This window comes from Taurulus bubalis (genome assembly GCF_910589615.1).
Source record: "Taurulus bubalis genome assembly, chromosome: 20".
In the NCBI taxonomy this organism is placed as follows: domain Eukaryota; kingdom Metazoa; phylum Chordata; class Actinopteri; order Perciformes; family Cottidae; genus Taurulus; species Taurulus bubalis.
In genome coordinates, this window is record NC_136608.1 from 3285639 (window position 1) to 3357727 (window position 72089).

The 72089-nt window shown below is 44.6% G+C and overlaps 5 protein-coding genes across 5 annotated transcripts; 3 read left to right on the forward strand and 2 right to left on the reverse strand.

Moving 5' to 3' along the window:
• Positions 1-2637: 2637 nt before the first annotated feature.
• LOC306752283 (uncharacterized protein) lies at positions 2638-6463 on the reverse strand (the record flags this gene model as incomplete). The annotated part of the gene is made up of 7 exons (XM_079236032.1): positions 2638-2643; positions 3444-3586; positions 4283-4386; positions 4648-4738; positions 4895-4964; positions 5044-5255; positions 6322-6463. 7 exons carry the CDS (start codon positions 6461-6463, stop codon positions 2638-2640), a joined length of 768 nt encoding a protein of 255 aa, XP_079092158.1.
• A 2105-nt stretch (positions 6464-8568) lies between these two features.
• cmah (cytidine monophospho-N-acetylneuraminic acid hydroxylase) lies at positions 8569-19622 on the forward strand (the record flags this gene model as incomplete). The annotated part of the gene is made up of 13 exons (XM_079236033.1): positions 8569-8600; positions 9126-9159; positions 9274-9464; positions 10544-10624; positions 10705-10771; positions 10937-11018; positions 11112-11249; positions 13125-13260; positions 15571-15714; positions 17101-17269; positions 18085-18201; positions 18689-18804; positions 19496-19622. 13 exons carry the CDS (start codon positions 8569-8571, stop codon positions 19620-19622), a joined length of 1434 nt encoding a protein of 477 aa, XP_079092159.1.
• A 2489-nt stretch (positions 19623-22111) lies between these two features.
• On the forward strand, positions 22112-24552 carry glipr1a (GLI pathogenesis-related 1a; the record flags this gene model as incomplete). Its single annotated transcript, XM_079236034.1, has 6 exons — positions 22112-22282; positions 22700-22948; positions 23055-23140; positions 23715-23800; positions 24045-24071; positions 24180-24552. 6 exons carry the CDS (start codon positions 22112-22114, stop codon positions 24329-24331), a joined length of 771 nt encoding a protein of 256 aa, XP_079092160.1. The 3' UTR covers positions 24332-24552.
• A 1187-nt stretch (positions 24553-25739) lies between these two features.
• Positions 25740-30689, reverse strand: krr1 (KRR1 small subunit processome component homolog; the record flags this gene model as incomplete). The annotated part of the gene is made up of 10 exons (XM_079236354.1): positions 25740-26261; positions 26390-26486; positions 26642-26719; positions 26979-27149; positions 27515-27571; positions 28425-28508; positions 29096-29221; positions 29343-29477; positions 29737-29912; positions 30614-30689. 10 exons carry the CDS (start codon positions 30687-30689, stop codon positions 26125-26127), a joined length of 1137 nt encoding a protein of 378 aa, XP_079092480.1. The 3' UTR covers positions 25740-26124.
• Positions 30690-45983: 15294 nt separating this feature from the next.
• LOC306752392 (cAMP-regulated D2 protein) lies at positions 45984-58385 on the forward strand (the record flags this gene model as incomplete). Its single annotated transcript, XM_079236144.1, has 8 exons — positions 45984-46454; positions 47976-48177; positions 48510-48643; positions 49682-49809; positions 49964-50082; positions 50733-50873; positions 51616-51788; positions 57933-58385. 8 exons carry the CDS (start codon positions 45984-45986, stop codon positions 58383-58385), a joined length of 1821 nt encoding a protein of 606 aa, XP_079092270.1.
• Positions 58386-72089: the final 13704 nt, after the last annotated feature.

Below are 72089 nucleotides of genomic sequence, written 5' to 3' on the forward strand. Positions count from 1 at the left end.
GTTTACATCTTGTGAGCGGTGTTACACACCTACTGGTTTCTTCTTCTTTTTTTATTTCCTTTTATTAATTTTTAAAAAACAGAACAATCAACAGAAAGAAACAGAATGAAACAAAGAACAAAAAGAAAAACAATGTATAACTAAGGAGCGATCTGTTCTCGTTCTCTCCATGAAAACAAAATCAGGGGGTGCCACGTATGCAACCCATTTTTTATTTTTTTATTTTTAACCTACTGGTTCCCCTACACGTGCGTTGTGGTTACCAGATTCTTCACATTCACAAACATACTGCTGATGATCTTCAAGCCACATTGCATATCCATTGCGATGATTAAGATTGTATAAGTGAGCACTGCATCACAACGTATGAAGAACAAATGAACATTTAAGAAAATATATATAGAAAGATCGCAACGACCTGATTCGATCTCTGTCGAGCAAAATGATGATGTATTCAAAGACGGGAGCTACTAACGTTAGGAAAACTTAAGTCATTTAGGCAATTAGTCATTACCTCTTTTGGTCTTATCTATGCTCTGACCTCAGGGTTCTATACTTTGACCTCAGGGTTCTATACTCTGACCACAGGGTTCTCTGAACTCATGGTCTATGTTTTGACCTTAGGGTTCTATGCTCTGACATCAAGGTTCTATACTCTGACCACAGGGTTACTCATGGTTCTATGTTCTGACCTTAGGGTTCTATGCTCTGAACTCAGGGTTCTATGAACTCATGGTCTATGTTCTGACCTTAGGGTTCTATGCTCTGACATCAAGGTTCTATACTCTGACCACAGGGTTACTCATGGTCTATGTTCTGACCTTAGGGTTCTATGTTCTGACCTCAGAGTTCTTTGCTCTAAACTACATCGATGTTGACGTTGAAAACTAGTAATTCTAGAAACTCCTGAATTACCTGAACATCAACGCCATCCTGAACAGGGGTTTAATCAGTCATATTAATTGAAAACACCTGTTTGTGTCCACAACCTTGATATCTCCTCATTAATTATTCCATTATATATATATATATATATATATAAAAAAGTCCAGACCAATAGCATTACTTTTTTTTGTTGTTTTATTTCCTTCCGAGTTCCCTCAATCAACCCCCACATGAAACACACAACATCCAACAGAGAAACGTAACTAGTATGCATAAAAGGGGAGGAGTGGCACAAAACTTTTTTTTAAATAAATTAAGGCAAATTTTCATGGATCCTAAGATATGGCAAGATTTCATAATTCAGGAAACCAGTGAAGATATGAAACCAACCACAACATCCTGAGATCAAACGCAGCATCACTAACAAGGCAATGATCTGCAGGATTCACAATACAAATTCATACTTGGCTCTTATATTAGGAGACAATGGCGATACTAAAAGGGGCATCTTATTTTGGAAAACATGACCAAACATTTAGCCAAATTTATTTCATCAACATTTGGGCTACTATCATGTACGGCAGGGTTAAATGAAACTGTGCAGTCCTAATCTGTAACAGACATGTGATGCTAAAACCATCATACATACTGACATGGGCCATAATTCACGTACAGTTCATGATCCAGAGAAGCACCCTGATTACAATCAGGGTGCTTCTCTAAATTGAAAAGTGACAGAAATTCAGATCCTTGGTGGAGGTGGAAATGGAGGAGTTGTTTGATGACATCAATCAGTTGGAGGGGGCTCCTGCGGGCTGAATGTATGTTACCCAACAACAGACGGCATGGAAACAACCGAAAAAGCCCCCCAACCCTCAGTGATCCCTCGCAAGGATTTCACAATTCACAATTAAAAAATGAATGCAATATAAGTCAAAGCGATAACCGATTCCTTTCTCAACATTGGCGTCCAAAAAACATCCCCAAAAAACTGATTTTAAAAAGTAATATAACAGTAGAAAATGTTTACGTTAGTTAAAGTCTCTCTGGTTGATCAAATGACCTTTGACCTCTTGAATAAATGAATGAAAACAACATGCAGTCACAATGTGCAGACAATAAAAATGATTTAAAAAAAACAAAACATGCAGTTATGTTTCGATATAAGACGACATGCCGCAACAGAGTTCAAACTTCTAGAATGCACATCGGAATATTCTGCAGTCAAAGTAGGCTCATCACATCCAGCAATATCCCTCTATGATAACCAAAGAATTATGCATCAGTATGGATTAATAAAATAGTGCTTAAATGCTTACTGGTGTCCCAGTAAGCATTTGAATGGGAAGCAGCCCAGACTGTTACCAGTTACATCTGCGTTTGAAAGGTTGCCCACCATGAGAATAGTGACGGGAAATTAGATTATCCATTAGTGGCATTCAAGCAGGTGCAAACCAAAACCAAAGACAGTACAAAGTAAATAAACAGATGTTCAAAAAGGTGACAGCGTTGGAAACAATGACTGGCGACAGGAAAGCAAAGGAGATACGGGCTCCATTGTCATGTCAGGACAAAGACTAAAACCTGGAGCACTGTGCTGGTTTTACTAATCCTGACCGACATGTCTGGGGTCAGAGGGGAAGAAACGTTTTCTCTACAATCTGCTATTCCTAAAAGCACAAAGTGTGGTGAGAACATGTCCCATGGCCGTGCACACGTCTTTCTGTGAGGGTCATGTGCATCCGCCATCTCTCACTGCTAGAAATCAAGATGTTATCATCATGAGGATGAGTGACGCATAAAAAAAAAAGGAACAATCTAAATAAATGTGGTGGGAAACATGACAAATACAGACGCCTCCATCCCGGGAACGAGAGCTCACAAGCTGAGTAGGAGTAGGGATGCCATCGACCGTCGCATGGCGGGTTTGGGCAGGATGTCCCGTGACGATTCTGTGGTCTCGTAGTGCGGTACCAGGCAGGGGAAATGCGGCGTGTGTGCACAGCGAGTTCATCCGAGTGAACGCTTTCAACGCAGCTGCCGTTAAAGCCTAAGTGCTCCAGCAAACCCGTCACTACTGGCCTTCGAGGGGAGATTGTAGCGCCATGTGCTCCACACATAAAGTTCGTGCTGGTTCCTCGGGAGTGCGGCAGGAAAATAGAGCTCTGTGTGTTTGCTGTTGAGGTTATAATGAAATCTATATGCATATATGTTGTTTTTTTTGGTGATTATGCAGACAGCTTTTTGGAATGAAAGCCTTTCAGGTAATAAATATCGATAGTACTCTGTCACATGTCTGTTCAGTGAGTTCAGTCAGGCCTGGTGCGTCGCCTGAGGCCGGACGCCAGCTGCTCCGCTCCAACCTCCTCAATGTTCCTCTCATACGAGTCCTCTAGCGAAGGCATGAGCTCAGAGCCCTCCAATCCTTCCTCCTCATCCTCATCCTCCTCTTCTTCTTTATTATTATTATCCTCCTCCTCTTCCTCTTCCTCCTCATTCCCATCTTCCTCTTCCTCCTCCTCTGGCACGAGCTCCTTCATCTCTTCTCCTTCTGTTGCGGCTTCATCTTCATCTCCCGAGCTCTTCCGGTAGACTCCCTCGGCCGTCCTCGGAGAGGTCTGCTCGTCCGCCAGAGAAGCCGCCGCGGCCGAGGCGCCGAGCGACTCGATGAGGTCGTCCAGGTTGCGCTCGCAGGTTGCCTCTGAAAAGACAAGCGATGTAACAGTGAAGATACAGTAAAGCTTTAAAGAGGAGCCGGACACAAACTAATTAAAAAGGGACGGTTTGGTTGTATGAGGTTCCTCTCCAAGGTCAGGGTATTACTCTACAGTAGACAGAGGCTCTTTATCAATACCACGTACGGACTTGTGTACTTAACCCTGCGCTCAGTCAAACTGGTTTAACATCCCCTGTGAACAAATAACAAACTCTGAGACCAAAGACTGCTCGTTAGAGCCTCCCAAACAAAATGATAGGGGGCTTACTGCCTATTTTAAAATGATGCTTATCCAAAATATAGCTTTGTCTGGTGTTTCCATTGCATCTGCTTTGCACGTGCAGTCAGTCATCAGACACTGGTGCAAGGTTGTGTTCTGGTCCTTTTGCAAATTAGACTGCCAGCAAGTCAAATCAGATGCAAAACTCTTATTTTTACATATACAGTGTCTCAATGTGGCTGCTCGACTTGAATTTTAAATGTGTGGTTTGTCACTAACCCGGCGTATGTTCTGGATCTTTTTATCTAGTCTGCGGTTCTTCATTGGAGAAAAGAAAGTACTCTCAGTGAGCACACAGAGTACGTATGCTAACATTGGAGGAGTGAGATCTCTGAGCCAACAGGTAACAGTGTGAACAGTAGTTCCTGAGAAAACAGCCAAGAGGCAGCCGGTCAGCCCACCGTTCACGGGAGGACAGTCCATTCCCCGCTTCTTCATCAGGAACCGGATGGTCTGGAGTTGAGACATGATCTCGTTCTTTTGCTCCTGGGCCACCGACTTCACACTGAAGAGAGAAGAAAGAAGAAGAAGAAGAAGAAGGAGGAGCTCCTCTGAGCACGCGGTCAAACGCTGCCCTTTTAGTGGAGGAGGAAAGATTCTGGAATAACTATGATGCTATTCATGGGCCGCCTGTGGAGAGGGTCGGGGGATAGACATATAGTTGTTTAACCAGTGTGTTACACCTGCTAAAAGAAGAAAGGGACAGGGAAGTGGCTCATGTACACAAGGCGTGGCGAACACCACAGCAAACACCGACCCCACTCACCAGTTAGTGAGCGGGTCCAGCTGCGTGAGGATGGAGTTGAGCATCCTCTCCGTCTGCGCCAGCCTTTGTTCCAGCTCGTTCAACTGGCTCTCTGCACGCAGAACACACAGCAGAAATCCCTTATTACATATCTGAATTGCTCACGGTAACCAAATGTATATTTGCATATGTATGTTTCCGCTGTAGTCGAACAGAAACCCCAGCTCACGCGACACAGGCGAGACACACACACACGCGACGCACACACCTGCTTCCACGGACTTTTTGGCTCCCTTGGTAAATTTGTCCTTCTGTGCCTCGTCGTCTGCGGACTTCATCTGAGAGTCGAAAAGAAGTTTTTTTTAACCCTTTTCCAAGCGTGTTAAAGGATCTCATATACACGCCTTTTTACTTTACCTTCAAAAACTTGTAGGCCGCAAACACTCCGACCCCGACGGCGTAGAGCGGCATCAGCGTGAACACGTAGCCCTTGTTGCTGTTGGTCTTGTACTTGTCGCTCTTCATCTCTTGCTCCATCAGCTTCTTCATCTGCTGCATGTTCTCGGCGGTCTGAGACGAGCCGGGCTCGTTCGGGCTGACGGGCTGACCCCTCACCGCGCCCGGGCCCGCTGCCACAAACACAATGACTGCTGTTATTTTCTCATTATAGTCTTGACACAATTAGCAACAGAACATCTGGTAATGTAACGCTTCCGTGATGTCTTTGACCTGTAGTAGCACTATGGAGCTGTTTTTTTATAAGTGGGTCCCATAGACTGTGTAAACGAGGTTGATGTAGTCACTGGTTGGGAGCCTCCAGTTCTGCATTTTGCCACGTGGTTTTTTTTGCAACCAGAACTTAGTGACATGAGAGGCTTAAACAATTAAAAATACATTTTTAGGCAACCAAAATGTCACAAATAACACTGTAAAAGTGTGTGACGTCGTGTTCTAAGAGCTGCAATGGAGATGAAATGTGGCTTGAAGATCTCCAGCAATATGTTTGTGAATGTGTGACGAATCTGGTGACCAGACAGAAAACCGCTGCAGCTGTGAAGTGAAGACAACGCACGCACGCGTAGGGAAACCAGTAGGTTTGAAAACCAGTTGGGGTGTAACACCGGCGCATGGATTTCATTTATAAGTAAAGGCAAGACAGCGACAACATTTTTTTTGTTTTGGTTTTTAATGAAATGTGCATTTTGTGGGCTACAGTTTGTATGTGTAAAGAATGCAGAAATTAAACATAACCCGTAAACTACTGGCAATAAAATGGCAAATAATCTACGTTGAGCGCATATATTTGTAAATCTGATTCTGATGAAGTCAGTGCCTCACCAGCTATAAACCTCACCGCACGTCACTGACACCAGCTATACTGTACTTGAAGTAATTGTGCTGAGTTACACCTTAAAGAGACAGACGTGAACCTTTGAAGACACCGACTGCGCTGCCCGGCATCACTTGCGCGGTGTTTAACGGTGCGCTGCGCCTTTAATAGATGCGCTTTAATGGCGCTGAACATACGCGCAAAAACCCACGTAAACTGTACACACGAGTCTTCTGTCGTGTTCTGGACTTGTTAGTCCACGCGACAGCTGGTGCAAAGCGGGGAGGCACACTAAAGATGTCACGCACAGGCACCCGTACCGCCGTATGTCCGCTTCCCCTCTGCGACAAAAGTAGCGTTCCTACCTTTTTTGGCGTAGCGGGGGTCGAACCGCGTCTCCTTCGCACCAGTCCCGCCGCCGACGCCGAACATCCGGGGCAGCACGACGAACGTGAACAGCACGCCCGTGAACGCCAGGGCGACTTGTTGTGATGTGGACAAAACCATCCTAAAAAAGAAAAGAGAAACAGCGCGAGCACACAGCGCAGCAAAGTGACACCTGAGTGTCGGCTGCTATCACGAAACAGCTGTGCTCACAGTCTCTGCAATAACACAACCAAGGATTTCCGGGAGAGGGATTTTCAAAATAAATGTGTGCAAAAAAAATAGATAGATGTATACTTTATTTATCCCCGAGGGGAAATTCGTTTGTTCGCAAGCAACTTACATATGAGACACAAATAATACAATTAAAAATATCAGAAATGCAAAATACTCAATATATACAACAGAAAAAAACAGTAAATGCTATGGAAGTTTAAAAGCAGTTTATTAATTGACCACTTTAAACACTTGTATACAATAACTTAATAAATAGTGTTGAAGGCACTCTGTTTTAGTTGGATTACATCATTTGCTGTCCTCATGCCCACTGATTGTAAACACATTTATCTTGAAGTAATGCATGCGATGGCTTTAATAGCTCGCTGCATGTGGCTGGTTTCTGTGTTGAAGTCCTCGCAGCACTTTTCCTTTCTAAACCATTTAGGTTTGGCATGGCTGTCGGCTTCTGTGTCCCTGGTTTGTGGAGATATACATAGTGGAATTATACACAGTGTGAATCTTCATTGGAAGAGCTGGGATGTCTGCTCTTTACTCGAAATGTCACTTTTGTTGAATACTGAATTTGAGGGCCTGCGTTTTTTTGGGCGGGGAAATACTTAGGTTCATGTTTTTTTGATATATAAACTGCGCTGAGAAAAATAAATAAAAAAGTGTGTACTGGGTTGATTGGAATAGTCACAGTATCTAATGTCTTATTTGTAGGGCCCTTGCATTTTGCTCTTGCAATGCAACTATTACCTTACCTTCCAAAACCAAACATGTATTGATATTCTCAAATGTATCATATGGTCAATTAGTTTTTAATGGGTGTGATGATTACATACCATATTATGTGCACATTTAGAATAAATACTTTTTTAGCTTTTATTTTGAATGAAACGTACCCACACTTCCGGGACTACTTCGGTGACTTCTTCTTCTTCTCTGGTAACACATCAAGGAAAGGCCGACACTGCCCCCTGCCGGCTTTAGACGTCCCCTACATGTCTGTTTAGAGATGAACTGATGTGCCGGTTTGAAGTGTTAATTAAACTAGAACGGAGACCAATGAGAGCACCTTGGTTAAGCCTCACTAGGAAAACAGCATTACTGCTGTGACAACACATATACAACACATACTTATACTCTAATCCAAATTAATTCAGAGCCTATAAAGCCATATTGAACACACATATTGTCGTCATCATGCTCATCCTCCATGACAGAGGGTTCGGGAACAACGTCTAGATACATAACTATAAAAAATGTATAGTGATGGATCTAATCTTATCTTGTACAGATAAGATTAGATCTGATGCGCACCTGCTGTTGAACATTTCATCCTGTATCTTTGAGACAAAAGACAATACCAGTGTCACACAATGTGTTACTTCTTGAGATATGATCTATATACTGTATGTTGGACTCCGCATTTAAACCGACCTACACATTAAAACGAAATAACATCAATACAATAAAATATAGCTTAAAAAATACCAATTGTTACTCGACACTGGTTGTAAAATCATTAATCAGGCCATTTATTCTTTGCAAAAAAGGAGCAGACCTTCTACAGTCACGTTATGACAATTCTTTCTCCTCGACTGAGCAACCGGATATCGGTTTAGAAAGAAGAAAAAAAAGGAAAGAATGTCTAACACTGTGCTTAGATTAGTGCAAACTCCACACACAGAGAGTGCTTATTTCCGTGCGTGTAAACAGTTTTCATTTCCGCCAGCCACCATTGAAACAACCACTAGTTCTGCGTTATACTTGTTGTGGAAATCCCCAAAACGCCAGAACATCAAATGCCCTTGTGTCTGGGTTCATAATATTATCTGTAGCCGCACACAGCTCGGTGCATTTCACTGGCGGCCGCTTCCAGCGCTACTAGAGCACCAGCAGCCGGTTTAATTCATGCTTTTTCTAACGTCTTTGACCAAAAAAATCAAAAAGTTTTGATTTATACAATAAAAGATCGATACTCGGCTTCCGTGTATCGCGATACTATGCTGAATCGAATTTTCCCCACCCCTAGAAGGTGTGGAGCTGAACTGTGACACAGGTGTACTGCCAGGATCCCTTGAGGGGATTATCTCAAAATGTTATGTGTGTGTGTGTGTGTGTGTGTGTGTGTGTGTGTGTGTGTGTGTGTGTGTGTGTGTGTGTGTGTGTGTGTGTGTGTGTGTGTGGCGCCTTTCTGTATTATGTTGTGATAACACTTTTGATTCAATGACAATAAAGTTGAATCTCAATCTGAATGAAGACCACATCTGTTGTGCATTATTACCACTACACTCACACACATCCCTATGAGGACAAACACCCGCAACCTTTGGGAGTCACAGAGTGAGGCTAGAGCTTTTGGAGGATTTTGGAGGCTAGAGAACTCTGAGCTAGTGCTCGTAGCTACGGCAGTAAATAGTGGAGAACGTTAGCGCGTTTACGTCTTTCATTTATTAACCAATGAGCAAGGCGGGAAATAAAGAAGTAAACACATAAACAGATACAGTTCAGGAGGAAAGGCACTCAGTTGATAACTCCATCAATCGTGTTGTGGATGCAGGAACAGAAGTTTCCTGAAGAGCCAAACTGATGAGGTATCGAAACAAGACGACTTCAAGAGCTCCTGACTTCAGCTGCCTCTCGTCAGTTTGTCAGGGTTGTCAGGTTTGTCCATTGTGACGCGACACTACTGTGAACCTCCCACCCAGGTGACGTACTTGACCCACGCCTGCATGGAGCTGAAGCTGGGGCCGAGGCGGTTCATGTTCGACCCGTGGCTGAAGGGTCCTGCGTTTGCCAGAGGCTGGTGGCTTCTCCATGAGCCTCCAGCAGACTCCCTGCACCGACTGTGTGCAGCAGACCTCATCTACATCAGCCATATGCACTCTGACCACCTCAGGTAAACCTTGACTGTCTGTATAGTCTGCAACCTCATAGATTACTGAGATTGACCAAGACAACCGTGTGAGGGAGTACGTGTAATAGCCTCCTCTTGCTTCGTTTGCGTTGAAAATACCAACTTTTGTATTTTGGCATAATTCCTTTGACTTCCAGATGGGTCTTTATGTAACAAAAGCTATTGTAGCATTCCCAATTAAGGCTTGAATTGTGTCGTCTTTGCCCACCTCTGTTGTAGACAATTGTTGTAGTACCTTGGTCGTAAATATGTCGACGGTAAGGCCTGCCTTGTGGGATGTTGTTGCGAGCAGGTTTGACTTTGCTTGCATCTGAGTGTGGGTGGATGACGTGATAGTTGGGACCACGGCGTCCACCGTATTCCACTTTTTTGGCACATGATCCAGTCCACTGCCAGGAGAAAGAGCATCTGACAGCAGTGGCCGTGGCAAAATGTTCTGTTCGGCAGCCGTTGTGCACTTCTCTACATGATGAGTGTGCCGGTGTGGTTAGTGAAGGATCTGTCTTTCCAGAAGGGAGTTTGTCTAGTTCCCACTTTCCAAGATAAAGTAGCATGTGGTTTTTTGGATGTCTCTCAGGCATCCTTTCTTTGGGAATATTGTACGGTGTCTTCTTCCCCAGTCTTTTGATATTGTCTCTTATTCCCTGATCAGTCAAAATAGAGGGTAAAGCATCTCTATTGATCTTTGTGGATCGGCGTTCAAGGCTTCTGGTGGAGTCCTGCCTGGTTTTTGTTTGTTTATTAGTTCCTTGAGAGCATGGACTCTGTATGGCAGGACTCAGCCACAGGTCTGTCCTGGACTAGTCTGATGTTATATCTGAAGACTGAGCTTCCAAGAGGTTATGGTCTGAAGCTTTGTCTGCTCCTCTTTTTACGTCTGGACGAGATCTTCTGAATTTCTGATGGATGCAGATGTAGTCTGTCTGTCTCTTTTCTAGCACCTCAGTAGTGGAACGGGAATTTAATTTTACTTCAAGGGGTGTTGACATTCAGACAGTTTTTGAAACAATGTACATTTCCCTGGGATTTGTTACATGTTTTGCATCTTTTAACTTTTTTAGTTACCCAACACTGAAAGTCTTGTCGGAGCGGAGGCCAGATATCCCGATTTATGTTGGTGACACATCAAGACCCGTCTTTTGGTCAGTAAAGTGATGCAATTATTATGTTCAAATCTTTGAATTTGTTTTAAATAACTCTCTCTTGGTCCTTGATGCAACAGGTATTTGGAGCAAAGCCAAGTCAAGCTGACCAACATCAATGTTGTTCCTTTTGGTGTCTGGAAAAAAGTAACTCACTGCTGCTCACATCTGGTCAAAGGGCAACGGCGAAAATATTATATAAATATAAACTGTTATAATAAAATAGAAATGAAAATACTCTGTAATTCCTCTATTCTCGAGACTAATAACAGTATTTTGATTCCCATTACCCTGACCCTTGGTTTCTATCAGATTGACGAAGACCTGAGGTTCATGATCCTGATGGATGGAGTGCATCCTGAAATGGACACCTGCATCATTGTTGAATATAAAGGTGGATTATTTTCAATGCTTTTCATATATGAAATGCCAGTTGCCGACTAAAACATTCATAAGATTAAATTGTCCAAATGTGTGTTGATTGCAGGTCACGTGATCCTGAACACTGTGGACTGCACCAGGCCAAACGGAGGCCGGTTACCACAGAACGTGGACCTGATGATGAGCGACTTCGCTGGGGGGGCATCCGGGTTCCCCATGACGTTCTGCGGCGGGAAATACAGTGGTGAGGTCACGTCAGTCCCTCCCTGCTCACCACACCTCACCTATGTTTTGAACTGACACAGAAAGTTATAGCCCTTTGTAGATGTGTCATCAAATTCAGTGAAAACCTCAGTTTACAAGGCACATCTTTGTGACAGGTCTAAAGTTCCCTTATTTAAAGTCAGGGAGCAACGCTTTTATATAAGAAATGTTCTGTTGTTTGTGATTTCAGAAATGTGATCATGCTTATTCTGAACACCATAGACACTCCATGTTTTCATGTGTATACCTCCAGAGGTTTATATTATACAAGGTAAAGATGAATGTCGTCTTTTAAGTTTTGCTGGAGCCAATTCAAACTGTGGAGCCCCTATAGGCTCCAGACCTCTTTTCAGAATCAGAATCAGAAACCGTTTATTTGCCAGGAATGTTTACACAAACGAGGAATTTTTCTCGGTGGAAGGGCATACATTAGACACGAGACAAACAACAATCAACAATCAAAGACAACAACGTGCAATGATATTAAATCAAGTATAAGATAAAGTGCTCAGACGAACATAACGTTAATGTAAGTGTATGTTAAAGTGACATGTGTGTTTAAGTGTATGTTAAGTGGTGTGAGTGTTTAAATATGAAGTGTGCAGTGAAGTGGCCGGTAAGAAGAAAGAAAAGAAAGGAAAGAGAGGCATGAAAAAAAATAGTCCGAAAAATAGTCCTGGGGTGAAAAATAGTCCGAAAAATAGTCCGAAAAATAGTCCTGTGACAGAATCAGTCAGTGGGGGACCCGGGCTCTGTTTATGAGCCCGACTGCCAATGGGAAGAAACTGTTGGTGTGGCGTGAGGTCTTGGTCCTGATGGACCTCAACCTCCTGCCAGAGGGAAGGGACTCAACCAGGTTGTGTCCAGGGTGAGAGGGGTCAGCTGCGATCTTCCTAGCGTCCTTCCTTTCCTCTGTGTTTGAGTCGTCGTAGGAACCCCAAATGAATTCCAATACTTGTGTTTATTGTATGTATTTGCGCCGCAAAGTCTTATTATTAAGATATGTTGATCATAACTATAAACATCCAGCATGAGTTTGAGCAAGGTGTATCAAAAAGGAGTCCTCGAGAGTTCCAGAGTTTTTAAAACAGTATTGTTCGGTGCCCTAACAACATCCCACAGACTAATAGTGCGCCTTTTTAGAAAGATTAAGATCTAAAGCATTGAAATCTGTAACAATAAACACAATCCAGGAAAGCATTGGCATGTTAGGAAGCATTTTCAGTCAAAAAAACATGTTTTTCGGTTCAAAAATGGAAAAATGACCCACTTTGTGCCAAGACAGTGTCTGATTCAGTCGAGCCTCAAAATGATCAGCTGTTTCCGCATGTGTTGTATGACGTGGTCTAAGCTGCTGTAAACGGACCAATGAGACCGTAGGAAAAATAGATCAGAAAAAGCTTTGGCCGTGTTTGTAACTGTAGAGATACTAATAGGTTTGTAGCGATATGGATTGCTTTGTTAGACTCCCACAGGCCCGTATGGTTACAGGGATGTGTCTTTGACAGAAATCTGACATTGTAAGGGTTACTTATAAAGGCTTTAGAAAAACGTTAAAACCGCCACGGCAAGTTAGGGAGTTTACGTAAATAATTAAACTTGTAAACCACAGCCCTCATCTCACAAGGGTTACGGTATTGTAGCAATTTATATGAATTCAACCAATTTTTGGTTGCGGAGATATGCAAGGAGCCGTTTTTAAAACATACCGGGCGAACCGGGGGCAGTTTCAAACGGGTTAACTGAAATACAAAGGAAAAAAACCATGACCAATTATAGTTGCATTCCACCCAAGGTCAGTGTGCACCACACGGCTGACATTAAGATGAGAACTCCTCTTTATGTCTGTGCCCAGATTCCTGGAAGGCAAGCTTCATCAAGAACGAACGAAAGAAGCTGCTGAATTACAAAGCTCTGCTGGTGAAGTCCCTCCAGCCGGCCATCTACTGCCCGTTCGCTGGCTATTTCGTGGAGGCTCATCCATCAGACAGGTAGAGTTTGTACAGAGGGGTTGGCCACCGTTATCTAGACCAGTGATTGTCAACCACTGTGCCGCGGCACACAAGTATGCCGTGAGAGATCCAATTTCACTTAATTGGTCCAACAAAATATTATTTAGCTGGCGCAAATAATTTTCCATTGTTGAGCGTCTGAGCCTACAATATAGTGGCTGGCCTAGTAATTTCCTATAGAACAGGTCTGCACTTTGTTCTGCTATTAAACAAACTAAACGGCCGCATGTTATTGATCGTACACGACAGCTTGTCATTTCTGGGTCGCGTTACAACTCTTCTCTGCTCTGTGTCGCGCACGGCGGCGTTCCGCCCCGATGCACTCTCACTGTTAAAGCCTAACAGTTCATGTATTTGCAGGTCAAGACAAACATCCTGGAGCTCCATCAATGACGTTTCTGACTTCACATATCGAGGCTCTGGGAATATTCTTCCAAAAGCCCGAAAAACACACTGCAGTGACAAAGCCTGCACACTTTGTGGTCGTCATTAAAATAAATGAACACCATGTTTCTTTTAAGTCACTATTTATTAAACTGGGGCGTATTACATGTTACGCTTGTGCAGCCACGACTCACCGATTCTTGTCATTTCGCTAAAAGCCGATCTTTATGAGATCTCCCTCCGTGAGGTCGGCTTTCCTGCTGCTGCGTCTCTCAACATGGAGCATGAATTGAGAGCCGTAGCAAATCTACAACCTCGTTTTAAAAAGAGTTGGAGAGGAAAGCAGCTCACTGCAGCCACTAATGCTGATACAACCTGATGCTCACACATCTGCACTCATTCTGTTTTGCAAAAAAATAGCTTGTTGTTTTCCACAATAAGCTATTTAGTAGTAACTAAACATGAGTTATTTTTTGCACGGATATAACTTTATTTTAATTTTTCTAGGGTAAGTGATAACACATGGTGTTTGTCTGATGGAGCAATCTGGTTGAATTGACTTTGTAGTACTGTGAGGTATTACTTTGTAGTACTGTGAGGTACCACGATGTAGTACTGTGAGGTATTACTTTGTAGTACTGTGAGGTACCACGATGTAGTACTGTGAGGTATTACTTTGTAGTACTGTGAGGTACCACGGTGTAGTACTGTGAGGTACCACGATGTAGTACTGTGAGGTACCACGGTGTAGTACTGTGAGGTACCACGATGTAGTACTGTGAGGTACCACGATGTAGTACTGTGAGGTACCACGGTGTAGTACTGTGAGGTACCACGGTGTAGTACTGTGAGGTACCACGATGTAGTACTGTGAGGTATTACTTTGTAGTACTGTGAGGTACCACGATGTAGTACTGTGAGGTATTACTTTGTAGTACTGTGAGGTACCACGGTGTAGTACTGTGAGGTACCACGATGTAGTACTGTGAGGTACCACGATGTAGTACTGTGAGGTACCACGGTGTAGTACTGTGAGGTACCACGGTGTAGTACTGTGAGGTACCACGATGTAGTACTGTGAGGTACCACGGTGTAGTACTGTGAGGTACCACGATGTAGTACTGTGAGGTACCACGGTGTAGTACTGTGAGGTACCACGATGTAGTACTGTGAGGTACCACGGTGTAGTACTGTGAGGTACCACGATGTAGTACTGTGAGGTATCACGATGTAGTACTGTGAGGTATCACGATGTAGTACTGTGAGGTACCACGATGTAGTACTGTGAGGTACCACGATGTAGTACTGTGAGGTATCACGATGTAGTACTGTGAGGTATCACGATGTAGTACTGTGAGGTACCACGATGTAGTACTGTGAGGTACCACGATGTAGTACTGTGAGGTATCACGATGTCCGTCTGTCTGTCAGTCGCTCCCCCTGAAGCTGTAAACCAGGGGAAACACTGAATACTCTTCTATGCCAGTAGGTAGCGCACTAATTACTTACCACATATGCTGTATTATGCTACAATGTGACATTCTGTAACCTTTTGGGTTGTTGGTGTGCCGCAGGATTTTTTTATTGTAGAAAATGTGCCGCGGCTCAAAAAAGGTTGAAAAACACTGATCTAGACAATAACAGTCTAGATAACGAACAGCCAAGAAGAAATTGGTTTGATCAAGCCTTCATATTTCCCAGAGGTCACAGTTGATGCAGCGGGTATTTTCAGCTCAATATCAGACTTGGTTAAGAGTTGATATGCATTTTATCTTGGAAAATAAATGACAACATGAATGAACTGTAACTGCTGAGCAGTAACTTCCTGCACCTGATGTATTGGTCTTCCTAGGTCCTCGTACAGTTGTCTGTTTGTCTATGTTTATCCTGCATGTGTGTGTACAGATACATAAGGGAAACAAATGTGAAGAACAGTCCCGAGGACCTCAATGCGCTCATCAATAAGTTCTCACCAGACATCAAGACATGGACGCCCAAGCCAGGCGCTGTGCTGGACCTTGGCCTGGCTCTGAGAGACCCCACTGACAGGTTGTCAACCACTGATCATACTGTTTACTCAGTCAGGACACGAAAAAAAAGTGATTGTTTCGTTTTGGCCATGATTTCTACTTGGTATAATAACGTTCTATCTATGTCGGTTGATATGTGGGAACATGTTATCATCGCCACAAGGAAGAATCAGACCAGCCCAACAGTTTATCTAGAGTAGACTATCCCAAGTAAACCACTTAATTCAACACATCTGAAATGTAATTTACAATCTTATATTACAAAGGAACACTGTCTACGCACAGTACAGCACAGTACAGTCGGTTGATGTGTTTAATGGGTGTATTGCTGCTATGAACCCAAGGATTGCAAGGTTAAAAATTGTGCATTTTGGACCCGTTCAATATTAGTAAACTTGAATAAAGGGCTGTTTCAGGCTTCTGCGGACTGGGTCCAGCATGTGGTCTGCGGCGAGCCATAATGCTGCGTTCACACCAAAAGAGCTGCGAATTTTTCGCATGCAAAGTCAATGCACAGATGCGAATGGTTGCGAACAACGCAAATTTCCGCCGCGCAGCGCGGCGTGAATGGCGCGAATAACGCGAATGGCCTGAGAAATTCACCTCATTCGCCCAAGTTGAGATTTTCAACTCTTGCGAAAAATTTGCTGTGAAGTTCGGTGTGAACGTATCATTACAGGCCACGTGGCTCATTGACAGCAGTTCACTTGGATGTACTAACGCTACAACACAACTCCCCAAACGACCACATGCTCTGAACGGCCACGCCCCGAACAGGCACTGCCCTAATCATTGGTTCACGTTCCATTGTTTTGCATTATCAACATTTGCTGTTGCCTGGAGTCAATGCATTGTTTCAAACATTACTCCGATTGCCGTAAAAGTCGGGTTACAAGCCGGGTTACGCTACTACCTTCGGTCAGAGTCCCCGTTAGCTCCCCGCTGTAGCCAGCGCTCCTGCTAGCGCTCCGCTAGCTCGCTGCTAGCTCCCCGACAACCAGCGAAGGTAGCGGGACCAGCCCCGGCTCGATACCCGACTCAGTCAGAGGGGACGCGGGCAGTAGCAGCAGCGGGGAGCTAGCAGCAGAGCTAGCAGCAGTGCTAGTGTCCCCGCTAGCACTGCTGCTAGCACTGCTGCTAGCGGGGACACACTCCGGCCAGCGGGGACACTGACCGGAGGCAGGAGCGGCTTCTAACCCGACTTTTACAGTACTTTGAGAGGTAATACTGCCACTGCTATCACTATAAGCCGCACGAGTGGCAGGTGAGAACTGAAAGCTTAACAGACGTAGCAACAGTAACTGAGGCGTGAGGCTTAGCAAAAGATCAAATAACTTGGTGAGTAACTAATAACGTTCATCTCATTTTCATGTGAATATCTCCTTGAATACATGACCAAACATAGTGAGGCCATCACCAATCCACCTGCCAGTGCAAAAATCTACAAGGACAGTTGGGATTTGCACTTATATGTGGATGAGCTAAACAGCGCCATCAGCTGTGAGATATTTAAACATCATAGCTGGACCCAGTTGTATTACACCTGGGCAGGCTTCCAAAACTACGACCTCGTTGTGCGCTAAATACGCTTTCTTCTCTGACCTTTTGAAACAGCTATCACGTTTACCTTTTGGCTCTTCTTTGGCGTACGCTTTCCTGAGCATTGTTGGTGCATAATAATGGTCTGACCAACCTGATTCTGGTGCTTTGTTCTCCTTCAGAGTTGTGGCGTGAACGAGTTGCCTGCTGTTACGGCAACATCACAAGTTCAATTCCAGCTAGTGACTTTTCCACGCCATCCCGCCTTTTTGCCCTTACTTCCTATCACGCTCTGCTTCCTTCTCTTGGCCCTATAAGGCTCTGAGACATTTTCTCCGAGCAGAGTTATTCTTAAGTTTGTTCATGGGAATGTTTGTTCATGGGAATGTTATTATTATGAATGAAATTAATTATTATTATTACATTTTGAACTCATGGTAAAGTTGGGTAAACCCAGAGGAATAATCATCTGGGGACCATTAATGTGTGTACACAGTGAGATTTAAAAAGATAGCGCTCTGCTCAGCTTTCCCAACCCCGTTTGTCTCTTCCAGCTCTGTGGCGCTTATTATGAGTTTATTATGAGTTTATTATGAGCTTATTATGAGTTTATTATGAGTTTATTATGAGCTTATTATGAGTTTATTATGAGTTTATTATGAGCTTATTATGAGTTTATTATGATCTTATTATGAGTTCATTATGAGCTTATTATGAGTTTATTATGAGCTTATTATGAGGTGAAAACTAGTCAAACTGGCTGACGCTCTCTTACTTCCTTTCTGTTGCTTTTTTTCATAAATGGATGTCTGTTTGATCAAATGTAACTGTCCCAACATGTACATTCAAGATGATTGAGACAGATGACGACTTTGAGCCCCTTGCTGAGGGCTGCGACTACTTGGTGGACTTTTTGGATCTGTCGTTCCCCACAAAGAGACCCGACAGGGAGCACTCCTACATCGAGGTGAGACTCCAGAGAGCACAGTGGACAGATCGGTGTCATGTTGTCACGATGTTATTGTCACAGAAACAAAAATAAAAGGTTGCCAGAAAAAAAGGCCCTATGTGGAGACCGGCCCTTAGATTTTCCATTTCCATTACAAATGGACAATAGATAAAGAATAGTTTACATGGTTGCAAAAACAGATATGTATGACTTCATTTCGTGACTTTGCTGTTGCTGCTCTAGAAACAATATTTAGTTATATCTAAATAATAAATACATTCTAATCCTGTTCCCTTAAAATAGCTATCACTACCTTGCAGGCCACCGTAGTTCTCCAACACACAAGGGAGTGGCAGGCGGAGGGATATTTAGTTGGTTACAATCTGCAACTCGCCACAAAATGTCGTGTAATCTGACACACTGCTCCTTTTAAAGACGTGCGTGGCATTTCTTTTGCAGAATGATAAAACATTTTGAGAAACATGCGTATTCCCCTTCCTTGCAGATTAAAAACAGGATTGGGGTGATGAGGCATGTGGTGCTGCACGGCCTTCTCTGGGATGATCTGTACATCGGCTTCCAGAACCGCATAAGCAGAGACCCGGATGTCTACCACCACAAGTACACGCATTTGACCTTTTATATCAAAAACATCAAGGTTCATAAAAACATTAAAAAAACCTGGAAACAACTGCCTTCATCTTTTTCTCTTCAACTGATAATGCAACTACTCCCTGTGTGCTTACACTTCAACTGACACTTCCACTGCTTTCATCCTCTTATTGTTTGAGAAATCATCTGCTTTCTCCTCAGCTCACACTTCCAGCTCCATTTACCAAACTTTGACAGTTTCAGTTCCCTTTCAGCCTTTTCACTTCAACTTCACTCAGCTCTTACACTTCAATCATCACTTCAACTTCATTACGTGCTGAAACTCTAACGTGAAATCATCTTTGTCTTTTAAACTTCCATTTGAACTGCATTTTCAGCTTCTTTTGCTAACTGGATATTGAATGCCACTTCAACTTCTTTCGGTATAACAACTACCTCAACAACACATTTCCGACTGGAAGCACGCCTGTGTTTCTTTGCGTCATTCCATTTGAAACATTTTGAAGTACATCATTAGTATTACATCTTCTGAGCCTTGATAAACTAATAATACGGGTTTCAATTTGATCGGATTTCTCTGATTCTCCATCCTAAACAACATGGAACACGATGAACACTATGTCGGCTCTTGCTTTGATTCATCGCGATGCCCTTTCAATGTCAAATGTTATCAACTTGAATCTGTCGTGTCGGCCTCTAGGTTCTGGAACCACTTCCAGACGGAGCTCCCAGTGCGCGGGCCGGACTGGGACCAGCTCCGGCCGCAGGAGCCTCCCATGCCGGCGCCTGAGGCCGAGAGCCAGGGAGCTACATGTGTCGTGTGTTGAGAGAGACCTGGTGTGTTTGGTCTTTATTACCCGCCTGTCATCATTTAATGTGTCTAGTTTGATCTTTTATTGTTATAACGCATAACCCCTTATCAATCAGTGTAAGAAATGGCCTTATTTACAACCTAATTCTTATTTTTGATTGCTTATAATCTATATTCTATACAATGTTGCACCACTGGCATTGTGTTTGTGTATGTGTTAAAAAAAGAAGATGATTGTTTTTCATTTTATATTTGTATAATCGGGGCTGGATCCATTATTATCATGTTGTATCAATAACACATCAGTGTTCAGTCAAACAAAATTAATAATCTTCATTAACAATCTGTAATGGAAATTAATTAACCTTATCAAGCTCCTTTAGAGAAAACAAATGCGATGTGAAACATTTAAATGTCTTTAAGCATTGTGATAATTTTAGACCTTTTTAGGCCTATTTTTTAAATGTCTTGTGGCTGAATCTGTTATCTGCTGATGCAATATCTTTTGGGATTCATGTATTCACCTGTTATCGTTCCACCCGGATGGCGCTAATTAGACTGGGTCAAGATGAACTCTGCTTTCAATAGTATATTTCAAATACTGTCGAAGAAGTGTACTTTCTGCAAATACATAGAAAGTATACAAAAGTCACGCTTTCACCTATATTTAGGGTTTGAGCGACTGGCATAATCAGTCCGAGAGGACCCTAGTGAAATAGCTGTGTTTCTTATTATGCCGTTTTTTTATTTTTGTACATTGGACTGCTTTTTGGGGGACTTGCCATATTTCAAAAGTCCCCAAATTTGGACCGCTTGTCAGGCCTGGTGAAAATAGTCATCTGATAAAGCTGTAAAAAGAAGTACGAAAAAATGGTTCTCTAGCGCCCCCTAGAAGTTGGACCGGCGACGCCCCTCACACAAAATGTTTTTCTGACTTGAAAAAATTCACACATGTCCATCTCCACCTGCTCTAGAAAAAAGCTTCTCAGACCCATAAAGTCCGCCTATGTTCCGCCATTTTGAATTTTGTGAAAAACACATTCTTGCACTTTTCTCCTACACGCCTGATGGTGTGCATCATGAATGGAGCTGTATCATCAAGACTGAATTTACATTTCTTTGATATCTCATTGCGTCTAGGAGATATTGACCAATTAACCTCTTAGGGGCGTGGCTTGTTTTTAAACACTCATAACATAAAAACTATTTGGACAAACAACTCCAAACTTGGTGTATATGTGCACATTGTATCCCCTAACTTGCAATAAATCAGTCGTCAGATGTAAACAGTAGGGGGCGCTACAGTAATTCGGGCTATTTGTTTTTTTGGGGCACTCCTCCTAGAATATTGACTATGCGCGATCAACTTCAATTCTGTTCAGGGATGATCTCAAGACCCTTATGAGCTTAAATTGTGCGATGCGTGCATTTTCGCCCAACGGCCTCGACGTGGCGTGGACCCAAAGACACACCCACTTTGTGCGGTTCGCTATGTGAGAGAACCCTGTTGTAACTCCAAAGTACCAGATGCTAATAGCCCAAAACTTATGGTACTTTAATGTATTCGCATTGTAATAAAATGTGATCATTTTAAATGGGCATATATGCAGCTGAAACGGGTAGCCTAGTGCATCACACATTTTTCAACATAACATTTTAAAACAATATAGTAATTATGGCCTTTATAAAAATGATTGTTTTGGGGGAGGTGGGGTAGTGCACTATAGGCCCCTGAGACGCGGCTTAAGAGTTTGTCCTTAATGGAAAAAAAAAATCCCCTTACATTACTTTTACTTTTATACTTTTAAGTAGTTTTTAAACCAGTACTTTTACACTTTTACTTAAGTAAAAAGCTTGAGTTGATACTTGCTGCAGGCTGCGCTGCATGTGAACATCCTCATATGGACTCCTCCTTTTTTATTTATATCTGTTTCTGAGCCTATGCATGTGCCACTCTTTGTTCTTTACGTGGCTTACTGTGTTTAAGTAAATAAATGTGAACTGCAGTCTGCCTCTGAGCCTGTGTCCTCGCCATCCTTATTGCTCTTTAAAAGTGACGCCTTGTGTAACTGAAATGTATACAGCGGACTAAATCTTGTAACAAACGCCAAGCGCGAGCAAACAGTTCTCGCATTGGTCCGATTTTATGCGGCTATAAATAGGCTCTGTTGCGTTTTTTTTAAGGTGTGGGGGATTGGGGGTGCGTGAACCCGGTTGAGATGTAGAAGGGGGTGCGTGGCCTAAAAAGTTTGGGAACCGCTGATATAGAGGAAGGCTGAGTGAATGTGAGCTTCCTCTAGTGTCGTAGCGAATCACAAGCAATCAAGTCAAACTAGCTTACGATTGTTTATCACCCAACTCCATTGTGCACATGGTGTGAAAAGTGCCTCAAGTTATCAGCGCAACCCATGCATCCTGTTCCTCTTGTGCAGCTTCCTGTTCCAGTTTGACAGCTACAGAGGATTTCACAAACCCTTCTCCTCTGGCGATTCATTTCTTTGAAGCATGAGCGGCGCGGCGTGGACGCTGCTGTGGGCCTGGACGGTCCTGCACTCGGGGGATTGTTCCCCCTCACTGCCAAACATCTACGACGGGGCGTTCATCGAGGAATGCTTGAGGGCGCACAACGGGGCGCGGTCGTCCGTCAGTCCGGCTGCCAGTGACATGCTGTACATGGTAGGCACGACGGACATTCTCACTATTACTGTGGTCACGGTCACAAGCAAATGACAGGTACAAATACTCCTTGAGAGGTGTAGGAAATCAAAACTCTTCAGTTAACATGAAATTGCCACATTGACTCATTGCAAAGCATCTTGACAACACAGCGGGAAGGAAGAGCCAGAGACTCTAAAATAGAGGAAGCTTTTCTTATAATTTAACTCAACCCTCCTGTCGAGCGCTAACAGCTTCACTAAAGACGAAGGTTTTTAGACATCGTCAATGTCCCCGTCTTTTAAATTAACTTTATCGTCCGGTTGGCGATTGAGTTAACAAGCTGACAAACTGTCGCTGCACAAATACCATGAGGAGGTTTTATATGTTTAAAGGCGCCTCTTTAAAACAACATATTCTTTCCCTCCGTTGGCTCAGACGTGGGACGAGGCCTTGGCCGTGACTGCGGGCGCGTGGGCCCGGCGCTGCGTGTTTGAACACAACCCCTACCTCACAGACGCCCGCCGCCTGCACCCCACCTTCTCCTCTGTGGGAGAAAACCTGTGGACCGGATCCCCGCCGTCGTCGTTTAATGCGTCGAGGGCCATAAAGGGATGGGTGGACGAAAAAAACCACTACGACTACGGCAACAACGCCTGCACCAAAGTGTGTGGCCACTACACACAGGTGCGTGAGCATCTCTTTGGAAGCTTACTGATAGTTTGTGTGTGTGTGTCTGTGCTCATTGGCGTCATGTCTGCGTTGCATCATCTAACCCGGTCCTCGTCTCCAGGTGGTGTGGGCGAGCAGCTACAAGGTGGGATGTGCCGCCCAGCTGTGCCGCAATAAGGTCATCTTTGTGTGCAACTACGCCCCAGCGTGAGTGGATCCAAGACTGACTGCAGAGTTGTTCACGTAGAAATCCGTCTACATTGGATATAGGAGGAGGGGTTTGGAGGCTGACGTTCAGATCGGTGTCCTGGGAGATAAAAAATAAATACCTGTGCTTTCTCTTTTAGCCATCCATACACACTAAATCAAGCAAAATTATAAATGTAATTCAAAGTAAATATGTACGATAGAGGAAATTAAAATACAGCAGCACAACAATACAATGAACAGCTGTGCATGGCTTTAAAATGAAGGTCCCTTGGGTGGGACTAAGGCACAAAGAGAGGAGGTAAGGAAAGGAAATGAGGATGCACTACTGGGCAGTGAGACTTGTGGTGTTTTCGTTGACAATAACAAAACAATGCTGGGTTTCAGTTTCACTTGTTCGAGGGCCAAAGCAAACCCTCGGGCGGATTCAGGCGACCTGCCACTTCTGCACTTGAACCGTTGTGTGAAAACCAATCCGATAAGGTTCAGAGCCACGGTGAACCCAGAGGGGAGAAAAACATGTGCGACCTACAGTGTGGGGGAAGCGCTAACTTGGTGATGGTTCCGTGTGCAGGGGCAACGTGAACCGGAGGGCCCCGTACCAACATGAAGGGCCCGGATGCTCTGGATGTGACGGCCGCTGTGAGGAGAAGCTCTGCCGTGAGTATTTCCTCCACCTTTAGGTGGTGCAACAAACCAAACCATATATATCCTGGTTTTGATGTTTAAATCTCACAGATTAGAATGTTTGTGGCTACCGTAACCACATTATATTTGGCTGTTTGTGTGACATGAGATTGTTACGTTTCAGTCACTGAGACAAAAACAAGAGCTTCTCCGTGTCATTGATGAACGTCTGCTGAAGAGCTGTGTGGTTCAGCCGTTTGTCATCTTGTCTCTGCAGGTAGCCAAGAACGAGATGCACAGAAAAGTGAGTGACTGCATGTGACACACACACACACACACACACACACAGTATATAAAAACACTGCGTGAACACATTCCACAAACACTGAAACCACTTCATTGGCGTTTCCAGGTTACAACTGGAGTCCGGACTGGGACCCCACCCTGGGACCCCGCTTCAGCTATGTGCCCGTTCTGGTGGCCCGGCCCGTTGCCCTCATCGTCGCCTTCATCGCAGCGTATGCAGTGAGACACTTTTATCCCGACGTCTTCTGCTACGAATAGACCGCCGAGGCAACCCGGAGGACGCCGTCTTGTTCAGCCGGCGCCGAGTCCTACCGGAACTGGACATGACGGGGGAGAACATCTCGCCAACCAGTCGCTTTGTAGCGAGCCGCTAGCCGCTTTGTAGCGAGCCGCTAGCCGCTTTGTAGCGAACAGCTTTGTAGCGAGCCGCTAGCCGCTTTGTAGCGAGCCGCTAGCCGCTTTGTAGCGAGCCGCTTTGTAGCGAGCCGCTAGCCGCTTTGTAGCGAGCCGCTTTGTAGCGAGCCGCTAGCCGCTTTGTAGCGAGCCGCTAGCCGCTTTGTAGCGAGCCGCTAGCCGCTTTGTAGCGAGCCGCTAGCCGCTTTGTAGCGAGCCGCTAGCCGCTTTGTAGCGAGCCGCTAGCCACCTTGTAGCGGTAACCAATTAAGCGGTACTGCAGTAACCAATTAACTAATCAATATGCTCATACCAGCAAAAATTGTAAAACATGGTGCTCTGCAATGGACTTAATTCTGAATCCCAAAGTGTCTGTCTGACCATGAATGTGGACTCTCTCCCATAATCCTGTATCCAGTAGCCCAATCATTAGGGATGGGCATCATTTGTTTTTTTTTTTCGATACCGGTGCTAATTGGTGCCTGAACCGATACTTTTTTATTGCCAAGGCAATTTTTCTTCTTCAAATTGAATATATTAGCCGTTTAAAGTATATTATAAATATATACAAACAGACTTCAAACTACAGCTTCAAACTTTTTAACTTCAAACTATAAACAATATATAAGAAAAAAACTGAAAAAAGCATCAGGTGGCCTGATGGGGAACGTGTGCAACAGAACTCAGAAACTGTTGGATTCTACAAACTCTGCTGCTTTATGGACGACACGTCATCATTAATATCAACTGGAGATCTTTTCTGAACCAGACGGCGCTGCTCTTGAATTCAGCAAACACCAACTGAACCGAGGAACAAACACATCTCCTAATAACCTCACTTTGTGTGGCGGCTTGCAGCGTTTCCTCCGCTCTGACGTTGACTTCCATCAGACGTTTCTAGCAGGAAGTTTATAGTTTATAGTTCTGGAGTCTTTTCTTCAGCTTTCTCGTCCAGATTCCAGCATTTAAAACGGACGTTTCCTCAACGAGGTTTGGTGGAGGAAACCGAGCGCTTCTCTCGGAGTTCAGCTCCTCTTCTTCACACGCAGTTGTTTTGCTGCACGTCGCCGTGTTCGAGTCACAAAATACAGCCACACTTTTGACCGTTTACCTTTCAGACTTTTCTGTTCAAAGCTCGATGGCTAGCTAGCTACTGTAGCTACACAACCTGCTGCCAGGACGGACTCATCAGAGTAGTGTAAAAAAAACTACCAATCAGTTCCTCTACCATGTGTGTTTGTCATTGTCAACAGGAAGTAAAGCAAACCTAAGATCCAGGTTGATAAAAATCTGCCTTTAATTTCACATTTCCATCTGATGGACGACGACATACTTTGAAAAACCTATAAACACGGACCATTCAAAATCTGGACAACGGTTTGGTGGAAAGGGAAAATGACAGACAAGAGGGCAATGTATGACATCACTCACTGTACCACCAGGCTCCAGATGGAGGATCACACCAAGAACAGGAAACCCTCCTCACAAAGTAGTTCATTAAAAACCTCCTTGACTGTTAGTGATGCAGTTCCTTTTGAGCACACAGAACGTGTGATGTTCCAGCTCCCCGGGTCCCGACAGTCCTTCATCTGTCCAACAGGACTGCCACTCAAATACCACGTAACATGGTACACAACGACCATGGTGCAAGTCTGTGCTTAGCCCCTTTTCTTCTTCTTCTTGGCCGTGGTGCTGGAGGCGGGGGGAGGAACCGGCGGAGCCCCCAGCCTCTTGGTCTTTGCTCTTTTCACTTTCTCCTTGATGGCCTCGATGTCCAGCTTGCCTTCTGCAGGAGCTGTGACAGAAACAAGGAGGGGTCAGCAGGGTCTCTCACACACACACACACACACACACGCACACACACACGCACACACACGCACACGCGCTGTGCTCTCGGGTTCGACTGTGTGCCGTTGTGTTTACCTTTGTTGCTTTTCTTCATGAGAGGCTTCTCTTTCGGAGGGATGAACGCTTTGTTCCGCTCCTCCTGCTTCTTGGTCAGAGCTTCTGCTTGTTTCACCTGAGAAAGAGGAACAGAGAGTCATGATGCAACTCTTATTCTCCAGACCAGTTTTGGGCAAACATTTACGGAGACGCAGAAAGAAGGCCTAAAACACCGGCTGGATCTCATGACTGACATCAGACACTGCAGGAGAGGATCCACTCAGGGCTCACCTTGATCTCCTCCATCTTCTTCCTCTTTTTCACACTTTCTCGCAGGAAGAACTCTCCCGTGGCGAGCTCCTTATCCACCTAAAACACCACCAACAAAAGAGAAACATCCAAGTTAGACTCAGCCTCAGTTAGTCTCAATAACATGGTTCAAACACTTTATTGGCAGTCTATACTAGCGTCAATCATTTTTAAATAACGAAACTTTAGTGTAGGTATTTTAGTTATAATAGAACCCAGTGTAGCACGAGCATATGATATGCTACATGTGCGCTACATAGCGGTGTTCTCCGTAGAGGAGAGGAACGATAGGATAAAAGCCGTTAAGCGAGACGCTGACCGTGCTCTCCGGCTGCGCAGGAGGGAACGGCGTGTACTCCTTCTTCGTGCTCTTCTTCTTGGGCTCCCTGCGCTTGGCCAGGTTCTTGTGGCGGAACGTGGGCAGGAAGCGCTCCCAGCTCTGCAGCCGCAGGTCGGGGTCTTTGGAGAGCTCCTGTTTGATCATCAGGGTCTGATGGATTTGGAATGGGGTAAAGAAGACACACGTTGATGTCGCACGGTCAAAATGTAGTTTGTTACCACTGCATACGTTTATTGTCCATTTCGCTAGACCTCTAATTCAAAGACAGCCTCAGTCTAACAACGGCTCCACGGCGTTGTGCCACATCGTTTAAAACAATGACGCCGTGTGCCGAGGAAAGAGTGTGTGGCTCCTTCGTGCCCTCAGCTCCAGGTTCAGCCAGCATTGGCGTACAAACCCAGAGGGATGTATTTTCAGTCAGGAGATCCAGAACAAGGATGGAAGAGATCTTCATCGGGCACGAGAGCAGTCTGTCCAAACGTTTCTATCCCGCCAGTAAAGCGGCTTGAACGCACCTTAATGTTGTAGATGGGATGGATGTTCCTCATCGTGTCCATCACCACTTTGCGGACCTGAAAGACCGAAAGAGACATTAAAGAAATAGAATGTTTCTTCATTCGCGACAGAAAAAAAGATTAAGGATATGCCTCAGAAATACATTAACTCAACTCAATATTTCATCCCTCACCGTCATAATGACTGAATGTGGATATACTTAATTTTAGAAATGTATATTTTAAAATTGTTTTCCATGACAGCATCGTTCACATGCACTCACATCGCTCTAATATATAGCTTATCTTGACAGCTCATTATCCATTGTGCCTAAGTCCCGCCCCTCAAACGCAGAGATGCCAATCACATCGTAGCATCAGCCAGCTCTGATCCGAGTGCCTCTGCTCCACCGACTCATTACATGGTTTCAGCTTCTCTTCGTCTTCGTTTAATGGATTTGGAGCCGTTGTGATTAAACATTGTGTAACAGCGTTACCCGGAACGAGATGCAATTGTTTCTAAAAACCTGCAGAGCTAACATGAGCAGAGTACGTTACTACGTCATTAAGACTTCTATGCTATGCTATCTACTAAAGCTAGGCTCAATGTACAAGCAGCTTTTGGATGATTGTAACTGTAAATAAAGAGCGATCCGGCCAGAAGCAGCGGTTTTGTTTCTTAATCTCATCGTCTTCAGGTGGTGTGGTCGGTCACTTTTACACGGATCTGTAGCTTCCATCTTTGTTACCCGTTTTCACTCCCGTCTGTCTGTTGAGTCCTACTTCAACGGATGCATTTAGTGACCGTGTGGGGCGGGGCTTAGCAAAGGGTCATTTAGCTTTCCTTTCAATCTGTGCATTGGGTTCACTGCTGGTTTCGGCCTCCTGATCGCCTGCTGGAGGTCAGTTCCTCCGCCCTTGAACTTCTTACCTCCTTCAGGCCGTTGAACGGCCCCAGGGCCGACACCGTGTTGCCCTGCACCATCACATAGCAGTTGGTCAACAGCTCCAACGCCTGGAGAAAAGGGACAGGAGAGCAAAGTAATGCATTTAACAGTAACGCCATACATACTGCCATGATTAGAAGCAATGCTGCCACCTGGTGACATCCATCCCAAAACACACCGGTGTATCCCCAACGTGTAAACATCTGACTTTATTCCCTCTCTTTACTTTATAGTCAACCTGCTCAACGTGTATGTCAGCAAAAAGTATCAGGTGGAGACATTTATTTTGATATTTATTAACTTTTATGAATGTTTTTACCAAATATTCCACACTGTAAACGTATGAGGGGACATGCTAAGTGTAATACTTGGTCTTGGTAATGTCTGAAGACAGGGTTAGACGGTTTAACCGTGTTGTTGTCGTTTTCTTTACTAATTATAATTATTTTACAGATGCCTCATATCACAGAGTTTCTTTATTCCAAGTCTGTTATAAACTCCACAGATGCCATGCAGTAAAGCAACATCCCAAAGGTGTGCGTCTGCATTAAACTAAGTCAGCCTGGTTGAGAAAGTAAGTAACCAACAATGAGGAGAAAGCAGAATGTCAGATAGGAGCTGCTTCATGGAAGCTGGATATTGATGTGGGGCTCACTTTTAGGGTGGAGCCCTTGGGGCCAATCAGCCGCTGTCTTCGCTTCACAAACCGCTCTCGGTTCCTCACTAGAGTCCCGATTTTGATGATGTCACACGCCATATCATCCTGTAATATCCGCACAGCCTGGAAGCGAGAAAAAGTACCAACAGGGAAGATAAACAACCTAATAAATTAGCATGACATTTGTTTTATAAAAGCCCAAGGAGCTACAGGTGTAATGCGCCACAAGACAGACGGCTTGTACCTGATCGAACGGGACGCTCCGGGCCAGCAGCTTGATGAGATCTCTGGCCCTCACGATGGCGTACGGGTCGAACGTCTTCTTAGTGGTGCAAACTGTGACGCTTCCCTCGATCAGGTCCAGGTTGGCTTTGATGTGCTGAGAAGAACAAAGATCTACGTTAGGCAAGATCCAAACACTAAACTGTACAGAGCAGAGCTGCCACCTAGCCAGACTCATTTCCATGTGCACAGAGAACAGGCGGGAATATATTACTTTAAATTAGTTATTTTTGTATGAATCAATGCGTATCCTACTTTAACAACAAATGTCTTCCTTTCTCTCACATTCACCCTCCTGCAGCCACACCATAATCATTGCAAAAAGTATTCAGCACTTCACGCGACTCTGAACTCACTGCATCTCCTAAGGCCTTCTCCACGAGCGGCCAGCACTCTTTCAGGTAGGCTTCTCTGTATTTGGGGAAGAGGGTAGCGAAGCTGCTCTCCTCCGTCAGACCCCGGGGATTGTCATCTTTGGTGAAAGCCGCCTCTTTCCATCCGTCAGGAACAGTCAGGAGCTCAGACTCATCCACTGCACGACACAGATCACAAACAAGCAAAGTTTTACACATTCTTTACCCTCACAGACGACTCAACTATGATCTTCGTAACAAAGGCCCTGAATCTGTCTGTACAGTACAACAATGTACAAACAACGCACCATTTTAGGAGTGAACACACTGGTTTGATAATACTCCAGAGGTAACGTGCATGCACTTCAGCTTTTCTGTCACAGATGTTCATCAGGAACACAAGATGAGGGTTCAAAAGAAGAGCCGTGGATGGGAGCTTCATAAAACAGTCTAGACTATTTGTATTAGCTGCTTTGCAAGGAGAAAGGAAACGTTGGTGAGAAGCAAATGGGCAACAGCCCTCTGTGTTTGGACCCCAGAGAGTATTGGACAGTTTCTTCGCGTTCAAGCAAAGAACACAAGAGTTTTAGAGGCGAGTGATGAGTTTATAGCAGTGATTTGGGACATGACATAAACACGTGAGACCTCCACTAAAAGAACTATGTAAATAATTATCGTTCTGTTGTTTTTAATAGTGTGAAAGTGAAGCTGTTTATATATCGTTAGGGCAACAAATGTGTCCAACACGCTTGCTAGCTTAAAGCTAATTTCTGCGTGCCTCGAACACGTGAAGAAAAGTCGACAAAACGCAGCTCCGCCCCTCAGTGAACTCTCTGGGTGTCAAACATTAGTGTTCAACTCGGCAGCGTCCATAACTCACCTTGCGGTTTAGTCTTTTTCGATTTCTTCCCCGTTTGTGCTTCACTCACGCCGTCTCCCATCGTGGAGGACGCCATTGTTGTTGGCTTCTTCTTCTTCGTTTGGGTTTTAAAGGTAGCTTGCGTCCTTAGTGTCGCATGACTGCCCTCTAGTGGAGTTAGCGAAGTCCTGCAGCGTCAGACCGAGCTCTGAGGGGATCAACGGGTTTATCTTTGTTATCACCTGCAGGGCGGTCGGGCCAGAACTCAGGACCAGTTTGCAATTTCTGAAGTTTTCTCCAGGAGTAGTTGGCACCACTGCTGGATTTGCATAAATGCATGTGTGGTAGACAATTTGCATATTGTCAAACTGTTTTTAGTTTACATTCGCAAAAAATAAGATGATGCAGGCTAACTAGCTCACTAGCAGGGTTCATACACATTTGACCAATGGGTTTCCATGACTTTAAACCAAATTTACATCACCAAACATTTAGTGAAATCTGGGTGTAAACATAAAAAGTGAGTAAATGTAGTATTTAAACTAACAATGAGAATACAAAGCATACAGTAAACCTTAAATGACAAATGAATGAGACAATAGTTTGATTAAAAGAATAAACATTTATATAGATGCCTGTACGTATGCCTGCTTATATGTTGAGTCTTTCTTTTAAAAGCATATTAATTATTTCAAACTCAGCGTAAATGAACGTCATGAACATTTACATGACTTTTACTAAACTTTAGGGATTTTATTTTTTTTCAAGGACTTTTCCAGACCTGGAAAAAAACATTTTAAAACTCCATGACTTTTCCAGGTTTTCCATGACCGTAAGAACCCTGACTAGTGTTGCATCCATAGCCAATGACCTTGCACACTATTCTTTTCTGATGTTATTGGTTATGTTAATAATTTATTTTTTAAAGCAATGTTCTCAACTGGCACACACTGTCGAGCATTTCCTCTCTGTGGGAGCCGGTGTTACACCACATGGTTTTCAAACCTACATTCTGAGAGTGACAGCAGAGGATGCTGTGGAATGGATGTTCCTGTGTTCAACCGATATTAATTAAATATTCTTAATATTTAACGTGTGTTGTGTTTAGGTCAAATTTGGTTAATGTACATTCAATGATTAAACTGGGGAACATGCATGCGTTACTAAACAAAGTTGTGCACAATACAATACAAGAACAATGCATCTGGAGGTGGAATCGGTTGGCGGTGGAAAATGTCCGACCAACTCGTGAGGCCAACGTTATCTTAACTACCTGGCTAGCAGCTAGCACTGTTGTCATTTCAGGATAATAGTGGAGTAGAAGTGTGAGGTTGAGAGAGGCATTGGGCCGTTCCCTCTACAGTTAGGTCCATGTTCTGGTCCCCAGATGAAGAGAACAGTCATCATGGGAAGCAGGACTGAACCCACGGGCCCATAATCTCTTCATAGTTCCACTTTAGCGAGCTGAAGAAGTCCTCTTCATCCACTATTTACACGCTACCTCATCACTGTTATACAAATTATAAAACGCACTAAAAAGTATCATTTGTCTCATCTCACCATTTTTCTTTTTCAAACCTCAAGTTGTGTAAAAAACGTTCATGAGAATTGAGATAATTTCTGTCTTAATGAATAATGTTCTGCATCGTCACAGTGAACCGTCTTCATGAACAACACAACGCACTCAGATATCGCTCCAACACTTTATTGCAGCTGCAGACGCTCGTAGTAAGTCACGATGGCCTTGGTGACGCTCATTGAGAGCACGGTTGCTCCCAAAAAGCCGATCAATCCGGCCACAGTAGCGATCACAGTCCCTGCAGAGAGGGACACAGGTCGGTTCAGTAACGTCGGAGTGCACCTGAACGCCTCACAGAACTGTACATTAGACTCCGATAGGGAACTCAACGTTTCAAACTAAACGGTATGAGAGGCATTTCGTAAAAAAAAAGCAGCATTATTAGTATAATAAATCATTGTACCATACAAAATATGAAATAACAAAAGTCTACAGCTGCAGGATGATGTGCTCCGTCCTCCACATGAACTCACAGTCAGACGGGGGTCCTAACGCCCCCCTGCTGTTGAGGACCAGCAGAGGTCCAGCAGAGACGACAGCGGCTCGGTTCCCCTCTCGGCCCAGCCGGCTCACGGACCTCCGGCGGCGCCGCTGGCTGCTGCAGCTCTAGAGCGGAAGTAGAGCTCAGTTGGTGACTCAGCAGTTTAGAGACGTCCACACCGGCCCGTCTCACATGAACTCATCATATCCTTGAGACAATATGATGCCCTGTCACAGCTACCCAACAGGTGATGCATGAAATGGTTGAATAGCTCCACCTTGAATAACAGTACTTACAAATTAATCCGCATGTAAACTATCAAATAATGTACTATGTAACGGCACGTATACAGTATCCGTCTTATGCGTATTTTTATGTGTGCGGCACATTTTGGGAACACAACTCAGTTACTTTTACTTCACATGGCAGTATTCATACTTCCACCACTGATCAAAGCGTCAAGTCAGGGAAGAAAAGTCATCCAATTGCAGTTTAAGTCACAGGTTACATGAAAGTCTGTCACTTGATTGGCTGCACCCGTTAACTCTAACTGATTTCCACCGATGTGTATCCGTTCTGCTGGAAGGGAACCTTTAAAGACTCCTTTAAGAAAGCAGCGCCTGCATCAACGCCACCGGGGAATCAAAGACCAGTACTAGACCAGACCAGTAACCGGAAGAGCTGAAAGTGAGTCAACGTGTACTTGCTCGTGAACATGAGCCGGTCCTCCTCGGACCCTCCCCCTTACCTTGGTGCAGTCCTCGTCGCGGCCGCAGACGTTGGCCTGGCAGTGGACGTAGACGGGCAGCCCTTTGGGCATCGAGAACATCTGAAGGGAGAACCTGCTCATCTGTGCGCGGCCGTTAACGGAGAGCCAGTGGAACGTGTCGTCGACGGCACAGCTGGAGACGAGAGGACGGCGTTCAGTATCGATGTCATGCGAGGAAGCTCCGGGGTCAAGGCATGAAATATTGATAACGTACGACTGCGTCAATAAAGGAAAGCGAGAAACCATGAACGCACTGAACTGAGACACATATAGGTCCTTTCTTATTTTATATATGTATTACTTTATAGCCTGTTTTCTGTAATTAAATCAATATGAAATAACCACAATATTATTGTTTTGCATTTAATGAACAACTTCAGTGCAAAACTATCAGATCTTTTGAGTCATTTCCAACAGTTTGTGCCTGAATAGCGATACATAATCCCGTCTCCACCCACCCGTCCTGAAGAAGAAGCCCCTGCACGGCGTCCTGTGGGTCCGGGCTCTCGGTGGCCCAGCACGACTCCACCTGCAGCAGCACGTCGGAGGCAAAGGAGTTGTTGGTCTGCAGGGTCACCTGGAGGAACAGGGTGTCCTCCAGCGCCATGGTGACGGCGCCCCTGTAGCTGGAGGCGAAGGACTCGTCGGTGTGCAGGGTCATGGTCAGGCCCAGCTGCAGTGAAGAGTTGAACTCCATCAGGGAGATGGAGGAGAGCCTACGACGACAGAGGAGATGCGTCCCCGTGATTCTGTGCCTCAAACGCTCACAATGTCTTCTTCAACCCGGCAAAGAGACAGAACACGAGCCGCTCGCCTCACCAGTCCGTGTCCACGCCGACTTGAGCGTTGCGAACATAATGCCGCGGGTAGACGCACTGCCACACGAATTTGGGATCCGACCTGCTGATGGTTTGTCCTCTGGTCAAGGTCACAGTCAGAGTGTTTTGCAGTTGGATGTGGGTTTCGTTCACCTGGACACACACACACACACACACACACACACACACACACACACACAGTGATGGAAAACTCATTACACTTTCCAGGTTATAGACAGAGACGACAGGCCTGCCGAACAGAGTCCTGATGAGTTCTCATACTGAATCTTAAAAACATAACATCTCAACCACAGAGACAGAGACCAATAACTCTGATAGGCCACATTTATTTCGTTAGTGGCTTCTAGGGTAGGTGGTTTATAAAGATTATGAAACATGTTTGCTTTCCGTAACACCTGGGATGTGAGAATAAGCCTTTGTGGTAAATCTGTTGTTTCTTAATTACCGACTCCTCAAGGCTCTTGTCATCGCTTTCATTACTTCAAGTACTCAGCGCTCCGTCAGCAACTCACCCGCCTCCGAGTTCCACATTCGGAGGCTTTTCTCGAGGTGCGGAAGTAGTAGAACAAGTCGCTCTCCCGCACAGAGCAGCGGCCGTCGTTCAGCCTCACGTCCACCGCTCCCCAGTCCACCGCGCCCCCGATGGAAGACGCCAGGTAGGGCTTTGCTATTCCACCGGTCACCATTTTACCCAGGCACTGGCTGAAGAAGCCCTTTTCTGTCAGAGTCAAAAGAATCACACTTGTTTATGAGGATGATACAGAAGTAGAAATGTTTGTTGTGTTTACAAAGCAACAGCAGAAACGTGTACTGCACGCTGAAGTGGAAGCAGCTTAACATGCAGTTCCTCTGGTGTGTGTGTCTTTGTGGCGTAGTGGAGTGTAAGAAGGATCAAAGGGGCCTTGAACCCAGCACCATTATTTCTGGGAGGGATTTCCAGGTGGGCTCAGGATTCTGAGCCACAGCGTTCCTGCTTAACATCCTGGTATTTATTACATGTGGTCAGAGATGGATTACTAAACGGGCCCAACGGGCACAGACCCGAAGCCTTCACCTATAAATGGACCAGAACCAACCAGGAAGAGACTCAAAATTACAACAATGACTAAAGTCTATCAAATTCTAGGAGTGGGTTGATTCTTGGTGGGGCTTTTTGCATGTCATTGCCCAGGGTTAGGGTTAAATATAATTAAATATTTGTATTAAAAAACACTAGTCACTCATCCCAGGACTCCTGCTGCCCATTGTCTCATAACACGCCCATGCATGTCGTTCCCTGTCGCAACTCATGTCTCCACACTGTCACTATCCAAATAAAAAAAAGGCATAAAATGTCACCAGAATAACACAATAAAGATAATATTTCAGGGACAAAGGAGAGTCGTTCTAGGTCCCCTAATATATCTTTTTACTCACTTAATCTAGATGCAACACAACGTCGCCGTGCTAAAAAGGCAGCATGCGTTTCATTGGATAGAGGAGCAACATTAAAGGTACCGATGCAGACTGGACGGGAGGCCGCGGGCGGCTCGATGACGGCGCTCACGTCGTAGAAGCCGTGATGGCACACGCAGGCGTAGGAGCCCAGAGTGTTGATGCACAGAGAGTGACGAGGACACGGCGGTCGCTCGGGAGAAGCACACAGGTCCGGACCTGCAAACGGTCGAGGCACACGAGATTAAAGTAGAGGGTTTTAGTTTGAAGCCGATCACAGACCTGCCATCACCTACCGTTCCAGTGAATGACCCCATCTGTGACCGTCATCTCGCCCGTCTTCAGGGAGTGAATGTAATCCAGCTGATCCTCAATGGAAAGCGGCACGTCTGCTTCCGCTTGGGACGCATCAAAAGACGTAAACAGAACCTCTGTTTTATACGGCTCGTCCGCAGCCTCAAAGGAGGCCAGCGCCACGCGGGCTGGCTGATGGAAGTCTTTCAACAGATCCTGCAGCTGAATGACACACATATTTTTGTTCCAAAATGTTCTTTTTTTTGTCGAAAAAGGAGCATAAAGAACAAACATGAAAATGCAAAATAGTTCATATGATGCATATTAGCAACAGTTGCAGCACTTTTTCATGAAGAGGTTTGAATAGATTTGTGCAGGCAGAGGATCGACCCGGAGCAGCGTCTGTGAGGAACATTCCTGTGAGCTCATTTATTGAGTTTCCTTTTAGAGCTACGCAGTGATGCCACAGGCTTTTATTGTGAAAGGTGAGAACTAAAAGGAGTGAATCTGGCCTGCGCTGCCTTTGGAAAGGTTCTCAGGAGTAATAACATTTGAAGTCTTGGTTTGGACCATAGAGCCTCCATGTTGTTATATTTTTGCCCAATGTGACGGGTTGATGCCTTTATTTAGGGCGCGAAAACTCTGAAAAAGTGATCTTGCTTGAATTTTTTTGTGCTTTTGGCACATCATATTGGCATGCTGTGAGAAAGTATTCATGGCAAAAAAAAATGTGTGTATACAGTGTATATAAAAAATATATTGACGTGTGAATTCATTTGCACTAAATGAAAGCCCCCCGGTGTTTAAAGGCCTTTAAGAAAGGCTTCTTGTAGTCTTGGAGGATGAGATGGAACAGGATCTGTGGTCCGTTTACTTTCTCTCACCTTATCTGTGTAAATCTTCTCTATTTTCGCCCTTAGCTCCGACGCGTCATCCTGTATCTCCTCGGGCAGAGACCAGGGCACGACCATCGTGAGGCCCAGGAGGGAGAAATCAAACTGCGGCTCTACAGAAGCACACAAAGTTAAAAACACATTGGGTTATGTTTCATGGTGTTGGACCAGAGGCTCTCAGACTGACCTTCGTCCAGCACATGTCCAGCGGCCCTCATATGGAACCCGGAGGAGGAATTGTCTCGCTCCACCCACACGTGGGAACGCTTAGACTCCCAGGTTGCGCCACATTCCTCCCACACGTGGAGGACGTAGGGCTTCCCTCTCTCCAGCCTCGGGAGCCTCAGCTCTGGGTCGGCGACGCGGCCGCTCAGCACGGCGGTGCCGTTCTCCAGAGAGAGCGCGTAGAAGAAGGCCACCGCTGGCTGGCGGGCGGCGTGCGGCGTCCACAGGGCGGTGGAGTCGTTGGAGCGATATCGCAGCGCAGACACGCCGTGAGGTCCTGGATGAGAACAGAGAAAGATGCTGAGTTTATATTCTGCAAATGCGCACACACACACACACACACACACACACACACACCGTTGATGTTGGAAAGCTAATAAGTGACAATTGTCACCTATTATGTTCCTAATATAGAGTGAATCAAATGAAAATGGTGCCAATACCCAAGATGCTAATTATATCAAACATTTTTAGTTGACAAAAACAGAACCTTTGTCCGCTGAAAACACTGAAAGAGTTCTACGACGGAAACACAGACGACTCCCAGACCTGCCAATCACCTTGTAGCCCCGCCCTAAAGCATACCCTGCTTTATGGTCTATTTGACTAAAATAACCATACATTTACTAAATTAATGTGCCGTCGTCGTCAGACATTACCAGTGTGTGCGGCGACCGCCTTGGCGCTCATGGACACGCCCTCTCCACACAGCGCCTCCACCTTGGCCTGGTACTGTTGGCATGGCAGCAGCGCGGCCACGGTGATGCTGGTGAGGAGCGTGGTGGCCTGCAGCGCCCCCTCGTGGTAGACCCTGAACATGGAGATGGCGGAGGTGTTCTTCACCTCCCAGCTCAGGGTGTAGTGGTCGGGGCCGAACGACGTCTGACGCAAGGCCTGGATGCCGGAGTGAGCTGCGGATCGGAGGGGAGAGGGGATTACGTGAAACACTGTCGTCTTTTCTAAAGATGAAGATAAAAATCATCCATCGGGTTTAACAGGAGCTGCTTGTTGTTGTACCAGAGTTCCCGTCGTTCAGGCTCATCCTGCTGTAGCGGGACTCGACCCCCGCCTGGCAAACCGTCTGCAGGCCAAACTTCACCCTGGTGCAGGGCTCCAGGTCAGACAAGACGAACACAAAGTCGTCCTCCTCCTGCAGAAAGACCACCTCCTCTGTGACGCGGTCGGCACCGTCGAGGTAGAAGACGGTGAGGAGGAAGAAGGAGAACTTGTCAGGGCAGTCCCAGGCCAACGAGATGCTGTCGCTGCTCCACGACGTCACCTCAAAGTCCAGCGGCGGGTCTGGGTCTGGTGGGAGGGGCATGAACAATTGGCAAAGCGTTTAAACCAGGGGTCTCAAACTCAATTTGGCTTGGGGCCACCGCTGGTATTGTGATCTCACCGGAGGGCCACACAGAAAGCGCTTTTTTTTTTTTTACATTCATAACATATTTTCGTCATTAAAAAAAGGCAACCAGCAGTTTCTATACATTTTTATAATAGTTTTTAACAGTGCAAATATATTTAATTTTTTTAAATAACTTATTGAAACTGCACCGAACCAACAAATGCAAAACCTGAATACATTTGTACTTTATTCTATTTCTTGCCAGACACCTGGCAGCGCTTCTGCTCACACAGCTGAGCCACATAGACACTGATCCAGGTCACATTGACCCTAAACCAGGTCACAGTATAGAAACCCTGATCCAGGTCACAGTAAAACCCTCATCCAGGTCACAGTGAAACCCTGATCCAGGTCACAGTAAAACCCTCATCCAGGTCACAGTAAAACCCTCATCCAGGTCACAGTAAAACCCTCATCCAGGTCACAGTGAAACCCTGAGTACAGCTCCAAGATGGGCATCACTAAGCCTGGACCTGTACTTGCATTTATTAAAGTTCATAGTGGAGAAAGGTTTCTCACATGTGTGCTTCCAAAAAGGTACATGACCCGACTGATCACTTTTGTCAGCTCAGGGAAGGATGGAGGCAATTCTCTCAGAAATGGTCCATCATGTCTGGTTTTCCTTGTGCCTCTGAATTTAGCTTTTAGATCTCTGTTGCACTGCAAGTCAATAAGATCCATTTGCAACAGACTCAGGACTGAGAAATGACTTCATACTACAGATCAAGCTTCATGGGCTGTGTGCACATGAAACATTAATATTACAACAGTTTTTGTTTTCAAACAAAATATTTACTATATATTTGAGTCAAAATATGTTCTATAAAAAAACAAACTATTTACAATGTTTACACAATGTGCATGTTTCAGTTTCGTTTTTTCAGTTTTCAGAACAAGAACAACATATGTAATCTGTAGGTATGTGTGTACTATGTACTCTGTATGTGTGTATGTGTGTATGTGTGTATGTGTGTACTGTGTACTCTTAACCAGCGCATGGTCGTGTGTCTAGCGTACACAAAGTAAAACTGAACAGCTGAGCGGAGCAGAGCTGCCGTCTCTCTGGACAGTGTTGATCTTTTAGTACACTGCAAGTTTTTTTTTCTCAGGTGGTAGTGTGTTGTCTGTCTGAATACAAACCAGTGTATCTTTGCAGCGTATGTGGGTGGGTAGGTCCTTAGGGATTTCCTGAGTGTTCATTGGGTAGTTTCACACAAAATGTCGACTGACACCTGAATCAACAAATCAGGTGAAAGGTGGAGCTCGACACAGACGCCTCAGGCTGTGTGCTCCTATGAGAGGCACGTATGATCACACAGAGAAGTTGGGCGGAACCTCCAGACTTTGGCGCATCCAGCAGCATCTGAATCTTTTTTCTACTCCGTTTTTTCGGAGTTATTAATAGAAACGTCCAGTAAAAGTTATCTTACGGGGCGGCGCGCGCGGACCTCAGAAAAACGCGCGGGCCGCACTAACACTAAACTTTGATGTCAAGTAGGGGGCCACAAAATATCGGCTCGCGGGCCGCAATTGGCCCGCGGGCCGCGAGTTTGAGACCCCTGGTTTAAACCCTAAGGGCCCAAACCCTGAACCCTCAGGGACTCACTGACGTCACCTGGTAGCTGGTCGAGTGTGAGAGGCTGTGAGGGCTGGAAATGTAAGAAAATATCATCTACAATTGTGGGTATTTTATATTTTTTACTCCCCGATTTGAACGTCTTCCAGGCTCTTTTGTCACGAGATGAGACGTCATTTCAAATGATCTATTCACTTGTTTTTGTCAAAACAGCTTCAATAACAAAACGTTTGATGAATAAATCTGTAATAAAGTTTCTGCTTGCATTCCTCTGATTGCATGTGTTTTCATGTTACATCTTCAATCCTTCATGTTGTTGTGTAAATGTAATTTCTTGTCTCAATGCTTTCATTGGTAACTGCGTGTTTAACGTCACATTGCTATGAATTGTGGGTAATTCCTTGGCCAAGTCTGCATCTAATGCTGACCTACAATGAACATATTAACCATATTTTAACCAGATGGTGAATCAGAAAAGAAAGAGCGTGATTAGAGTGACAGAAACTCCAGCGATCAGTCCGATCAGCTGCAGCGGCCAATCAAATAACGGATCAAAAATTAGGGGGGCGTGTCGGCCGCTAAAACACTTCCTGGAAGCCTGCTCTCTTGCATCCTCGCTCATGGCTCCTCAGAGATCCCTTGAGGAAATGACAAAGAGACTTGGGATGTACCCTGTGAGGCTAAGGGTGGAGATTGGGATTGGGCCCTGCATCAACAGCTGTATGGCCACATGGGGGCAGTGTAAACAAGTCGTGAAGGCATCACTTAGCAGCTGCATCATCTGGTAAATACGTTGTGTGTCTGACCACAGCTTTCCACCAGCTTCTGAGGGCTCTTCAGCTGCTTCATGCTCCACTGTGGTCATTATATTAGCTGTCTGTCATCAGCTGCTAAAACCTGCTTTAGAAAATTGATCATCAGGAATATTTCATGAAAAATAACAGGAATCGTCTGACTCCAGCCCCTCCAATGTGATTTTTTTTTGTGTTTTTCTTGCTCATATATGATAATGAACTGAATATTTTTGTTTGCAACAAAAATCAATTAAAAAACTAAAAAAACATCTTGAGTTTTGGAAACTTGTATCAGATCGTTTTAACTTATTTAAATAATCAATAATCATTAGTAGCAGCCTTATCTCAGTGTTTCTGCATTCATAACGAGATTCTGTCAACGGGACAAGATTCTGGTGTCAAGAGGGCATTTTGGTTTATGTTTGTAGTCAGAGTAGTATTGACCAATCACGGTGGCGCAGGCTTTGATAGACAGTAGGTAATCAGTCCATAAGACCGGGACATAAGACCGGGACCCCAGCAACCCACGGGCCTTACCGGTGATAGTAGAGAGGCAGGTGAGGGAGCGCGTGCCTGCGATCTCCACACAGGGCACATAGGTGCTGCAGGCCTCCAGCGCGGTGAAGCGGTAGTGGTTGTTGGTGGTGCTGTCCGTGCTGAGAGTGTTAAAGGAGCCCAGCTCCGTGTAGTACAGGGTCACGTGGTGGCTGCTGCCGACTGCCAGTTGCTTCTCCATCCAGGAGACCAGCAGCATGGAGGGAGTCCTGAACTCCAGCCTGACAGGGGGACGCGTAGTGTGGCCTAGGATGAGCAAAAACAAAGAAATACTGGGATAAAGCATTAACAAATAAACAGAAATGACGAACACATTTACTAAACGTGCTCGGCAAACGCCCTTGCGGTCAACATCTTGACATATTGGAAAGCAGAGCAAAGGTCAGGGAGTCACTTATCACCTGTGGACACAGTTTATCTCACAGTCTGGTCAATAGATGCCCTCATATCTTTTTCTTGACAGCCTGACTAAAAAGATCAACATACAACACCAGCCTTGAACCCGTTAGGCAACATAACATAAACAGAATAACATAAACGGGCAGGAGAGACCCTACTGTTGGCCTTCAATGACCTTTAAAGGAATAGTTTGACATGTTGGAATTCAGCTTCTTCGCTTTCTGACTAAGAGTCAGAAAAGAGGCTCAATACACGTCTCATGTCTGCCTGTTTAATATAAAGCTAAAGCCGTTAGCTTAGCATAAGGTAGGCTATGAGGTCTTGTTATTTTTCACATATCTAACATTCATTAGTGAGCTTTGAAAGAGAAGCTGGAAGGCAGATTTTTCTACCTCTGGATAGAGCCAGGCTACCCGTTTCCCCACCATTTCCAGTCTATGCTAAGCTAAGCTAATGCTGCTTAGCCCTAAATCCACACATCGCCTCCCCAGATCACCCTCCCCTCTGATAAAGGCAGATAAAAGCAACGTCAACCCTGAGCCCCTACAAAAGACAAAGAAAGCCAGGTTATGTGCAGGTTACAGAACAGGAAAACACTTCAACTCTCAAACGGATAATCTCACCAATCGCAAGGAAGAAGTTTTCATCCTGGTGCAAGAATAATGTTCCATTTTCACACGCAAACACGTCAGTGGGACTCATCAAGTCCAGGAAGCCCTGAGGAGAGAGCGAGGGATCATCAAGGTGTAAAGAGAGAGAGAGGCGCTGCATCTGTAGCTTGATCTGTTCCATCAGAAGTACCTTAGTGGCACTTGTTGGTTGCTCGACGGGTTCCTGCCGGCCTCGGACTTCAGTGTGCTTAGTACCTTTGATGATCACATTTAATCAAACACTTAATAACTACTGATTATTAATGGATACAAACATAAACCTGATGCCAAGTTAAAAGATGCTTACGCGGGGTGATTCTTAACGTCCATGTCTGAACAGAGCCTCTGTACTCAAGGGTTAGCTTGTTTTCTACAGCTGGGGACACCGTCAGGGAGGTGACTTTACCCGCCTTCTTGATGGACTTTAGTGACGTATCGTTGAGCCATACGTTTACATTCTGCCTAAAAAGATAGGAAACAATGAAGCCTTGGTACAATCAGATGTTCCCTCTCTGAGAGAAGGTCATTCCAAATCCTACCTATGTATCTGCTCATCACCACATGGACACACCTTGTGAAACCTAAAGTAATCTTTCCCCTTACCAGCCACTCTTCAGTTTAACATCCATCTGATACATGAGGTCAGCTTGTCTAAAGGTGCATTACATTTCATTTAGCTGACGCTTTTATCCAAAGCGACTTACAATAAGTGCATTCATCCATGAGTACAAACTCAGAACAACAAGAATCAAGAAAATACAATTTCTTCAAGAAAGCCAAACTACAAAGTCCTATAAGTAAGTGCCATTCAACTACTTTCTTTATTCAAGATATAATCGGAAAAGATGCGTTTCTAGCCAAAGGTATGTGGACGCACCATACACCACACTGTACTTTGGGTCTGGGGCTCAGCTGGGTTCCTTATTTCCAATTACAGTCAGATCTGAATGGGAACACAACCTGGTGCCGGGCTCCAAAAATGGTAGAAAGCCGTAAAGGAGCCGAGACTGTTGAGGTTGAATATCGGTTGATGGCTTTGGAATAGCATGTTCAACAGTTCATGTGTCCACATACTTTTGGCCACAGCCAAACTAATACAAAAGGCGAGTCTGTCTTTAAATCTTCATCTGGTTCCATTACAGCTGTTCAACTTAACACTACATACGTAAATATTGAGTTTACATGAATTAATGTATGCCGAATTTACCAGGAATATAAAACGATTCATAAAAATATCTCAAGTAATGTGACATGACATGTCCTGACTCGCCAGTTAGGAGAGAAACAAAACGTGGTGTTTTAGTGAAGGTAGTTTGGCGTGAGGCTGAAGACGACACGTGCACAGCGCGTTTACCTTTCCAGAGCCTCGCCCTGACTCATCCAGCAGACGGAGAAGGAAATGTGGTCGCAACGTCCTGCGGGAGACATACAGTAAGATATCTCCAAACGGAAGCCAGTCTGGTTCATGTGAACTGTACTCACCAAACGAGATGGTATGAGGCACCAGGATGAAAATGATGAACCACAAGTGAAGGGAGTTCCTGGAAATATTGAAAGCTGGTTAATTAATCTTCTGAATTCGAAAGAAAAGTGATATCAAACTGAGTGTGGACACTTATTATATTATATTATATGTATGTGTCTTACATTGTCTTTGTAATTCCAGCAAACGAAAGCTTGTGTTTACTAAAGCGAGCGCTTGGCTGGACGCGTCACAACTCCTAATGAGGGTCAGGTGTGCGCTGCGCTCGCGCACCTGCTCGGATCCGGTCCTGAGGACCTGGACCCGCTTTGCGTCATCGTGCGCGTGCGTACACTCAACCAGGCGGAACCACTTCGCTGCAGCTTGACTTTCACACAACGGGATACACTTGAATTATACTTTTTATTATTATTGGCGGACAATGTCCTTGTTGCAAACATATACTGTCCGATACCTGAACACAAATAAAAAATGCATCATTTTCAATTTCATCAAACATTCTACAAGAAAGAAAGACAATTAAACAGTATAACAGTGATTCAGACAACTTTATTGATAATAACACATTTCATTTGTTCTATTTCTAACATTATGTATTTGCTATACATACTATACACACTATAAACATAACATTGCTAAAGCTGCAACTATAATTATTTTAAATCCAGGCTGAAGGCTTCTCTGTTTGCCGCTGCCTTTATGAAATAATGTCTTCCACTGCACGGGAACTTTCCTTCTTCTTTTTCTGTCTTATTCTATTTAGGCTTATTTAACATTCCTATGCACTTGGCCCTTCAAAGGGCTGATTTTAACTGCATTCATGTCTTTTTTATATTGTTTATTTTTCACTTTGCTTTTAATGTTTTAATATAAAGCTCTTTGAAATGCCTTTTTGTGGAAATTTGCTATATAAAAAAATGTACCTTGCCTTTTAATTGCAGAATATAAACTCCTCCACATGTTGTTAAATCTCCCCCTAAAGAGACGAACACTGTCCTTCAAGGCCTATCTCATGAAAAGAAGAGAACTATGGAGGAAAACACATGTGATTAAAAAAGGGAAAGTTATGAATGGATGCCGATCCGGCACAGTGTGAGGACACTGCAGCAGTGTTCTGAACCTAAAGCAAAGCAACATGTTCTGGTGTCCGTTATTGGTGTGGACATGAGTGAGCTGGTTGCTTGATTTATTTGAAGATTGTCTACAGCCTCAAGTAAATGTATTCAGTTTTTATAAGAAAACAGCAAAAAAGAAAACAAAAACAGAACCATGTGACATTATTGTCCCTATCATGACTCCCAAACATGTTTTACTGGGCCTCAATGGGAACCCACACTGCATGTTCTGGCGCTGGAGGCCTGCAGGTGGCGTTGTCGGAATCTGATCAGCTTTATTGGCCATGTGTGTTACACATACATGGAATTTGACTCCGGTTACACGTTGCTCTTACATACACAATATACAATATACAATAAGCAAGATAAATATAAAACAAATGTTGTGCACCATTAATGAGATTTGCAGTCCACCATCTGCGATCAACAAGTTCACAAATACATTGTTTGCGTCAATTAAACGTCAATAACTAAAAAAACAAATAAAATTGTATAAAACAATGATTACAAAAACCCTGTAATGCTGCGTTCACAACAAAGTGTGAAAGCAGCATTACAGCACATATTCCTCCATGAAGCAGCTGTGTTGTCCCCTTCTACCTTGTGTGTGTGTGTGACTCTGTGATTACATTAAGCAAAGGGAAGACCACTTGTCCTCTATTAGTCGTCCCGCATCGCAGCGTCCGTGTCTACTGGACGCCACTCGGCTATCAGACAGTGCAGCCTTTGTCTGATCAAAACAAGCAACCACAGCTAAATTGGAGTCACAAGTATGCACCGTATTTGGAGAGTTTCAGGCTGCTGGACTGTTTTCTACCTCTGCTGGACCGACCACAAGTCAAGTCAAGTCATGATCTAAGCAGCAGCTTCTGGGGAAGTATAAGAGTGTTGCAACGCAATATGGAGAGCTGGCACTGTTTGCTGCTGCTGTGCACGCTAAGTTTGGCGCTGGCGACGAAAGGCGATGATGACATCGACCTCGTCAGCTTCCTGAGAAGCATCTACCCCGGGCTGCTGGTGAGAGACGAGCCGCTCATTGGCAACAAAGGCCGCGAGATCAACTCCCTCCAGCAGCTGGGCCCTGCGGTCCGCTCCATAACAGAGCGATCCAAGGTCCAAACACTCGACCAGGAAACTAACGTGACCCCTGGACCGGTGGTGGTGACCAAAGGCGGCCAGATCAAGGGGATTACGGTGGACAGGGCCCATATATTCTATGGGATACCGTATGCAGACCCTCCCATCGGGGCTTACCGCTGGAAGCCCCCCAGGCCTGTGGGCCCTCGGCCCGGGGTTTATGACGCCTCCTTCCCCAGGGCGTCATGCATGCAGGCCTGCAGAGGACCCATCTCTGAGGAGTGTCCTCGGACAGTAAGGAACACTGTGACACTTCTCACTCGTTTGCATGCTGCCGTAATATTTTACTTGAGCATGATACCATGGTTGCATTTGTGGAAAAGGTGAGAGTTGTACGAAGCGGAAAGAAAAGGCCCCTCGTGCTCTAAAAACAGATTCAGGTTTTGGAGATGTATCAAAGATATTGTGTATATTCTTGTAAATTTGGTTGATTGTGGATGGAACTAAAGAGCCACCAATGTTTTTGAGAGTATGAGCTAAATCATGATGTCATATTAAGACTAAATTCACTACCAAGATAGCACACATTCATTGCACACCCAGTTTATGTCGAATCACAGTTGCATCACCAGTAACGTCTAAAATCTAAAATCTAAATTGTGTTGAGGATTAGAGGTATATTGCAGAACAAATACTGAATCTTTCAATTATCATTGGTTGGCCTAAAAGTATTTGAATTTAAACATAATCTAAATAATACTCAACCTAGCGGTTAACATATATCTACAATGTCTTCTTTCAATTGGAAAAGTTATATACCATCGATTAGGATGATTTAAAAAGAGCTATACACTGTTACCTATGAAGTAGCTAATTTAGGGTATTTAAATGGTGTGATTACAAGGCTAGCAGTGGGGGGACATGTTGGAATTTTATCCAAAGCAACTTACATTATTCTCTATACATCGTAGACACACAGGGAGCAATTCAGGGTTAAGTGTCTTGCTCAAGGACACATCGACGTGGATTAGCAGAGCCGGGGATTGAACCACCGAGCCTCTGATTGAAAGACGGGCATGCTAACCACTAAGCCACAGTCACCTCCAATAATGTCAGAAGGCCAATTTGTTGCTCCATATAGGATAACTAACTAGAAATCCTTACTATTAAAGAAGGAATTGTTGTCAGATTGTCAGCCCACAACTATAAAGTGCATCACTGATCATTCATTTCATATTGTTGGGTTAGCAGGCTAGCTAAAAAGCTAACAAGCCAGTATGAATCGGAAAGCTAAGTTGTGTATTCTCAGTTGGTGACAAGAATACTAGACTACATATTAGCCTAACACTTCACCGGGCTTCTGTCAAATGCTACTGAGCCAAATAACTACTGAGTTCTCAGAGCATATCTATTGCCTCCACACGGCTCTCAACATGGCGACGACTGAGCCAGCGGCTTGCAGCTAACAGTGCAAACAAAGGCACCAGTGCTGACAGAGCCCACAGTGTTTCCCTGAGGTGCTGGAGAGTGCTACGCTTCCCTGACCAACCGCCGGTGTCATCAGATGCAACCGCCTTATGAGAGCAGTGCAGGGCGGCGGCCATGAGCTAGCAAGTGACGTGCACTGCTAGCACGGCTAGCTTAGCTATCTAAACACAGCAAAGAGTGGTTTGCTGCTATATTAATGCGCTGAAAGTCGTTTAAAGAACCATTTATTTGAAAATTGACATCATAACCAAGGAATATTTGAAGCCTCCCAGAACAGCATGTTAAATACAATGTTAAAAAAAATATGTCCTCTAATGTCCCAAAAAGGTCAGCGAGGACTGTCTCTACCTCAACATCTTCGCCCCTCTGGATGTGGACTTCAGCTCCCCGCTGGGGGCCCCGCTGCCCGTCATGGTGTGGATCCATGGCGGGGATTTCATCGCTGGCTCCGCCTCCAAGCCGCTGTACGACGGACGCTTCATCAGTAACTCCACCCGCACCGTGGTGGTGAGCATGGAGTACCGACTGGGTACGAAGGTTTCCGACATTTCACTTTTTTATTGGACCTATTCCACTGTAACACGTGTGTTAGCGTAAGGAAAAGTATTACTGACACATATCAATATGTATATGAATCTATGTAAAAAAAAAAGATAAGTATAATACACAATAATATTGTGTATTTCTGTACTTTTCTAAATTGTACTGTATCACAGGGATACAGGAGGGATGACCTGTAGCTGGCATCTCGTGTTAGACATCAGTTAAAACAAGGAAGTGCATTGTGGAGCTCAGAGGAAATGAATGTCTTGCTGGATTCAATTATGTCTGATCATGTGAATTCACGCTTGACTTTGAAAGGGGCTTTTGGGTTCCTCCTGTCGGGCAAAGACCCCCACTCCTCAGCCGCAGGGAATTATGGGATCTTGGATCAGCAGGCGGCTCTTCTTTGGGTCCAGCAGAATATTGCAGTGTTTGGCGGTGATCCCAGCAAGGCAAGCAAGCTAGGACACACACACACACACACACACACACACACACACACACACACACACACACACATTTTTGTCATTATACAACGGGGTTGCACGACGGAATGCAGCTTGTAGTCCTATTTTGTATTTTGTGGCACAACAAAACACAAAAACACACAAACTCAAACCGTATCATATGTGGAGGCTGGAGGATGACTTACGGAGTCTCACAGTCAGAGGAAAGAAGCTGTTCTGAAGTCTGGTGCTACGGCAGATGGTACTTCTGTCAGCCTCCAATTATCAGCTCTAATTATCCTAAGAACCTTAAACCTGAAAGAATTTTTCTTCCGTGTTCTTTTTCAAAATCTCCAGTCATAATCTGCCATCAGACATAAATTTAAATGTGTGGATTTAGCGTAGTTTTCATTTTAAAGGGCTACTTTGGCATTTTTCCACCTGGACTCTATTTCCCAATGTTTGTGTCCAAGTGACTGATGGGGACGACAATTTTTGAAACTGGTCCAGTACTGAGGGAGACGGCTGCAGCCGGCAGACGCTTAAGGGGCTGTAAAGTAATCATATCGGGGAAATCTGGCTCCCATCAATTCACTAAATCAATCAATCCAACGTACGTCCACTAGAAGTGCTTGTTGTTGCCACTGGCATGCTCCGATTAGTATTCTGAGTGACTGACAACAAGAGAATCTCGCTCAAGGAGGCAACAGGTAGAGGAAGGAGAAGCAGCTGACCCCTATGAAGCCCAGAGGCCGAAGCTGTGACGAGCGGGACATGTTGCTGCCCGACATTCTGATTTCACACTTCTCCTTTGGTGGGACTTGGTGAGACACAATAACAGAGCAAAGTGTTGAAAAAATGTTTTATTTCTCTGTGGAGTTGTTTTCCACAAAGTTGTCAGACACTGATAACACCAACCGGAGCCAAAAAGCACTTTTAGTGGACGTGACGTTACATTCACCCTTTACAGACGTTACCTTTTAACAGTGAGAGCTACTGTATACTTCTGGTTGTGAACATACAAATCTGCTTATTTTCTGTCAGGTGACAATATTTGGGGAGAGTGCAGGTGCTCAGTCCGTGAGTCTTCACCTGATGATGCAGAGCAGCAAGCCCCTGTTCAAACAGGCCGTCCTGCAGAGCCTGCCCTTCTCCATCCCCCTGAAGAGCAGGTAGGAACCGCCGGCTGACAGTTGACTCTGGTTGTGATGCGGTCTGGGCCTATTTCTCTGTGTGATTTGTGCTTCCCCGAGCTGTCGATGCAGATGTTTCCCAGCATGCTTTACGGACAACCCTGAACGGTATTTGTCTGCGTCTCTCTCCCAGACACGACGCCCTGAAGCTGGGGAAAGAGTTCGCCAAACAGACCAACTGCTCCGCGAGCGACATCGTCTGCCTGCTGTCTCTCGCTGCGCAGGCCGTCCTGGCCGCCCAGATGAAAACAAGTAGGGCGCCGCGAACACCGGCCTACGCTCGCCAGATTTAGAGCGACGCTCTCGGGCTGCCCACGCAGTTACATAAGAGGATATGGAGTGTGGTTTTTATCTGCGAAAGATGATGAAAAAACATTATTTTGATCCTGAGCGGAAGCATATTGGAAAACAGAACCGTAAAAACGGAGGAATAGCGGGCCTCTGAAGGGGCAATTAGAGGGACTTTACCGCCTCGCAGCACCAAATGACTGTAATCTGTCTGCGGGGCTGACAGGGTTATTGATCAGCATCACTGACTGTGTGATTAGGTCATCAGCTGCTATTTTCTGCCTCTCTGAACTCACTTTCAGGCCCAGATATCTGGAACAAAAACACAGCTGTGACACGACAGCTATGATTCTTTTCTGGTCATCATTTATTGAGCCAGAAAAAAAAGATAAAAGAAACAAAGACTGGAAGCAGAAGCAGTTTTACACAAACAATTTCACATGTAAGAACACAACAGGAGAGATACACATCACACTTCAACTGAGTCAAACTGCAACATGTTCGAACTAGAATCCAGGGACGAAGTTGCACGCTTGTAAATCGTGAAGTCTCAGGGTCATTACGGCTCTTGTTGACTAAACCTCGGGGTGGACTGCATGTGTTTTTGATCTCAGGTTCAAAGGTCGTGAACCCGTTCAGGTTCCTGGAGGTCTTTGAGACGTGGGGCCCGTTTATCGACGGAGAGTTGATAAAAGAGCAAGCTGTCACCGCCTTCCAGAAGGGCCACTGGCAGAAAGAGAAGCCGGTGCTGCTGGGTAAAAGACACACACACACACACAGACAAACACGCACATGCACATACATACACACACACACACACACACACACATAAATATACAGTACAGTTTGTCCCAGTGAAACAGAAATATTATCCAAATATTCCCCAGTGAAGTGGAATATTTGAGCAGTGCTCTACATTTTAGAAGTGTTACAGTTACACCGTGATCTTTTCATTGGCTCTTAGGCCATGAACAGAAACCAATATTTGGCAATTTCTGCCTGTTTTAAATTTACTCATTTATAGATTTACACATAACTTCATGATTTTATAAATGGGCACTGCACTGTATTAGAGGTTAGAAGCATTGAACTAATTTAAATGAAATTGAAGAGCAGCAGATACAGAAAGACTTTGTGTACTAAGTTGGCACTTACATTGCATTTTCATTTAGTATTTATTTTTTGTAAAGTTGTACAGTTATAAACCTCTCTCATCCTCATCCTCATCCCCATGAACATCATGGGTTCATGCTGGCATTACTGTGGACTCCCTTTGGTCGTCGTTAACACAGTTTTCCTCAAGATGACAGCAAACAAAACCAACCTGAAGGCAAAGTGCTGCTTCATAGAAACCAAGCAGCCGAGTGAATCCACATGTCTTGTTGCTGTAAAGCTGCCCACGGTCTTCACACCACAGAAAGCTTGTAGACGAATAACAAAAAGGCCACGTGGAGGTCTACGTCGGTACTGACTGAGGCTCTGCTCCCCGTCCTGCAGGTACGACCTCAGAGGAGGGGGTGATCTTTGCGTACGGTGTCTTCAAGAAGCCGGTCTCCGCCTTGGAGAGCACTGTGTACGTCACGGCCATCTTTAAACAACACGCGCTGCGCGTGCTGCACAGGTACCTGCCCCTGTACAGGGACGCTGACCGCAGGGCCATGCTCGCTCAGGTAAGACCAGTCTCTTCATTGTCAGCACTGTAGCTGATGTATATGATATATATATATATATATATATATATATATATATATATATATATATATATATATATATATATATATATATATATATATATATATATATATATAGTCCCGACGCATTCTCGCTCCCAACTCGCCACTTGGTCAGTGGCCACACCCCTCAAACCATGGTACTCCTCTAGCGTCAGTTTTGGACGTGTCAGGGACGGTGTTACATGCGTAGTTATTTACGCTTGGTACATCACTTGCATATGTTGTGTGTTAGAGTGTGTTAGCTAAGTACGGAAGTTAGCCTACGTTACAAAAGTAAGGTCAAATGAGTCCAAACTTGACTTTTGATTCCACACGGGGCACAAACAGCAGTCTCCTGGGTGAAAGTCCTGTGTTTGTTTGCGTCTTGCTCACTACATCAGTTTCTCTGACTAATAATGCCGTGGATGGGTTTACATTGGAGTTAGTTGTTATCCGATGCCGAGGGGTTTGGTTGAGTTGGGAGACTAGAGCGGTGGAGCGGGTTGATAGTCCAACCTCAGGATTGTTCATACACACTTTAGTGAGAGCTTTATTTGGGCCAAGAATAATCTCATTTGACGAATTACACTCTCCTGACTCCACAAACCATTGACATCTGCTATGTACCGATAAAGTGTGTCCTGCTTCAGTGGTTGTCCAAGCTGACTGTCTGCACATGTGAACGCCATAACAAAAAAAGGGATGTGGAATCAGTGCATTATAATGAATTGTTGTACTAATTTAAACATACACGATGACTGGTAACTGAGCAATTGTGTGTGGCAGTCTTCACTATTCACCATTAAAAGGCACTAGATTTGCATGTCTGCCATCTTTAGAGAAGGTTTTCAGCAGACTTAAGGCTGATGGTCAAAAGTCACTTATTCAAGCTTAGAGACAACGTGTAAACTTCATAGAGAAATCTTCAGCTCATACTGTACAAGGCTGCTTTTGATCAGATTGTGGGCAAATCGCATATGAATAATATTCTTCCATCAGATGTGGCTTTGTTTATTTATGGCAGTGTCAGGAAACTGTCAACCCAATCTACAGCTGGCTTCATTTTTAGACCGTAACCCAGAACATGTCTCCAGAAGGATTCCTCTGTCTGTGGAAAAAGACACAAAAAACTAATTAAAAGAGACTACATTCACAGTGTCAAATGCTCACAGACTGTAAAGTGAACACTCAGACACAGTCTCCCACACACACATGAATCAGCAACCACCCATTTGGTGGCCTTGCGAGGCGAGCGGCCCCCCATGGATCGATGTCCCCGGGAGCTCGTTGTGCAACGGGGACCCAGCTGTCTTCTGTGCTTTTTGCAAGAAAAGTATTCTCTTTTGCTGCTGGGGTTCGTTTCTGTCAGTCACAGCTGAGCGTCATCGCCATCGTACAGCAGGCAGTTCCTATCATCTGCCTACAGAGGGAGCTACAGCTCCAGCTTTTTCTCGAAGTCTGACTCCAAAAAACAATTTGTATGAGTGAAGGGTGAAACCAACTGGAGTCAGGGACTCGGCCTGACTGCTCTCACTGAGAGGCGCCGCGTTGCTCATGAATATCTACCGTGACAGGAGGGTCAGCGGAGGAATCGCACACCACGTCCTCAGACAGGCACAGGGCTCCTGTTACCTGGGGGCCGAGACACACTGGTAATCATTGAGGAGGTGGTCTGTGTGAGTACAACTTCCACTGCAAACGTTGTACCATGAGCACATACATTTTAGATTAGATGGATTTCTTTGGGATGCATATACAGGACACCCCCTGGTAATAGTGCTAATGGGACTCTTGAATTTGCACCCAGAACACCGTCAAAACGTACATTACAGTAATTCTCAACCACAAGAGAGACAAAAATGACTTCAATTCAAAGATGTTTATTTTCACGGGGCCAATAGGTAATTATTACAATTATTCCAAATGACGAGAGGCCCCCTGGTATAACTGGTCCTTTTGTTTTCGCCAGGTGTTCTGAATGAACTGTAATTATAAACAACATCTACCCATATGTTTAAAGCTACTTCTCAGTATTTTCTTCTTTTGAGTCTTGTGTTGAAAGACAGAGAGAGGTGGAGTGATATTCAGTCACAGTTCACGGTGCGGAAGGGAGACATACACACACCCACACACACCCCCACTCACACACCCACACACACACACACACACGCACCCACGCACACACACACACACCTACGCTGTATGGGTTGGTGGTGGTGCATTGCACACACCCTGTGGCTCTGCACACATCCAGAATAACATAACTAACCAGCATCACCTTCCTCCCAATGAGTTGGAAGAGTTTCTCTATGTTACTTTCTTTTCAGTGATGGCATTCTACACATATTTTGACAGCAGGGAACCATGAAATGCAAATTTTCATGCATTTGAAGAAATGTCGGCATTAACGTGTTTCATCAAAGCCCAGTCTTTCATTTACTGTAGAGCTCAAACATACGTGAAAGTGTGCAGTTGCTCTTTCAGGACTGCAAACCTCACATAGGAAGTCTCGCCATGTCAGAATTAAGCAGAAATACAGACAGTTAAAGCTCTTTTTCAATCGCTTTAAAAGTTGACTGTCTTCTTTCCGTCTTGACTTTACCACGGCAAGTAATGAGAAAGAGAGCGGAGGCATGGGAAAGTAGGCGGCGGTGGAGAAAATTATATAGTGGAGAGGCAAACTAAGAAGGGAAAGTAAAGGGGAGGAGAAGTGGATGAGGGAGAGAGAGAGAGAGAGAGGAGGAAAGGTGTATTTACAGTCCAGTATACTGGAACACATGGCACACATTCCATATGTTCATTTCTACCTGTGCTTCAGAATCACAACCATTTATTTGCCAGGTATGTTACACATACGAGGAATTTGTCTTGGCGGTTGGTGACGACAACATTTAACACAGTGCAAGAAATAGAAACAAATTAAATGTACAATAGAATATCAAATAAAGTGCCCAGACAAATAGATAACAGTATAAACAAGTGTACTGTAGGTGTGTGTGAGCCATGACTATCAGTGTGTGGTCTGTATGGTGGTGATCAATACATTTGTGTGTGCGTCTATTTGAAACAGACGTGTGCGTGCGTGTGTGTGTGTGTGTGTGTGTGTGTGTTTGTGTGTGTGTGTGTGTGTGTGTGCCAGCTTCCTTCAGTCAGCCTGTGTGTTTGTAGATGTGTGGGTGCAGGTTGCGTGCAGCTGAAAAAGACACTGGTTTCCAGGTAACAGCAGAAGAAGACGGCCCAGCTTCAGACTCTTCCTGCTTCCTTTCAGCTGAGAGGGAACAATAGTTTCTGCTGCTCGTCTCTTTGTAGGTGGCGTGCCAATTAGTATTATTCATTTAGTCGTTTACAACAACAAAACGGAAGATATGCTGAAAAGCATAAGCCTTCAACACAGCTAGGCCATTCTTCAACTCATTCATGTTTTATTTTCCAGGTTTCATGGTCCAAGTAAATGACTTTTGTTTAATGCAGTGCTGTTTAGTTATTGCCTTGGTGCACTACTTTGCAGTTGTCATGTCTCAAAGCCAAGGAGAAACAAGTGTGAATATGCAAGTTCCTTCAACAGAGCTAATTAAGAAAGAAGAGACGTTCGTGAAAGAACAAAGGAAAAAAAGATGATACGAAGCTACATTAACGTAAATCCCAGAATGAGAGTGACACAAAAACAGGAAAATCCATTCTTGACACAAAGAAATGAGTCAGTGTGATCATGAGTGGGAGGTTTGTGGGTTTTTTTCCTACCCAAGATTGGAAAGTGGAAAGCGTCTGTGACGTCAGGGAGGAAGATGTGTGTTTCAAGAGGAGCAGCAACAGGAAAAGAACATCCGGCGTAAATCCATTATTTCTGTTGTTATGCAGCTCCGTGAGGCTCTACCTTGATGTCAGCATACTAATAAGCTAACAATGGAAATGTTAACATGCTGATGGTTGGTTGGTAACGTCACCATTTTAGTTTTGCACGTTGGTATGCTAAGACAGTAATTAGCACACAACACACAGTAAGGCCAAGGCTGATGGGAATGTACAGACGTAATGATGGCGCTAGCTAAAAAAGTCTGGTCCAGGGGTCTCCTGAAGCAGCTGACGGGTACCGGCAGGCCAGAAGGGCTGCAGCTGCGATGGTCGCGGATGCTAAAACTCGGGCATGGGAGGAGTTCGGGGAGGCCATGGAGAAGGACTTTCGGTTGGCCTCAAGGAAGTTCTGTCAAACCATCCGACGGCTCAGGAAGGGAAAGCAGGGGCTTCCCCAGGCTGTTCTCAGCAGGGGGGGGGAACTGCTGACCCGGACTGGGGACATCGTAGGGCGGTGGAAAGAGCACTTTGAGGAACTCCTAAACCCGGCCAACATGTCCCCCGGAGAGGGGGCAGCGCCGGAAGACTTTGGGGTGGTTTCTCCCATATCCCTGGCAGAGGTCGCTAAGGTAGTCAAAAAGCTCCTTGGTGGCAAGGCGCCAGGGGTGGATGAGATCCGCCCTGAGATGCTGAAAGCGCTGGACATTGTTGGGCTGTCTTGGTTGACACGCCTTTTCAGTGTCGCATGGGGGTCGGGATCAGTGCCCATGGACTGGCAGACCGGGGTGGTGGTTCCCATCTTCAAGAAGGGGGAACGGAGAGTGTGCTTGAACTATCGTGGTATCACACTGCTCAGCCTCGCGGGAAAAGCTTATGCCAGGGTGCTGGAAAGGAGGCTCCAACCGCTTGTCGAACCTCGGATTCAAGACAAGCAGTGCGGATTCCGTCCCGGTCGTGGAACAGTGGACCAGCTCTTTACCCTTGCAAGACTACTGGAGGGGTCCTGGGAGTTTGCCCAACCAGTCTACATGTGCTTTGTGGACTTGGAGAAGGCTTTCGACCGGGTCCCTCGGGGGTTTTTGTGGGGGGTGCTGCGGGAGTATGGGGTGCCGGACCCGTTGGCACGGGCCATCCGGTCTCTGTACGCCTGCAGTAGGAGCTGTGTCCGTATCCTCGGTAATAAGTCAGACACGTTCCCGGTGGGTGTTGGCCTCCGCCAGGGCTGCCCTTTATCACCGGTCCTGTTCGTGACCTTCATGGACAGGATATCTAGGCGCAGCCAGGGGGCGGAGAGGATCCGGTTCGGGAGTCTCGGGATCGCCTCTCTGCTGTTCGCGGATGATGTGGTCCTGTTTGCCTCCTCGGATTGTGACCTCCAGCATTCACTGGGGCGTTTTGCAGCCGAGTGTGAAGCGGCAGGGATGAGAGTTAGCGCCTCCAAATCTGAGGCCATGGTGCTCTGCCGGAAACCGGTGGATTGCTCCCTCCAGGTGGGGACAAACTGCCTACCCCAAGCGAAGGAGTTCAAGTATCTCGGGGTGAACGCAATCTATTCAACCCATTCAAAAGTTGAAGTCAGACGATTAACACACTCATTAGGGTTCATCCACTGAGGAACGTGAACGTCTGCACAGAATGTCATGGCAGCATCCAATAGCTGTCATTATCTTTCATTAAATAATCTCAACCCTGGCACTAGTGGAAAAGTAAGAGGATCAAAAAAAATTAGGATTCATCCTCTGAGGAACATGAATGTCTGTACAAAACGTTATGGCAGCATGCAAAAGCTGTTACTACATTTAATGAAAAATACAACATGTCAACCCTTTGTTGGCATGACAGGAAAAGTCAGAGGATCCTCAAAGTCATTGAGATTCATCCTCTGAGGAACATGAATGGCATGGCAGCATGCAAAAGCTAAATAATAAAAAAAAAAAATCTCAACCCTATGGTGGCACTGGAGGAAAAGTCAGAGGATCCCAATCCTCCCAATTGTATTGCAGCATCCAATAGCTGTCATTATATTTAATTAATTAATACAAAATCTCAACCCTATGGTGGCACCAGAGGAAAAGTCAGAGGATCCTCAAAGCCATTGGGATTCATCCCCAAAAGTCAGAGGATCCCAATCCTCAACATGTTATGGCAGCATCCAGATATTAGTGCAGACTAAACTGTTGACTAACTGACTGACCAAATACGCCATCCAATACAGCCAGGCCAGTAGCACGGCTGAAGATCATCCAATTCACTTGAAATATGTTAAAATGTCCGACCAGCTCTCTCTCTCTCTTTCGTCCCTTTCTTCAGATTGTGACCGACTACGTCTTCCTTTGCCCATCCAGGCGGTCGGCCCGCGCCGGCACCGCAGCGGGCAGCGAGGTGTGGATGTACGTGTTCGACCACGTGGCGTCCGACTCGCGCGTGTGGTCGGGTCTGACCTTCTGCTACCGACACGCCTGCCACGGCGCCGAGCTGCCCTTTCTCTTTGGCTCCGCTCCGGTGGCCAACTTCACCCTGTCGGTACCAGAGAAGCTGTTGTCCAATCGGATGCTGTGCTACTGGGGCGCCTTCGCACACACCGGCGACCCGTCCTCGCGCGGCCAACAGACGACGTTCTGCCGCCAGCAGCGTCTGCCCGCTTGGCCGCGCTATTCCGACACCAGCAGCTGGCTGGTCATGAACCTGACGGTGCGGTCACATGCACAAGTGGGAACCAGGGACCATGTCTGTGACTTCTGGGACCATCTGGGCATCTATTAGTGAGAGGGGACATGTTGGGTTACTCGGTGTTGAAGTAGCATCAATACAGGCTTTTCTCTTTGTTCCCCAGACTGTCATTTATGTCACTAAATCTCGCAGCATGAAGTTAAGGCGTCCATCACAAAAATATATTACTTTGGCAATTATTTCAATCAATCGCCAGCTTTTAGGAAGAAAATGTAATTTCCGTTTCCTCTCTCCAATAAACAGTCCACATCAGTTTTAAAAAAAATGCTATCAATATGAGTTTTCTGTCTATTCTATTGGTCACCAGCACTTTGTGACCTTTGTCTGTGGAAAGCGTGATCAAAATAAACTGTACTTTAATTACTTTAATTAAGTACTGTAATTAATTTAATTTACTTATTACTTACCAGTAGGTCTTGCATCTCTGGCCAACGCCCCGTCATTTCATTTAACATGACAAAGGATGCAGAAGAACACATTTCCTCATTTGGGTGGAGATGAGTTTGCACAATTGAAGAAATATTTCCGCCCAAGCAGGAAATGTACTCTAATCATACTCTAAGTGCAGAGACATGGACAAATTGAGATGGTCCAAAGGAAAAGTACAGACAAAAACAGAAGTTTCAGTGTTGAGTTCAGTGTCTCTGTGCTAGCCAAAATCAAAAAGTTGCATCCCAACTTTAGACTGGACCCACTCTCAGAGCCGCCAAAGAGGAATTCTGAGACAAAATTTATCAAAAGAAATTCACCAAAAAGAAGTGTAACAGAGCCCTGTGAACGGGTCTGCTTCCTGTTTCCAACAGCACAGCAAAAGTAAAGGATGTACTGTGGTGTATGTTTGTCATTTAAGGACTGCAATTACCAGCTGTACTCTGTTAACATCCTGTGTGGGGCAGCCGGTCTTCTTATTATCTGTTAAAAAACTGAATGCTTCAATTATTTTGTTCAAAAAGAAAGTTCTCTTTTGGTTTTATTTTTTATTTGACTTCCCAGAGCTCATATCCTTCATGAAATGTACTCTTGTGGTTCACTTGTGTCTGAAGGTACAGTATACATATAACATATCTCATGTTAGTGGTACTTTTATAGCAATGTAGATTCACAGGGTCCAATTATTTAGTCTTCAAGACAACATATTTGTGTGCGTGCCCATTTCATTGCACCACTCTGACTTCCTGTGTATGGATAGGGTATAGATTAGTCTGGTCACTCCAGCCAATGTGTTTCTCAAATAAAATAAATCCTTAAAGCTGCACTAATCATTATTTTGTCTCAAGAATGGAAAAAAATGACTGTATGTGTGATGAAAAAGAAATCGCGGAGAATTAGCATCCAACACTGCTGTTCCCCTCAGTTCTAAAGAGTGTTTTAGCAGCTTTCAGCTACTTTAATAAAACATATATATAAATCCACCGTATCAGCATCAGATGACAAAGTTAGCTAATAACTGGTGAACACTGTGGAGCTTTTAGTGTCTACAGAGACGGACACACTTTCTCAGGAGTTGGTGGAGAGCAAAAGAGAGTAAATATTGTTTTCTTACGCGTTTATCTCGTCAACTTTATTGAGCTGAATGTGTCAGTGTTGTCTTGACGGCTGTGAAACAACTAAACACGGCAGAGATACACACATGAAACAACGAGGGTCTCCTGACCTTTACACGCTAACCACTGGATCCTAGAGTGACAATGCATATACAAGTGAATGAAAACATATTCAGTGTCATGGATAACAACACCCTGTTCTCTGTCGGCCTCTGTTTCTCCTTCCTCAAAATGAAGCAACCCCTTATCATTTAGAAAAGCAACCTTCAGTTGGTTTAATATGGCCGGCTTCAATCTGAAATCCCTCCAGGCAGCTTTCATCATATACTGTAAATATTAAGTATCCCATTAATGTGACACTGTATCAAAAGGTTCAGGTTTGAATGGAACAAAACACGACAGTCATAAAAGGCCTATTCATACTGGTACCTTCCAGCAATAATGTAACATTGAAATATTCTCCCCCGATAGGTTTTAACCCCCAGAAAAGGAGAGGCTATTGAGTGCAAATCTTCTTGGTCTTTCATAATCAAAATGTAATATCTTAACAAACCGCAGCCGTTGTAATTAATGCAGTACATTTAGCCTTTGAGTTATCTCCATGGCGTCAGATAAAGAAACTGGTAATAGTTCTATTTCATAAGGAGGAGGAAAATTAATATTTTTGTTGTTATTTCTAGCTGACCCCTCTTGAGTGCTGTAGCTTGACAAGTGTTTTCCATTGACAGTCGCCCAAGGATAAAGGATAGAAAGGCGGTTCAAAGCGGGAGAAACGCATTTACAAAACTGCACTGCTCTGGAGTCCTGCTCCTCCTTCAGTGTTCCTACTCATGACAAAGAGACATACTGTAGATGTCTATTTTAGCTTTCCTCTGGAGACCGTCAGTCTTTTTCTGAGTGATGGAGCTGCTCTGTTTCCCTTGGATTTTCTGGTGATGAAGTTGGAGTTTTGGTAAGAGCCGCGCTGTTTGTGCCAACTGGCCTCGTTCGTGTTTTATTTATTAAAAAGAAACATCATCATTTCTCGAGGGAGAACATTTTCAACGCGAATATAAAAAAGCTTTCATGAACAGACAGCGTTGTGTTGTACCATCTGGGAGCGAAGCAGACAGCCGACATGTGTGGATGCTAAGCTAACGTCTACACTTACTGACTGAACTATCTGAACAACTGTTTGACAGTGATGTTCTTCAGAGGATGAATCCTACTGCTGATCCATGATTCATTTTGTTTAGCGCCACCATGAGAGTATTCCATGATATGTATTTCAATGAGACATTCATGTTCCCCTGAGGATGAAATATTATAACTGTCACTATCCTTTTTCGTTTTGTGTAGTACATTCAGGTTAATTAACATTTGTATTTGGCCAAATGCAAAACTAATCACATTCCATCCTCAGCTGGACATTGTGTTTCGTGATCATTTGTTCTTGTTTTTATTACCGTAAAAGTCGTGTTAAAAGCCGCTACTACGTTCGGTGGGTGTCCCCGCTGTAGCCAGCTAGCGCTGCTGCTAGTTCCCCGCTAACTTCCGCTAGCTCTTGCTAGTTCGGCGACAACCACCGAAGGTAGCGGGACCAGCCCCGGCTCGACGCCCGACTCGGGCAGAGGGGATGCGGGCAGTAGCAGTAGCAGCAGCAGCAGGGAGCTAGCAGCAGCAGGGAGCTAGCAGCAGCGCTAGCTTGCTACAGCGGGGACAACCACTGAACGTAGTAGCGGCTTGTAACCCGGCTTTTACGGTACAAAGAAACCACCTCATTTCTGGAGTGGGAGATTTTTCCACTGAATGCAAATATAAAAAAGAGCTTTAATGAAAAAAGGGTTGTGATATATCATCTGGTAGCCAAGAGGGAAGTAATTTTCATGAAATTACTTCAAGGATGACTCAACAGTAGCTGCAATAGTTGCTGCTGTTATCCAGATCAGTCCATCTGGGAGCTCAACTGGCAAGCGTCCAGTCATGAGCCGGTTTCCTTTAGCCTCCAGCCTCTCTTTCTAAAACCATCTGAAGAGGCCTCTCTCCCCACTGGCACAAAGGCAAAGTTGCCGCGTTTCTTTGCATCAGATTAAAATGTGCCACACACACGCATGCATGCACACAGTCACGCAAGGCCCGGTTTATCGGCTGTTTACGCACACGCGCATTGATTGGTAGAGCACTGACCGCCTCCAGGCCGCCTCATTATCTCGGCAGACATTCACTTTCCTGTCGTCCAGCGCGGTGCTGCGGCTGAGCCGTGCTGGATGCACGCACAGTTAATCAATTGCAGTTCATCCCAGCACGCTGCCAGTCGCAGGGTGTCTCTTATTTGTCCCTCCCAGTCCTGCTGCTCATCTGACACAACTGATAAGAGGGGGACGGCGTGAGGGCGACAGACACAATCCTCTCTGTCGCCCGGATAGTTTAGGAAAGGTTATGGAATTGATGCCTGGCCGTCTCGGGCTCTACATCACGGCTGCCGGCTTTGCATGGGTGCATTCCAATAAGATCCAATTATAGCCACTGCGGCTGCAATTAAAAATCAGATGACAACTCTCTGTGGCCAGCATGCTGCTCAAGCCAGCCAGAGTACTGCAGGGGGTCAACAGCACACTCCATCTTATCTAAGTGGTCACCTTTCAACATGAGAGGAGGAGTTTAGCATTCCAGAATAAACATGTGTTCATCTTCATGCCAAGAGAGTGTATTCATATGTGTGCATGATATGTAACTACAGGCAGAAAGACGGTTATCTTGGTTTCGACAGAAAAAAGCAACAGAAGTATGTGGACGTGGAGTAGTGAAGTATCACTGGAGGCGCTTTTCATCAACCACTCCAGTGGCAGAGGATCTGAGCCAGACTGCTATCATTCTTATAGCCGTTTGGTAATCCGTGTCTTTAGCGTGTTTTAGCATTTCGAACAGAAGAGAGAAATCCTGTAGGAAGATACATTTTGGTTTCCGAGTTGATAAGCCTATTTATACAGACACATTATATATTAACAACAGGCTATATTTTAGTATTGACATGTCATGTTTGAGTATTAAAAATAAGGTCTTGTAGAGGAACATTGACAGTATTTATGCTAAACTAGGCAAGCGTGTCTCGTACTCACCGTACAGATATGAGTGTTAGAAATATTTTCCTTTAACTTGCTTCAAGAAAGTCAATCCGATCATTTCCCAATTTTTGAAAAAAAAATTGTGACCTGACAGTAGATCCCAAAAAAAGGGAAGATGTCGGAATTCATAATGTCTTTGAAATGTTGTCTAAACTCATAAAACTCTGCAGACAGACGAGAGCAAAAGACAAAAGAAGCAGTTTTTACTTCGACAATGAAGCCCTGTTCTCCTCCCCGGCTTTGCTCTTGGAGACACGACTGAAAAGCAACACGAGCACATATGCTGAGATTTGTCTCAACACGGAGAAGGCTCAAGGCCCATATGAGAGGCAAAATGAGATTAGGATTGTTTATTCCCAGGCATAAAAACAGAGATGAAAGGCCTTTGGCGGAAATATCGCATTATGTCTTCAGTTACACTTTTGTTTTGAATGTGTCCAAAGTGGGGCTCTCTGTTATATTACGTTTTAGCGCTGCAGGCGAATACCGTTGAGGACGGAGTCCGGCTTAAAGACGTGCCATTTATTGTGCTCTGAGAGCACCAGCACAACGCTGCCTGGTCTTTTTCTGTGCAGGACCATTTTTCATACTGTGGTACTGCTGACTCAGCAAACCCTTTGCAGAAGGCAACAAGCCAGGAACTGATACACTTTGACGCTGTGAACTGATCGAATGACCCGAGCGGTTCGATTTAATAAACAACGGCGACTACATCTTCGGACAGGTTGCATGCATGGACGAATATGAAGAGAACTGGATACCGCATTGGAGGCGGTGCCTCGTTGATTCCTGTGAGAAATATTTCACTAAGTTTAGATTTCGGATAGAATTACTGGATCTTCTGGCGATCTTATGCATTATGGGGCTTATAGAGAAAGTGCTCTGAGTTCAGTGAAGTGATGCTTGGGTATTTTTCAACCTGTGCCCTATTTTCCCAAGTGTTTGTGTCTAAGTGACTGATGGGGACAGTCAGTTTTGTTCAAGGAGAAGTCTCGTGAAATCCCGCGGGGTTAGTCCTCATCCACGTCGTCAAAATCCGCTAAACATTCAGACACGACTCTAAAGATCTTTTAGTTCCCACTAAGATACACTTTCTTTACTCCAACACAACAAACTGACAGCATCTGCACTCCTCTCTCCAGCTCTCACTCACGTTTCCACCATTGTATTGTCAGAAACGAGTCACGGGACTCGATAACAGACAGAAAGCGAAAGCTAAAGAAAAAGGTTTTGCTTCTCTGTCGGGTTCTTTCCATGGTGTTGTCAGACACACACACGAATAACAATCTGAGCCCGTCAGAGGCAAACACAAACACTTTTAGTGGACGTAGACTGTGAGGAGTTTACCGGAAGGATTACGTTTCCGCCGTCTGCAGCGTTCTCTCTCATTACTGGACCAATTAAAAAAATGGTTGTCCCCATTCGTCACTTGGACACAAAAAACATGGGAAAATAGGGCTGAAAAATACCTCAGTGACCCTTTAACATTCAGCACGATGACAGAGAGCGACTAACCCTATGGATTACTGCACAGATACATCGTGGGACGGACTGGTTTTGTCATTATTGAAAATCTCTCGCAGAATCAATGTGGCACCGCTAATCAGTGGCGTAGCAGGCCAGGAGAGGAACGCACAGAATCGGAATAACCCAACCAATTCCTTTTGTGTTTTACAAGTTAGATGTTATATCTGCAGAGGAAATTCAATCGAGAGAGGAATCCAACTTTGGAATCATTTTCATCAGGTTCAATGCTGATGACAAAATGGTTTGACTTTTAGCGGCATTTTCCCCATTGAGTTCTCGCTCCACGGGGAAACCCAGACCCTCCATACATCCATAATACCAAAGTCATGCCCCTTCATATGGGCGGAAAAACACTGGCACATGCACAGTAGGTCCTTCAGGCACATAGGCACCATTCAAGTAGCAATTAAAAGTGAAAAATCAGCTTTTTTATTACACTATGATACAGAAACTATGTGCATATAAATTGCTGCTTCCAGAAGATCTGGGTTTCTGCTGACTCGCACGCCTCTGTCTCATTCTCTGGAGATTTACCATGTAATGGGAAAGCAGCAGCCAGGGCCTTTTCTCTCTCTCCCAACCCTCAATTGAATTGGTCCCAAGAGCTATCAGCGTGAATTCAGAAGGTAGACTACAGCACAATTTGCTCATAAATTACAAAAAGTGCAGTAATTCTGAGCAAAGGGCTTATCTAGGGAAGAATGTGAAGGTGGGTGGGGAGAGATAGCGGAGCCTTCAGACTCCAGTCTGCTCCGGCTTACGGAAACAATTGTACTGGAGAGGCTATTTGTACTGAGCAGCATCAACAAAGCTCTCATGATGGCGCCAGGAAGTTACAGCAGCGTTGGCCCTAAGTGGTCTGACTGGAGAAGTTGTGTTTGCACAAAAAGTGAAGTTTTTTATAAAAAAATAAATATCTAAATTATGATCACTAGGACCCGAGTACTGCTTGTGGCACCAACCCATCTGTACCCTAGTATATCTAGTCTAGTATAAATGAAACCTTTTAGTTTGACATTTAGCCATTACACCGTTAACGGTTATTTGAAACCGCTTCCTCAGAGGAACTACAGGAGGATAATTTAGTGGATCAATCACTCATGGGTAAAGTGCTAGATTCACAAATTTTGCATTGGGCAGAGCCTTTAGGTTTTCCAATTTGTCAATCCAGTTACACTAAAGTGACCACCTGCTACAGACTTATTAATATAGTCTCTTTCAGTTACTTTGGTTAAATCTAAGTGGCAACATTTGGAGCTGACACGTTAAACAAATGCAGAAGTGATGAAAACGACAGTTCCTCAAATGGCATTTTTAGGTTGGCTCCAAAACCAAGTCAACCCCATCGACCCCCGTGTTACAATGCATAACTTTACAGGAGAAATAAGCATGTTTACAATCTGGTAAAAAGAAATGTGTTGGTCACGCTGGGTTTACCTGAGCTTTTTTGCAGGAAAAAGCTGCAACATGCTGCTGGAAACTAGATTGATGACAGCGGTGATGGTGAAAAACACTGTAAGATGCTAAAAGACACACTGAGATGAACCTTTCTGGCAATTTATTTTCCAACTGCATATTTGCAAACACTCAATTTGAAAAAGAGGGATGACCAAAAAACAAGAAAATCTACTTGGGTGGGCTAAGGAAATGGCGAGTACCCATTAAGAGGCTGAATCAAGGAAAACATGCCTCCAAACATAACCCTTTTACAGTTTTAACCCCATCACAGAAAAATATTTTTGAAGATTACAACAACGCAAAGATGTAAACCTCGAAAGAAAACGGTAGAAAGACTGGAGTGGTGTCTTACATGCACTAGCTATGGGGAGTGAGCACCAGAAGCAACGTCAGCTATCTGAGACACAGTAGGAGTACGAAAATATCGATACTACAAAGACCTACGTCTTGTTTTGAATATTGACTCCTGCATTGATAGGATTGATTAAAAAAAAATGGATCAGTTTCTCTTCTCTACACCCATTTGGATTTAATAAAAGAGTAGATCTGCCCATGTTCCGTTGTACTGTTTGCTTCCCACTGCTGTTGTCGTGCCGTTTGCAGTCAAACAACACGTGTTGCGCAGGAATGACGCGAAACCTGCCTAGTTACTCCAATCAACACATGGTGGCTGAAAAGAGGAGCGTGTGGACAATCAAGGATGATTCAATTCAATTTATTTTATTTTTTGTAGCTCAAAATCACAAACTACTTTTTAAAACTCTAGGAACCACAAGTAGCCCCGCATTCAGTGAGCTCAGCTCTCTATGTTTGTTAGATAACTTAAGTTACGTCAGCCACACAAGTAGTTAATGGAGGTAACATATGGGACACGAACTTCCGTCTCCTGCCTTGGGTGTCGGTATCGCAGAGCGTCGTGACAAAGCTTCGGTATTTGACGACCTGCAAACAAGACCTTCTTTGAGCACTTAGTGGCAAATAAATAGTTGAAGACCGATAATTGAAGACCACATAAGATGGACCACCTAAAACAAACACCTGATCTGATCCTACCACTGTTAGCGACTAACGTGCACTCATTCATGCTCATAAACCTGCTAACTACCTCACTTGTAGCTTTGAGAGTAGGCTGAAAAGTCCAATGAATACACAAGAAACTGACCAAGAACAAGACCGAAGAGAAAGTGAGAGGGATGAGGACGAGGGTCAAGGCCTATAACCTGGCCCGGAGATTAGCACTGTTTCATCAGCCCTCATTAGCAGCCAATTAGGCCACAGCACAGGAGCTAACGGAACACAGTCGAAGCCTCCGGGTAATGGACACAGGGATCGATGCGGCCGACAGGTCCGGCTGCGTTGGGTAAATTTATCGGCCCGTCCGTGAGCCCAGGGCTGCTCTGCTGATGGCCGAGACAGTTCAAGGTGCATCCTTAAGTTAACTGTGCTGCACATGAGACACAGTCCCGCTAGCAAGGGGGTTTATGGGCCCTGAAATAAAGTGAGTTTATGAGGCCATTTCCACTTTATATGGAATAATCGTGTCGGTAAGCTCTCAGAGCGGCACAGAATTTTAATACATGGTTCTGACAGCCGCGGTCTGCTCCTTGAGGTTGAATGAAAATGACCTGCAAATGCACTCATCTGTCAACAAGCATTAGCTTATCATGCCGCGTGCCACTCTGAGCCTTCCTCCCAGGGCAGGGGAGTGAATCATCAAGTGAGCTGCAGTCAGAGTACAACGGCTACATTAACGTGTTCTCATTACAGCTGGAACATGGATCACTGATGTATTCACACACCGATAGGGACCAAGAATGATGTCTTTCAACCCTCCCCCACCTCATCAAGTGGGTCTGGTGTGAATTAAGGGTTCATAATGCTTGAAAGGAACGCCTTCAGGCAAAAGTGTTTTTACCTATTCTGAATGTAATTGTTTCAAAAATGCTCTGCTACTGCAGGCTAATGTCTGCGATAACGTTTGGCCGCTGAGTCCATGGCAGGCTGGTAAATTAGCCTGGATAAATTTGGCGCTTCAGCTGCAGTCCGTGGCACCGTCTGGCTTGAAATTGTGATGTGTCCGTGCACACGGACGTCAATTTCTACTTGGGGCAAGGGCCCAATAATTGTTTTTGCAGCAGACGGCCAATCACAATTATGTGAACACTTTCAGATTCATACATAAAAAATAAAAAAAATCGATAGAGAAGTTTAAACTGCTTTAAATTCACACCTCTGCACACCTGGCCAACTGCAGCGTAAAGTAGCCGTTAGCCGTTAGCTTGCAGGATTTGTGGTCGTGGTATTCTGATGTATGGAAAGGGGGTTTCAAAACTTTGTTTTAAGCAGACAGAGGCCTTAAAGAGACAGTTCACCTCAAAATCTCTCCAATAAAATGGAACTCGGCTTGTGGTGCCAAAGAAATGCAATGTCTCTTCCCAGAAATCATGACCTGGTTACTGAAGATAATCCACAGGCTTCGTTGTGAGCAGTTTCATGTGGGAACTACGGCTCCTATTTCCTATTTTTAGACTCTCTATGACCAATATCTCCAACACTTTGCAACTCACACCAAAGCAATCTAAATTCAATCTATCAGTCTTTGTCCCCGACTTATCTGTAACCATTAGCATCCATATGACACACCCTTTCAACAACTGCACATATCTTACATGCAAACACGTAATAGTCACCACAATCCCAGCCTCCTCATGCATCGATTTCAAAATAAATAAAAGTTCATGTCTGAAGATAATACTGAAAAATACACAAAGAGGAGCACAGAACATTTTTTATACATTTGTGCTATATTTTTTGACGTGCAATTACTGTGTACTCAATCAATCTATCATTCCATGTACAAATGAAGTAGAACAATGGATATATGGAAGGTAGGAAACCAGCAACAGTCACTAGCCAATAGTAAATGCAGTTTGAGGCCTAAAGCATACTGTTTAATTATAAATAAACAGCCAGTCATCTTAGCGACAGGGTTGTGTTATAGCTGGAGATGAGTGACAGTCACCCACGCTTCTCCAGCACATAATGATGTGATAGATGTGTGCATACAAGCAGAGCGCCAGAGAGAGATGGAAGGTGTCAATCGAGCTGAGGGCGGGTTGGGGTGGGGGGGCGTCTAACTGTGCTGGAGAAACATGTGGAGCATCCCGGTCTAATCCCTGAAAACTCCTGAAGTAACATCTACTGGCTGGTCGTTTGTAAAACTGTCTGTTTGTCATGTTTCACCGTTACAGCCCTGACCTTGGGAAAGTTACTAATGACTTGCATCACAGCAGGAGGGCCGGAGAGGAGACTCTGACATCACTCCCAGGGGGAAATGTGTGTGTCTCTCCTTTCATGCAGTGCAATTACTTTATTTTTTCACTTTATGAAGTGCAATGAAGTCATTCTCAATCCCAATGAGTCATGAACCAGTGTGTGGAAGGGTGGTATTGAGAACAGCAGCCCCTAATCAGCCAGGAGAACTACAGTATTCTTCAAAAACAGTGGAAAGACAACTCTGTAGATCATAGATAGCATAGGAGAAGTTAGACCACAGCTACACCGAACACGGGTGATCAGAGCTCTTCTCTGCAGTGTGTGGGCTCATACAGACTATGAGCCTTCTTCCAGAGAGGTGTTGATTCAACTGCATGGTCATTTTGGAGGATGCTCTTTGTGCCGCTGTTCAAGTGTATTGCGATGTACTGAATATACTGTAGCGATGTTTCTATGCCTAAGGATAACCGCCCCGTTTTCAGATTTGTGACGAGGCAATTGGAGATAATCCTATCCGATGGCAGTGTCCGTTCTAGGCGTGTCCGTTCACTGCTCTATTCCATTGTTGTTGTTTGTTGGGGTGCGTGGCCACTCAGAGTGTACGGCCATTTTGAACCAGTATACAAAGAGTGGACATGATCGAAAATGACGTCGCCCGTTGGTTTGTGGTCTACCGTTTGGAAGCCTTGAGTTTGGCCTTTCGGCATTCGCAATCTTGGATTTTGGCTGTTGCCATTTAGATTGAGAGGAAGTTACCATATGTGGACTGTGGAGGAGTGACGTAGAGAGACGCTATATGAGCGGTAGTGGTACCGACCTGTCAATCACAAGGTAGACCCGCCCTAAAGCATCCCCTGCTTTATGGTCTGTTTGACTCTAAATATAATAATTTACTAAATTATTAATTATAATAATTTACTAAATGAACATCATGCTGTATTGAAGAAGACTTGAAATCATGTGAATGTGCTGAACAGCTACATGTAAGTCAATCAACTTCCTTAAATAGACCATCCTTCAGTTAACAGCATCTTGGTTTTATTTGCAGTTGAGAAGCTCGGACATCTGAGACATTGAAAAACAAGAAACGATCAAATGAATGTCTTTCATTGCATTTAAGGCTTCTGATTGGCAGTCGACTCTGAAGCATTTGCATTTTAAAGTGTATCGCCAGGACACGGAGATGGTGTCCCCCCTGCTGAGGCATTCATTAATAATCCCGTCACCCTCCTGCAGAAATATTACGGCCATTCTGAGTAGCCGGGTCAGTAAATATCTTACTCACGGTGCCTTTCAGCTGTTTTCTCCCTGGAATCTGACTGCTGGGGTGCATGTGACAGAGAGCCAAACGGACAGCGTTTCTCCCCAAAAACTCGCCAAAGAACTGAGTGAGGTTTCCCGCCCACCGCCTCGCCTTTCTCTCCCGCTTGGCCCCGAGCGTCCATCAGCACGCATTACACTCTCCTGTCAGCGCCGCCGCTTGTTGGGTGCCCTTACCCTGGGCATCATGCACAGTGTGTGTGTGTGTGTGTGTGTGTGTGTGTGTGTGTGTGTCTCTTTGGGGTGCATGGGTCTGAGTTTATTCAGACTCTCTGGCTGGTGGAGAGATGGCTGCAACCAGCAGACCTCAAGGGCTGTTGACATGACCTCTCTCTCCCTCTCCCTCCCCCCATTCCCCTCCATCCCCCACACACTCTTGCAAGCGTACAGTCTCCAGTATATATCGCCCTTGTTATTGCTTTTATCGTCAAGGTCACACATTAAATTAAATGATATAGCATTCACTTCATGTTCAGTTAATCTGATCCGTTGCAGCGAGCTGACGAATGAATTCACAGGGAAACCTTTTCCCCGTTCTATGGGACCCGTATTTGAACTCAGCTCCCCAACTCAATATCTTTACTGTTTCCTCCGCTGTCTAATGAGTTTCAGATTATCCCTTGAAGCAGTAACACGCTGCATCTTATCATCAATAAATCATTTGCTCATTAATTTCAACCTATTATTAAGGGGGGGAGCACTTTAAATAATTGCTTTGATCAATTATTGTTCATTATAATGAAGGAATAATCATTAAGAGAAATTCTTTCACAGTGTACCATTAAAAATGTGATCTGGTGTTTGATGAGCAAGACTGATGAAATACAAGCGAAAGATGTTCAGACGTTTTCATTTATAATAAACTCTCTTTTCTTCTGATGAATACACTTCAATACATATATATGTATATATATAAATAAATGCATATACATATCTATACAGAGATATATACACACATATATATATACACACACATATACATATATATACACATATATATATATATATATATATACATATACATATATATATACATATACATATATATACATATACATATATATATACATACATACATACATATATATATATATATATATATATATATATATATATATATATATATATATATATATATATACACATAGATAGATATACATACATACATAGATATCGGTACGGATCACCCCTTGCGGTTCGGCACGCACGTAAACCGCAAATTAAATATAGTTGAAATAAAGTTTTACTGCCGATCATTAGCATATATACATATATACACAAATACCTATATACATACATGTTAATACATATATACATATACTGTATATGCACACATACTGTATATACTGTATATATTCATCCATACATATATACATAAATATACATCTTGCACAGTTGTAACATTATCGTGACAGAAATATAAACACCTGTAAGGCAAGTGTATTCGTGTAGCACATTTCAACAACAAGGCGATTCAAAGTGCTTCACATAAAACCGTTAAAAGCATC